The sequence below is a fragment of the Lolium perenne genome, chromosome 4 (assembly GCF_019359855.2).
Source record: "Lolium perenne isolate Kyuss_39 chromosome 4, Kyuss_2.0, whole genome shotgun sequence".
Classification (NCBI taxonomy): domain Eukaryota; kingdom Viridiplantae; phylum Streptophyta; class Magnoliopsida; order Poales; family Poaceae; genus Lolium; species Lolium perenne.
Window position 1 is genome coordinate 97316669 of NC_067247.2, and position 72089 is coordinate 97388757.

The 72089-nt window shown below is 42.6% G+C and overlaps 3 protein-coding genes across 8 annotated transcripts; 2 read left to right on the forward strand and 1 right to left on the reverse strand.

Annotated features, from left to right (window-relative positions):
• Nucleotides 1-15623: 15623 nt before the first annotated feature.
• Nucleotides 15624-17735, forward strand: LOC127293403 (uncharacterized). Its single transcript, XM_051323023.2, has 2 exons — nucleotides 15624-16816; nucleotides 17186-17735. The coding sequence occupies exons 1-2, from the start codon at nucleotides 15662-15664 to the stop codon at nucleotides 17453-17455; spliced, it is 1425 nt and encodes a 474-aa protein (XP_051178983.1). The 5' UTR covers nucleotides 15624-15661; the 3' UTR covers nucleotides 17456-17735.
• Nucleotides 17736-18240: 505 nt separating this feature from the next.
• Nucleotides 18241-19599, reverse strand: LOC139839042 (uncharacterized). The gene is made up of 4 exons (XM_071829085.1): nucleotides 19426-19599; nucleotides 19127-19310; nucleotides 18787-19030; nucleotides 18241-18340 (listed from the first exon to the last, which is right to left on the reverse strand). The coding sequence occupies exons 1-4, from the start codon at nucleotides 19597-19599 to the stop codon at nucleotides 18241-18243; spliced, it is 702 nt and encodes a 233-aa protein (XP_071685186.1).
• A 1400-nt stretch (nucleotides 19600-20999) lies between these two features.
• Nucleotides 21000-29669, forward strand: LOC127293402 (uncharacterized). 6 transcript variants are annotated; one of them, XM_071818707.1, is made up of 9 exons: nucleotides 21000-22247; nucleotides 22701-23273; nucleotides 23366-23684; nucleotides 26718-27024; nucleotides 27130-27250; nucleotides 27682-27804; nucleotides 28218-28268; nucleotides 28400-28473; nucleotides 29133-29669. In XM_071818707.1, exons 1-2 carry the CDS (start codon nucleotides 21090-21092, stop codon nucleotides 22968-22970), a joined length of 1428 nt encoding a protein of 475 aa, XP_071674808.1. In that variant the 5' UTR covers nucleotides 21000-21089; the 3' UTR covers nucleotides 22971-23273; nucleotides 23366-23684; nucleotides 26718-27024; nucleotides 27130-27250; nucleotides 27682-27804; nucleotides 28218-28268; nucleotides 28400-28473; nucleotides 29133-29669. The 6 variants fall into 6 exon arrangements, with proteins under 6 accessions (XP_071674808.1, XP_071674809.1, XP_051178979.1 ...); XM_071818708.1 differs by having other exon boundaries at nucleotides 27130-27240; XM_051323019.1 differs by having other exon boundaries at nucleotides 26890-27024.
• Nucleotides 29670-72089: the final 42420 nt, after the last annotated feature.

Consider the following 72089-nt stretch of genomic DNA (forward strand, 5'->3'; position numbering starts at 1 on the left):
GACGGTGTAGAGTCTTATAATGTTTACAATATGTCTTTTATGTGAGTTTTGCTGCACCGGTTCATCCTTGTGTTTGCTTCAAACAACCTTGCTAGCCTAAACCTTGTATCGAGAGGGAATACTTCTCATGCATCCAAAATCCTTGAGCCAACCACTATGCCATTTGTGTCCACCATACCTACCTACTACATGGTATTTTCCGCCATTCCAAAGTAAATTGCTTGAGTGCTACCTTTAAAATTCCATCATTCACCTTTGCAATATATAGCTCATGGGACAAATAGCTTAAAAACTATTGTGGTATTGAATATGTAATTATGCACTTTATCTCTTATTAAGTTGCTTGTTGTGCGATAACCATGTTCACTGGGGACGCCATCAACTATTCATTGTTGAATTTCATGTGAGTTGCTATGCATGTCCGTCTTGTCTGAAGTAAGAGAGATCTACCACCTTATGGTTAAGCATGCATAATGTTAGAGAAGAACATTGGGCCGCTAACTAAAGCCATGATCCATGGTGGAAGTTTCAGTTTTGGACATATATCCTCAATCTCAAATGAGAAAATTATTAATTGTTGTTAAATGCTTATGCATAAAAGAGGAGTCCATTATCTGTTGTCTATGTTGTCCCGGTATGGATGTCTAAGTTGAAGAATAATCAATAGCGAGAAATCCAATGCGAGCTTTCTCCTTAGACCTTTGTACAGGCGGCATAGAGGTACCCCTTTGTGACACTTGGTTAAAACATGTGCATTGTGATGATCCGGTAGTCCAAGCTAATTAGGACAAGGTGCGGGCACTATTAGTATACTATGCATGAGGCTTGCAACTTGTAAGATATAATTTACATGATACATATGCTTTATTACTACCGTTGACAAAATTGTTTCATGTTTTCAAAATAAAAGCTCTAGCACAAATATAGCAATCGATGCTTTCCTCTTTGAAGGACCATTCTTTTACTTTTATTGTTGAGTCAGTTCACCTATCTTTCTCCACCTCAAGAAGCAAACATTTGTGTGAACTGTGCATTGATTCTTATATACTTGCTTATTGCATTTGTTATATTGCTTTGCATTGACAACTATCCATGAGATATACATGTTACAAGTTGAAAGCAACCGCTGAAACTTAATCTTCCATTGTGTTGCTTCAATGTCTCTACTATGAATTTATTGCTTTATGAGTAACTCTTATGCAAGACTTATTGATGCTTGTCTCGAAAGTACTATTCATGAAAAGTCTTTGCTATATGATTCACTTGTTTACTCATTGCATTTACATTGTTTCGAATCGCTGCATTCATCTCATATGCTTTACAATGGTATGATTAAGATTATGTTGGTAGCATGTCACCTCGAAATTATCTTTTATCGTTTACCTACTCGAGGACGAGTAGGAACTAAGCTTGGGGATGCTGATACGTCTCCAACGTATCTATAATTTCCGATGTTCCATGCTTGTTTTATGACAATACCAACATGTTTTGTTCACACTTTATATCATTTTCATGCATTTTCCAGAACTAACCTATTAACAAGATGCCACGGTGCAGTTCTGTTTTCTGCTGTTTTTGGTTCCGAAAGGCTGTTCGGGCAATATTCTCGGTATTGGACGAAATAAACGCCAAACCTCCTATTTTGCCCGGAAGCGTCCCGAACACCGAAGAAGAGTCGGAGAGGGGCCGGGGGGCCACCACACCACATTGCGGCGCGGGGCAGGGCTCGGCCGCGCCGGCCTGGGGTGTGGCGCCCCAGTGCCCCACGTGCCGCCTCTTCGCCTATAAAAGCCCTTTCGACCTAAAAACGCAGTACCAATTGACGAAACTCCGTAAAGACTCTGTGGGCGCCGCCGCCATCGCGAAACTCCAATTCGGGGGACAGAACTCTGTTCCGGCACCCTGCCGGACGGGGAATTGCCCCGGAGCCATCTCCACCGCCGTCTTCACCGCCATCTTCACCGCCATCGCTGCCCCCATGATGAGGAGGGAGTAATTCACCCCCGAGGCCGAGGGCTTTCGTAGCTATGTGGTTCATCTCTCTCCCATGTACCTCAATACAATGATCTCATGAGCTGCTTTACATGATTGAGATTCATATGAGTTTTGTATCACTATTATCTATGTGCTACTCTAGCAAAGTTATTAAAGTAGTTCTATTCCTCCTGCACGTGTGTAAAGGTGACAGTGTGTGCACCGTGTTAGTACTTGGTTTATGCTATGATCATGATCTCTTGTAGATTGCGAAGTTAACTATTGCTATGATAATATTGATGTGATCTATTCCTCCTACATATGCATGAAGGTGACAGTGTGCATGCTATGTTAGTACTTGGTTTAGTCTGTTGATCTATCTTACACTATAAGGTTACTTAAATATGAGCATTATTGTGGAGCTTGTTAACTCCGGCATTGAGGGTTCGTGTAATCCTACGCAATGTGTTCATCATCCAACAAAAGTGTAGAGTATGCATTTATCTATTCTGTTATGTGATCAATGTTGAGAGTGTCCACTAGTGAAAGTGTAATCCCTAGGCCTTGTTCCTAAATACTGCTGCGTTACTACTGCTTGTTTCTTGTTTCTTTGCGTTACTACTGCTGCAATACTACCACCTGTATTTCACTATCTCTTCGCCGAACTAGTGCACCTATTAGGTGTGTTGGGGACACAAGAGACTTCTTGCTTTGTGGTTGCAGGGTTGCATGAGAGGGATATCTTTGACCTCTTCCTCCCTGAGTTCGATAAACCTTGGGTGATCCACTTAAGGGAAAACTTGCTGCTGTTCTACAAACCTCTGCTCTTGGAGGCCCAACACTGTCTACAGGAAAGGAGGGGGAACGTAGACATCAAGTGTCCACTAGTGAAAGTATAATCCCTAGGCCTTGTTCCCAAATACTGAAATCGCTGCTTGTTTACTGTTTTACTGCATCTTTACTTCCTGCAATATTACTACCATTAACTGCACGCCAGCAAGCACTTTTCTGGCGCCATTGCTACTGCTCATACTTATTCATACCACCTGTATTTCACTATCTCTTCGCCGAACTAGTGCACCTATTAGGTGTGTTGGGGACACAAGAGACTTCTTGCTTTGTGGTTGCAGGGTTGCATGAGAGGGATATCTTTGACCTCTTCCTCCCTGAGTTCGATAAACCTTGGGTGATCCACTTAAGGGAAACTTGCTGCTGTTCTACAAACCTCTGCTCTTGGAGGCCCAACACTGTCTAAAAGAATAGAAGCACCCGTAGACATCAACGCCTGAGGGGGAGTAACGCCTAGACACCATCATCAGTTGACCCAATGTGTTAGAGGCTTCCCAGGAGCTGCACCAGATGGTAGAAAAGGTAATGCACCATCGGCACCTCCAAGAAGGTGATGGTTTCCACAAACGTCATCGGCTTAGGCGAATCAAAAATAGGTTTTTAATCGGTTATGCATCACAATCTCTAGTTCGAGGCCTCACATATGAGGCTGACTAACCCCAAGCTATCACCTATTGTGGGTGCAGGAGCAAAAGTGTCAAGAATCTATAGGTGCCACGGAGTTGCGCACCAACACCACGTGAGGACGCCAGCGATTGGTGAGTGATGACCCACAAGTATAGGGGGTGTATCGTAGTACTTTCGATAAATAAGAGTGTCGAACCCAACGAGGAGCAGAAGGTGTTGACAAGCAGTTTCGATGAAGGATTCACTGTAAATGCTCATAGAAAAGTATTCAGGGGGTTTTGATATAGCAGGCAAATAAAGTACGAGTAAGTAAAATGCGAGAGAAATAATTGCAGTGAGTGACCCAATCCTTTTTAGCACAAAGGATAAGCCGGTTTGTTTACTTATAATGACCAAACGTTCTTGAGGACACACGGGAATTTAGTCTAGTGCTTTCGCTTCATATAGCTGATTAATCTTCATTGTTTTGATAAGTGTTGTGTGGGTGAACCTATGCTAATGTACCGCCCTTCCTAGGACTAATACATACTTGTGATTATACCCCTTGCAAGCATCCGCAACTACAAGAAAGTAATTAAGATAAATCTAACCACAACCTTAAACTCTGAGATCCTGCTATCCCTCCTGCATCGATATACTAACGGGGGTTTAGGTTTCTGTCACTCCGGCAACCCCGCAATTAGCAACCGAATACAAGATGCACTCCCCTAGGCCCATAAATGGTGAAGTGTCATGTAGTCGACGTTCACACGACACCACTAGAAGAATAACACCACAACTTAAATATCACAACATTGAATACTAACCAACATAATTCACTACTAACATTTAGACTTCACCCATGTCCTCAAGAACTAAACGAACTACTCACGAGACATCATATGGAACACGATCAGAGGTAATATGATGATGAATAACAATCTGAACATAAACCTTGGTTCAATAGTTTCACTCAATAGCATCAATAACAAGTAGGAATCAACACCGGGAGAGTTTCCCCTATCAAACAAACAAGATCAAACCCAAATTGTTACAGCGGTGACGAGGTGCAGCGGTGGAGATGGCGGTGATGATGATGAAGATGATGGTGATGATGATGGAGATGATGTCCAGCTTGATGATGATGACGATGGCGTCGATTTCCCCCTCCGGGAGGAAATTTCCCCGGCAGATTTCAGCCTGCCGGAGAGCTCTTTTCTCTCTGGTGTTCTCCGCCCCGCAGAGGCGGCTGTGACTCTCTGCGACTATCCTCTGGGGCTTAGGTTTTCGGGACGAAGACGTACGCGAAGAAAAGGAGGCGAGAGGGGGCTGTGGGCCCCCTCCTCACAGGGCGGCACGGCCAGGCCTTGGGCCGCGCCGGCCTATGAGGTGGGCCCACCTCGGGTCCCCTCGGCTCCCCCTTCTGGCTCCCTTCGACTTCTGGAAAAATAGGATTTTTCATATAATTTCCGTCAACTGTTGATCTTCTGAAATATTGCATTCTGACGGTGCTTTTTCCAGCAGAATCCTGGCTCCGGTGCGCGATCCCCAAATAATCATGAAACATGCAAAATAGATGAAATAACATAAGTATCATCTCCAAATATGAAATATATCAATGAATAACAACAAATTATGATATAAAATAGTGATGCAAAATGGACGTATCAACTCCCCCAAGCTTAGACTTCGCTTGTCCCCAAGCGAAACTGAACTCGGTAAACAAGACCACATGTTTATGGAGTGAAGAGTCGATAAATAAAATACGGACAAGAAGCATCATATTCATTCACACAAGACATTCTAATAAACAACTTCCTCATATAATTTAACTTGAAACAAGTGGAAGGTAATCACAAATAAAGGTGCATAAAGAATCATAATTGGTGATGGCAAACTTTGTTCTTGGTCAGAGAACAGTTAACAGATTATACTTATCTATTGAGCAGCGCTCTCATATTAGAGCTTATAATAAACTTGCATACTCAATCATAGTAATCTCCTCATAATCATCGATAACTTTCAAAGCTGTATTCATTCAGATAAAATTTGTACTAAACAAGGAAAAGTAAAAGACATAATGAAATAGATCACAATATAAATGGTTTGATCACAACAACTCAAATGCTTGCCTGAGATGGAGGGAAATAGGTTTACTGACTCAACATAAAGTAAAAGATAGGCCCTTCGCAGAGGGAAGCAGGGATTAAATCATGTGCTAGAGCTTTTCGAGTTTTGAAATCATATAGAGAGCATAAAAGTAAAGTTTTGAGAGGTGTTTGTTGTTGTCAACGAATGGTAGCGGGTACTCTAACCCCCTTGCCAAACAGACCTCCAAAGAGCGGCTCCCATGAAGGACGTCATCTCTACCAGCAAGGTAGATCATCCCTCTTCTCTTTTGTTTACACATGTACTTTAGTTTATTTAAGGATAACACTCCCCCCAACCTTTGCTTACACAAGCCATGGCTAACCGAATCCTCGGGTGCCTTCCAACAATCTCATACCATGGAGGAGTGTCTATTGCAAAATTAAGTTGCTTACTGATGAATCAGGGCAAAACATGTGAAGAGAATTATTAATGAAAGTTGATTAATTGGGGCTGGGAACCCCGTTGCCAGCTCTTTTTGCAAAATTATAGGATAAGTGGATGAAGCCACTAGTCCATTAGTGGAAGCTGCCTAACAAGATTGAAAGATAAAACACCACATACTTCCTCATGAGCTATAAAACATTGACACAAATAAGAGGTAATAGCTTTTGAATTGCTTAAAGGTAGCACATGAAGTATTTACTTGGAATGGCAGGGAAATACCACAAAGTAGGTAGTTATGGTGGACACTGATGGCATAGGTTTGGTTTAAGGGTTTGGATGTACGAGAAGTATTCCCTCTCGGTACAGGTCTTTGGCTAGCAAGGTTAATTAGCAAGCATAAGAGTCGAGGGAAACAAACAAATATACATGTGATAGAAACAATCATGCATCTTACTTGTAAGCACAAACAATTTTAACTTCAGAATACTAAGCTAAGAACTAACAAGAAAGATAATAACATATCTACATGTATTTCCTCTTCTCTACTTAAAACTCAAAGTGTTGTTGCTATTGACCAATGCTAAGTTTGCCAAAACCAAATGGATTTACTCAATGCTCCCAAAGTGATACCCCTACTAACAACAAGATCAATCATATAATAGAGATTGCAAACTAAAATAAGATGTGCAATATGTAAATGATAAGACTTCTCATTAATATTCCATAACGATAACTCACACCAAGGGATACATAGATAACTAACTAAAGAGAGATACTTCCATACCGCAACACATCTTATATGATAACTTCCCTACTCATGATATGACACTACTTGAAAGTAAAAAGATAAAAGATAGTGATGATGTGATACCGCGGCACTCCCCCAAGCTTGGAACTAACCAAGGGGATGCCAATACCGATGACGAATTACTCCTTCGGCGGTGGTGATGGTGAATTCCGGATAAGCTTCTCAACGAGCTCCTTTAGCTCATCAATCCTGTACGTGAGGTTGCGGATCATCTCTGAATTTTGCTCGACGCGGTTAAGAAGTACATCCGACGGCGAGTCCCAACTCTTAGAGTTGTTTCCCCACTCTTCAGCTTCAGGCTTCATCCTTCCTGCAGCGTTAGAATGATCTATATCCCAATTGCTGGGCAGCACTGCCTTGGGAACCCTTTCAGTTTGTGTATTATGAATTAGAATGTGGAAGGGGTGATAGGTGCCAGGTGGAGATGTCCTTGGAGCTAGGTAGTGACGTGGAACTCTTCCTCCGGTGCTAATCCGTGCACTCTTCTTGGCGTTGAACGGGTTTGACACCACTCCGATGCTTGCGACGGTGGTGCGCGGGCGTACTCGCGGAACTTCTTCAACTTCCTCTTCATCCTCCTTGACTTCTTCTTTCAACTCGGGGTCTTGAATATCTTCCTCCAAAGGCTCCTTTTTCTTGTTGTTGGAGACCATGATGCTTCTAGATCAACGACGGATCCTGGCAGAAATAGCTCGAAATAAAACTCGTCGAGAAAACGATATACGGACCTCCAGGGGTCCGGGGGATTATATAGCAAAAATTTTCACGACAAACGGAAAGTACCAGGTCGAACCAGAGTCGGAGAGGGGTGACGAGGCGGCCTCCTCACATGGCAACGTGGCCAGGCTGGGGCCCGCGCCGGCCTGTGGGGGCACGCCCTCGTGCGTCTCCTCCACTCCGTTTCGATCTCGTAATTTTTCATATTTTCCAAAAGTTGCAAAAACATTGTTCGAAAAGTTAAACGCGGACTTTTTCTTACCAGAACTGTTACCTATTCAAAGTCGGACTCTGCAGGACTGTCAACTTGGCCTTTGATGAAAGCTTCCGGAGTTACCACTTGAATAACATCAACATCTTCATTGTAAGAATCACCCGAGATATAATGCTTGAGTCTTTGTCCATTCACCACCTGTGTGGCATTACCTTGCAGAGAGCTAATTTTCATTGCTCCTGATCGATAAACCTCATCAATGACATATGGTCCTTCCCATTTTGAAAGTAATTTCCCTGCAAAAAATCTGAGACGAGACCGATACAATAGGACTTTATCTCCAACATTAAATTATCTTTTGATAATTCTTCTATCATGCCATTTCTTAACTTTCTCTTTAAAGAGTTTAGCATTTTCATATGCTTCACTTCTCCATTCATCTAGAGAACTCAATTGTAGCAATCTTTTCTTACCGGCAAGTTTAGGATCTTTATTTAGTTCTCTCACAGCCCAATAAGCTTTGTGCTCTAGTTCTAAAGGTAAATGACAAGCTTTCCCATAAACCATTTTATACGGTGACATACCCATGGGATTTTTATAAGCAGTTCTATAAGCCCATAGTGCTTCTTTCAATTTAATAGCCCAGTTCTTTCTAGATTTATTAACAGTCTTCTGCAAGATATATTTAATCTCTCTATTTGATAATTCTACTTGCCCACTAGTTTGAGGATGATAGGCAGAAGCAATTCTATGATTAATACCATATTTAGCAAGAGTTTTTCTAAAACCACCATGAATAAAATGAGAACCTCCATCAGTCATAATATATCCAGGAACTCCAAATGTAGGGAAAATAATATCTAAAAGCATTCTTAAAGAGGTCTCACCATCAGCACTTTTTGTAGGTATGGCTTCCACCCATTTAGTAACATAATCAACAACAACAAGTATATGAGTGTTACCTTCTGAAGAAGGGAAAGGACCCATGAAGTCAAATCCCCAACAATCGAATGGTTCAATAACAAGAGTATAGTTCATAGGCATTTCATTGCGTCTGGAGATATTACCAACCCTTTGACATTCATCACAAGATAAAATAAACTTTCTTGCATCTTTGAAGAGAGTTGGCCAATAAAAACCTGATTGTAGAACCTTTTGCGCGGTCCTATCTCCGGCGTGATGTCCTCCATAAACACTACCATGACATTTACTCAATATCTCCTGTTGTTCATATTCAGGAACACATCTTCGCAGAATACCATCCACTCCTTCTTTATATAGGTGTGGGTCATCCCAAAAATAATGCCTCAAGTCATAAAAAAAATTCCTCCTTTGCTGAGCTGAAAAGGTTGGAGGCAAGTACTTGGAAACAATAAAGTTAGCATAATCAGCATACCAAGGACTATCTCGCGAGCTCATCTTTATTACAGCCAATTGTTCATTTGGAAAACTATCATTAACAGGAACAGGATCATAAGCAATATTTTCCAATCTAGACAAATTATCAACAACAGGATTATCAGCACCTTTCCTATCTATAATATGTAAATCAAATTCTTGCAAAAGAAGTACCCATCTAATAAGCCTTGGCTTAGCATCTTTATTTGTCATAAGGTATCTAATTGCAGCATGATTAGTATGAATTGTAACTTTTGAATCAACAATATAGGATCTAAACTTATCACAAGCAAAGACTACAACTAATAATTCTTTTTCAGTTGTAGCATAATTTCTTTGAGCAGCATCAAGAGTTTTGCTAGCATAATGAATAACATTCAATTTCTTATCTACTCGCTGTCCAAGAACAGCGCCTACAGCAAAATCACTAGCATCACACATAATCTCAAAAGGCAAATTCCAATCAGGAGGTTCAACTACAGGAGCAGTTGTTAAGGCTTTCTTTAGAGTTTCAAAAGCTTCCTTACAATCATCATCAAAAACAAAAGGTACATCTTTTTGAAGAAGATTAGTAAGAGGCTTTGAAATCTTAGAGAAATCTTTAATAAATCTCCTATAAAACCCAGCATGACCAAGAACACTACGAATACCTTTAACATCCCTAGGATAGGGCATCTTCTCAATTGCTTCAACTTTAGCTCTATCAACTTCAATACCTCTCTCAGAAATTTTATGTCCCAATACAATTCCTTCATTAACCATAAAGTGGCATTTCTCCCAATTAAGAACAAGATTAGTTTCTTCACATCTCTGCAATACTTTATCAAGGTTTCGCAAGCAATTATCAAAAGAATTCCCATAGACAGAAAAATCATCCATGAATACCTCTACAATACTCTCACAAAAGCCATGAAAAATAGCAGACATGCATCTTTGAAAAGTTGCAGGAGCATTACATAGACCAAAAGGCATACGCCTATAAGCATAAGTTCCATCAGGACAAGTGAAAGTGGTTTTCTCTTGATCTTTAGCTTTAACAGCAATTTGTGAAAACCCAGAATAACCATCAAGAAAGCAAAAATGAGTATTTTTAGACAACCTTTCTAACATTTGATCAATAAATGGTAAAGGGTAATGATCTTTCTTAGTAACCTTATTAACTTTTCGATAATCAATGCACATTCTATACCCTACAACTACTCTTTGAGGGATGAGCTCATCATTATCATTAGGCACAACCGTCATTCCTCTTTCTTAGGAACACAATGCACAGGACTAACCCATCTACTATCAGCAATAGGATATATAATACCAGCTTCAAGAAGTTTTAATACCTCATTCCTTACCACATCCTTCATCTTCGGAATTAGATGATGTTGATGTTCAACAACAGGCTTTGCATCATCTTCCATATTGATAGCATGTTGGCAAATAGAGGGAGAAATCCCCTTCAAGTCATCAAGAGTATAGCCAATAGCTCCTCGGTGTTTCTTCAATATTTCCAGTAACCTTTCTTCCTCAATATCTGAAAGCTTAGAACTAATAATAACAAGATATATTTTCTTATCATCAATATGAGCATACTTAAGATTATCAGGCAATGGTTTTAAATCAAAAATAGGATCTTCCTTTGGTGGTGGTGTTGTACCTAGATCTTCAACCGACAAGTCATGTTTAAGAATAGGTTGACGAAGGAAAATTTCATCAAGCTCATTCCTTTCTTCCCTAAAGACTTCACTCTCACTATTCTCCAAATGTTGCTGCAAAGGATTATTAGGAGCAAGAGCAATAGACGCACATTGTTCAACTCTAAAATCATTATTAGGAAAATCAGCTTTATAAGGAGTTTTGGCAAGTTTAGAGAAATTAAACTCATAAGATTCACCAGCAAATTTAGTAACAATCTTTTCCTTCTTGCAATCTATAACAGCTCCACAAGTATTTAGGAATGGTCTACCAAAAATAATAGGACAATACTTACTAGCAGCAGAACCAAGTACCAGAAAGTCAGCAGGATATTTAATCTTACCACACAGAACTTCCACATCTCGAACAATACCAATAGGAGAGATAGTTTCTCTATTAGCTAGCCGAATAACCACATCAATATCTTCAAGTTCACAAGAACTAATTTCATGCATGATCTCCGTATAAAGCTCATAAGGAATGGCGCTAATACTTGCACCAATGTCACATAAACCATAATAACAATGATCACCAATTCTAACAGAGAGCATAGGAACAGCTTTCCTAGACTTATTAGGATGCGAAACAATATTAGAAGCATCTTCACAGAAAATAATATGACCATCTTCTACATTTTCAGTCACAAGATCTTTAACTATTGCAACAGCAGGTTCAACCTTAATTTGTTCTTCAGGTTCTATAGGTTTCTTTGCACTTTTATTAACCGCACTAGATATAACAGAGTACTCCTTCATTTTAGCAGGGAAAGGAGTTTTTTCAATATAAGCTTCAGGAAGAATATGATCAACAGTTTCAATTATAGCACATTTATTTATAGATGGATCAATTTTATCTTTATATGGTTCATGATACTTATCAAAATTCTTCCTAGGCAATTCAAAGTGAGACGCAAAAGCTTTATAAAGATTTACAACGACTTGAGAATCAAGACCATAAGTAGCACTCATATTACAAAATTTATCAGTATCCATAAAAACTTCAATGCATTTATAATCATAGTTTATACCTGACTCTCTATCTTTGTCTTTCTCCCATCCTTCAGTATTTTCCTGGATCCGATCAAGAAGGTCCCTTTTAAACTCTTCTTTGTTGCGTATAAATGATCCAGAACAAGAAGTATCCAGCAAAGTCTTATCTTGAAAAGACAATCTTGCATAGAAATTATCAATAATAATATTACCAGGAAGCTCATGAATGGGGCATTTGAGCATTAAAGACTTCAATCTTCCCCAAGCTTGGGCAATACTTTCTCCATCATGAGGCCAGAAATTATATATGCGGTTCCGATCTTTGTGAATCTCACTTGGAGGATAGAATTTGGAATAAAATAAAGGCACAATGTCCTCCCAATTAAGAGAATCCCTATTATTCAACAATTTATACCAGTGCGCTGCTTTACCAGACAGCGATATAGAGAATAGTTTCTTCCTAACTTCATCCATAGCAATACCTGCACATTTGAATAACCCGCATAATTCATGTAAAAACAGTAAATGATCACCAGGATGGACAGTTCCATCCCCTTCATAGCGGTTATCCACAACACGTTCAATAATTTTCATAGGTATTTTGTATGGAACCTCTTTCTCACCTGGCGCCTCATCCACTACCTTTGCAGTAGTAGTAGATTTCCCAAAGAGGAATTCAAGAGAAGACCTCTCCATAATGAATTATAGCAGAAGGCAGAAATAAAAACAACACGTACAGTAAAGGTTTTCCTTACCAATTCCACTTACCAATAGCGCTTCACTCCCCGGCAACGGCGCCAGAAAATAGTCTTGATGACCCACAAGTATAGGGGGTGTATCGTAATACTTTCGATAAATAAGAGTGTCGAACCCAACGAGGAGCAGAAGGTGTTGACAAGCAGTTTCGATGAAGGATTCACTGTAAATGCTCACAGACAAGTATTCAGGGGGTTTTGATATAGCAGGCAAATAAAGTACGAGTAAGTAAAATGCGAGACAAATAATTGCAGCGAGTGGCCCAATCCTTTTTAGCACAAAGGACAAACCGGTTTGTTTACTTATAATGACCAAACGTTCTTGAGGACACACGGGAATTTAGTCTAGTGCTTTCGCTTCATATAGCTGATTAATCTTCATTGTTTTGATAAGTGTTGTGTGGGTGAACCTATGCTAATGTACCGCCCTTCCTAGGACTAATACATACTTGTGATTATACCCCTTGCAAGCATCCGCAACTACAAGAAAGTAATTAAGATAAATCTAACCACAACCTTAAACTCTGAGATCCTGCTATCCCTCCTGCATCGATATACTAACGGGGGTTTAGGTTTCTGTCACTCCGGCAACCCCGCAATTAGCAACCGAATACAAGATGCACTCCCCTAGGCCCATAAATGGTGAAGTGTCATGTAGTCGACGTTCACACGACACCACTAGAAGAATAACACCACAACTTAAATATCACAACATTGAATACTAACCAACATAATTCACTACTAACATTTAGACTTCACCCATGTCCTCAAGAACTAAACGAACTACTCACAAGACATCATATGGAACACGATCAGAGGTAATATGATGATGAATAACAATCTGAACATAAACCTTGGTTCAATAGTTTCACTCAATAGCATCAATAACAAGTAGGAATCAACACCGGGAGAGTTTCCCCTATCAAACAAACAAGATCAAACCCAAATTGTTACAGCGGTGACGAGGTGCAGCGGTGGAGATGGCGGTGATGATGATGAAGATGATGGTGATGATGATGGAGATGATGTCCAGCTTGATGACGATGACGATGGCGTCGATTTCCCCCTCCGGGAGGGAATTTTCCCGGCAGATTTCAGCCTGCCGGAGAGCTCTTTTCTCTTTGGTGTTCTCCGCCCCGCAGAGGTGGCTGTGACTCTCTGCGACTATCCTCTGGGGCTTAGGTTTTCGGGACGAAGACGTACGCGAAGAAAAGGAGGCGAGAGGGGGCTGTGGGCCCCCTCCTCACAGGGCGGCGCGGCCAGGCCTTGGGCCACGCCGGCCTATGAGGTGGGCCCACCTCGGGTCCCCTCGGCTCCCCCTTCTGGCTCCCTTCGACTTCTGGAAAAATATGATTTTTCATATAATTTCCGTCAACTGTTGATCTTCCGAAATATTGCATTCTGACGGTGCTTTTTCCAGCAGAATCCTGGCTCCGGTGCGCGATCCCCAAATAATCATGAAACATGCAAAATAGATGAAATAACATAAGTATCATCTCCAAATATGAAATATATCAATGAATAACAGCAAATTATAATATAAAATAGTGATGCAAAATGGACGTATCAGTGAGCCAACTCTGAACAGTTCCCTAGAGAAAACCATGGCTAGTGTGTTGCCCACCACCCAATGTCTTCAGATATACTCGAGAGGAGCCGAACCAGCCTTGAAACCCACCATTGCTATCCCACACCCAAGTGACGTGAGCATGACTCTTCAGGTGCCATGTATTAACATATCGGATGCGGTGTAATAGGAAGCCCACCTGACTATCTGCTAAATACCAAGAAACCCAAGATCAATTGGCAATTACAAAGCTTCAAGGCCCATGTATGTGGCGTGCGGAGCAAGGACAAGCCTGTATCAGGGAACCCTAGAGTGTACCTTTAAGCTCTAATCGACCTGGACACGATACCCGAGACATAGCCTCCTTTATAAGGGCTATGAGGGATAAGGAGATTAGATTCAATCTAGAGAGAGAACACCATAGCCATCATGGTGTCCTTGTAACCATCACCATCATCAATCAAGAACAAATGAGAAGGAAGTGGGGTTTTATCCTCCAAGGCCCGAACCTAGGTAAATCGTGACTCCTCTTTGCTTGTCAGCCGACGAACTTGCCAACGCACCTTCATCGCTAAAACCCAAGTCCGTCATCAGGTCCAGAGCCGTAGAGCTTCACGTCGCAAGGAAGCCTAGGGTAGCTGAAGTTGTCGTTGGGAGCTGGCCGAGGACGCCCACCACCAAGCAACAATGAAGGTGCCTTAGCCGCACCATTGGGGCCGTCAGAAGCAAGGTAAGGTCCACACAGAATCGCCACCGCACCTTCAGGACCATCACGCCGCCAAGAGGATCCATCGTTGACGGGGGAGGGATGTCGTGCCAGCACCTTAAAATATGTGTCTGCTATTTGCTCAAAGAGTTTCTTGAAGAAATGAAAAAAAGTTATTATGCCCTTTAAAAAAATGCTCCACAGGAAATTTTTGGAGCACCATTTTCACAATGGCCACAATACTTGTCTTTTTTTCCATGAGAATTATAGGTACGTATACACATACATATTCATGTGTTGTTTTCACATGATTGTTCATTTTAAGAACATCGTTTGTTTCAGTCCTACGTTATTGACATTGAGAATTGTTTTCCTCCTTGTGGTGGCTGGATAAATTTCACATGAAGATTTATCATAATTTGTTGGTTGTGTGAATGAGACTATGAGAGTGTGTTCTAAAATCTCGTGATCTACACCAACCACTCATCCTAGGAAGTGTATGCATGTATGTTCATCCTAGAAAGTGTTTGATCATATAGTGTCACGTTGGAATCATATTCTATCTATTTTAGCACGTTGAATTAAATTTGCACATATATTAGGGTAGAGAAGAGTAGAGTAAATAAAGTGTTTTCACCCAATCTCCCTAGGGTACTCAGCGAAACAAAACCTCCCCTGCCAAACAAGGCCTGAAGTGTTCTTTTTTTTTTAATAAAACCTGAAGTGTTCTTTTTTCTTATTTCTAGAGCAGAAAATCTCCAGGTTTTGTTTGTTTATCGGGGGAGAAATTTCCAAGTTTTTTATTGCTGCAACCGCGCCGCCGCTTGAACTCGTGACCGCTCGGCAAGTCAGCCGCCATGGCTTCCCAGCTGATACCGCCGTCGCCGCCCACCCCCACCGCCATAACCTGTCTCAGCGACGACATCCTCCGCGAGATCTTCCTCCGCCTCCCGTCCCTCCCGAGCCTCGTCCGCGCGGCCTTCGTCTGCCGCGCCTTCCGCCGCGCCGTCCGCTCGTCCCCCGCCTTCCGCCGCAGTTTCCGCGCGCTCCACGCGCCGCCTCTCCTCGCGCTCTTCCTCGAGAGCAACTTTGAAGTGGCCCCGGCCGTTCCCTGCCCCTGGCGCCGGTGCGACCCGGACCTCGTCGCCACCGATTTCTTTGAGATCGGCCTCTCACGCCACGGCGACGCCGACGCTGCCGGGTGGGAGATCGAATCCCTCAGTCCTACCTACGATGGCTACTTCATCCTCGTCAAGGTGGGCGCTGAGGGGAGCGCCGCCTACAACCCGCTAAGGCAGGCACTGGATCTGTACCTCGGTTACACTGACCTTCATTTGTACACTCTCTCGTCCGAAGATGGCCAGGCGCCGTCCCGTGTGGTCTGTGTCATTCACGAGCGCGAACAATCGGACCGCGTCGCCGTCTTCTCATCTGACACCATGGAGTGGCAAATTTTTCCCAAGAATACGCTGCCGCCAGGTGACAATGCCATGACCGGCAGGGTGATGCGTGGGCTCATCTGGTGGCCAAACTGGATGTATAACCAAATTGTGGTGCTCGACACCACGACCTTTCAGTTCTCTTTAATCGATGTGCCGAGGCATTTGATGACAGGAAGGGGTAGTTCGACATATAAGCTTGGTGAGACCAAGGATGGGAAGCTCTGCGTGGTAGATATAGAGGATGATGCACTTGTTTCTCATTTATTGACAGCCGGCAATGATAGGTGGATGTTGTACAAGGAGTTCCCGTTGCACCCGATTGTTAAGAGTTTCACTGGATGCTCAATGGAGGAAAAGGACTGCCATGTCAGGGGGGAGGTTGTGGCGGTCATCGATGGATTCGTATACATGTCTATTTTCTACTGCAAGAACACACAATCTTGTGAGTTGTATCTATCCTTGTGCCTGGAAACATCGGAGATGAGCGAGCTCTTTAATGATGCATATCGGTATAATTTGGGGGTCCATCCCTACATCATGGCATGGCCTCCCTCTTTGGTACAAAGCAAGGTGAGCATGTGCGTCTGTGTGAAGTATTCTTCTGGTGACTTGAGAGCATTGCATTATTGCGTTGTTGTGAAAATCTTCTATCAGTTCTTAGCACGCTGTAACATGCCTGATTTGCATAATCATAGTTTGAGAATTCAATTGCAGATTTTGTATTTGCATGAGCATCCGACATTTTGTGTGGGATACATACTAGCACAAGGATATTATATAGTGGTGTATTGCACATATCCGAGGTTTGAATGTTTGTCCACTAAATGGCCCTATATTCATACTAAATTGGTGCTGTATCATTGGATTATATAGCCTTGCCCAATTTGTCTATACAAACACTTCAGTTCTTACATGCACTGAAATCCATCCTTGTCACAGGAGGAATCAGAAACTGAATTCACTGGAGAAAATATTGTAGATGATGATCCTATGGGCACAGCAGAAGCTTCCACTGTGCTTGTCACCGCAGTGCAGTCACTGAGCCAAGCTCTGATGGATGACGGTGGCAGTAATAAAGAAATATCGGCAAAGTTAGATGCCTTATTGCGTCCCAACAAGGATGGCAATGGCTCTCTTATGAGCAAGATCACTAATTTTGATGCACAGTTGATAACTGCAAGAGACCGTATCTTGAGGATAAGTCCATGACTCTGAGGTCTGCGAGCGTGCGTAGTACAGAAAGCAAAACCTGATGGTGTATTGGTGATAAGTGTACAAGTGGAAGCTGTCAAGAGCTTGTTGGAACGTGTGTTTATTCTGATGCGTGTGTTGTCTGTTGTGTGTTTGTTGTGATGATACAAGCTTTTGCGAAATGGTTTGTATTTCAATTTTTTGGATGGTGTAAAGAGGATACATGTATTACTAGCCTCATACTTATCTGAGGATTGGCCTAACCATCACTCTGTCAGTATGATGGATGAGCTTCTTATCTTCCAGAGGTTGATATGTATCTTTTGCTGCGCATATTCAATTTGAAGTTTGAATTCCACTCTGCTGCTTTGGGTCCAAGGTCCAAAGGATTCACAAACCGGCAGAACCGGGGTGGTGGTAAAAAAGAAAAAAAAACCTATACTAAGTAGCTGAAAGCGCTTGTCTGCCCATTTCAGAAGTTTGCTTTTTAATTTTGGCGATCTGCAGGCCCAAAGGGTTAGATCATCTGTGATCAGTTTCAGAAGTTTTTGCCTGCACGTTTGTTTGTTGTTAAATACCCTGTTGTTCCTGGATTTCCACAGTTCTAGGATACACGCAGCTGCACAGATCGGCCAAGTTGTTGATGGTGTCGCTCTTGCCGCAAATGCACAAACTGATTTAAAGTGTGCATGATTTCTTGTTCACCATATTATCTTTTGTATTTAATCTTCCCCTGTAAGCGAACCAGAGGAAGATTTTATGCTTATGTGGAATGGCAGGCTGCCAGACTAGTAGATCATAATTCATAAGGCGCCCAAACCTGACCCTGTCACTGAACAGTTTGTACCAGTCTCTAGTGGTAGCCTTTCTCTGTCTGGTGTCTCCCAGTAGATCCACTGGCTGCTGAAGGTTATTCAGTTCGTTCATCAGAATTTGCAACTGAGTTTCAGCAATCGGCGGAAGAGGGTCTAACAGAGCCACTTCCCAGGTTCCGTTAAGTCTTTGTGAGGCAACCACGCAATGTTGATCTATTGCGAAGGTGAAAAGCACTGACAAATTGAGGCAGAGTTGACCCAAACCTATCCAATTTGTCTTGCCAGAACACGGTTCTATCTCCTTCCTTTGGGTTGCACTATGTAGCTTGTTGTGCTTTTGGCACAAGGGCAAGTATCGATTTCCTGCGAGCCATGAGAAAGACATGAACCCTGCCTGTGGACAACAGCTTTGCTGTCAGGTTAGCCATGAGTGCTCGATTATGAATACGCGGGTTTCTGACCCCAGACCACCCTGATGTTTTGGAAGTGTGACGACATCCCAAGCCACTAAACATTGACCTCCAAGGATCTCACCCTTGTTTTTTCCATCGGAAGGCTCTGCGAAGCTTGTCGGCAGCATCAATACTTGCCGGATCCCACTCAATGCATGCCATGAAGAAGTTGGGAATAGCAATAGCCGACATGACCGCATTCACCATCTGCACCCTCTCCCCTGCAGATATGAGCCTAGGTACCCAGCCTGGAAGCGGACGTCCAATTCTGTCTATGACTGGCTGCAACAATTTTCGTGACATTTTGTTCGCAGACAGTGGCAGTCCTAGGTAAGTGCAACGCAGCTGAGTGATTGGGCAACCCAGAACTGAGGCCACCTCGTTTGCCTCTTGATCTGACGTGTGAAGAGGAACAAACGTACTTTTCTGGAAATTTATCTGAAGCCTAGTGATTGTGGCGTCAAGCAGTTGTTTCGCAAAGATGGCTTGATGCGCCGAACCATGAAGGAGTAGAAGCATGTCATTCAGGTATTGAAGTGCAGGCAGTGGTGCACCCTGCGGAATTGGGTGCTTTAGGAACCCTGACTCATATGCCCTTTTGACCATCTGTTGTAAAATGTCAGCAACCAAATGAACAAGTATGGTTATAAAGGATCGCCCTGGTATACATCTCGCTGAATTTTGAAACTTTTTTTTAACCATTTTGACCGTTTATAAGCACCTGTGCTTGGGAATTTTCCAGAATCTCCTTGACCCAACTGATCCACTTCTTAGGAAAACCTCTGGCAGCTAAGGTGTGACTAATGGCTTCCCAGTGTACGGTGTCAAAAGCTTTCTGGAAGTCCAGCTCCAGAACAATGACTGGCCTTTTCAGTTTGTTCGCACATTGCACCATCTCGACTGCAGTAGTAAAATCTCCACAATCGACCTGTCTTTGATAATAAACCATGGCTGCATTTGATGACTAAACCCTTTTCTTTGGCTGTAGTCTATTGGCCAACACCTTGCTAATTAATTTGGGTATTGAGTGTTGCAGTGACATCGGCCTGTAGTCCTTAATTACCTTTGGAGTCTCCTGTTTAGGGAGCAAGGTAACGTATGCGAGATTCACCCCTACGAGATCAATGGACTGACTGTATGGCCCGAAAAAGGCTCATGATACGGTGTTGCGATGTGCTACATGTGTCCATTTTTTTGTTGTGTAAGTATGGATAAAGTGCTACAATGATTTCTATGTACATTCTACAAAGAGATTGCTCCACTATTACATATGCATTCCTTTAATATTTTGGATAAGTTAGCAATGTTGGATGTATTGATTTTCTTTTGTTGCAGGCTTCGACACGATTCTTAGATTTTGATCTGAATAAATGATAATTTGTTAAATGCACTACCTTTTTCTTGCTGCTTGGACATGCTCAGGATGTTGCAAAAGATTTTGCTGTTTTACATATTTACAAAGAGAGTATTGTAGGAAGATATTGCATTCTAAAAAATATTGCATAAAATTGTTTTCAATCGGATGTGATATCCACCCTAGATAGTTCTTTAATGGCCACACGAGCATGAGCGTCATTTTTTTTTATGAAACGCAGTATAATCTTAGACGCTCACACATATGCGTCTCGCTATCGACGGAAATGTCGTCTCCCACGGAAAAGATATTCCGCTTTTATGAGACATCAAAATATTAAATATAGGGTTTAAATTTTGGTGACTTAGGGGTGCTACTGCTCTAATAACCATTGAAGTAAAAAAAAAGGTAGTACATGTTGATTCTCCATAAGTGTCAAATCCATAGAGGTGCACATGTAAAAGAAAAAAATAAATCCACAGAGGCACGACGTGGAAGGCAGCAGCGACCGGGGAACCACCTCCGGACAGGGAGCCACAACCAACACGTTGTCAACCACCCAACCATTGGGGCCGTCGGGTCGAAACTCGAAAGCAGGTCCGTTCGTTGCTTCCTGGGCTTGTGCTAGTCAGCCGCCCACAGGCCACAGCCCGGCCGCCGCTTCAAATTCGTCACCGCTCAGCAGCCATGGCTTCTCAGCTGATGGGAGCCGCACCACACACGCTGCCACATCAGATTGACGCACACCTCAGCGTTGAGGATGGCATGTCGAATGGGAAAGTGGCGGTGCACGGACGACACAGTGAGGTGTGGCGTCGACGTGGGGGACGTCATACAAAAGGTTAGATGGGTGAAATAGTTTGACCGAAGATCTGTGCTATAGTTCAATAAAAAAGTTATTTTTGTGTAAATCGCCCCATTGGGGCCTTCGAAAACAGGTCCGTTCGTTGTCGTTCCTTCCTGGGCTTGTGCTAGCCGGCCACAGCTCGGCCGCCGCTTGAAATTCGTTACCGGCTCACCGCTCAGCCGCCATGGCTTCCCAGCTGCCACCGCCGTCGCCGCCGCCCACTCCCACCACCATAACCTGTCTCCGCGACGACCTCCTCCTCGAGATCTTCCTCCGCCTCCCGCGCCTTGTCCGCGCGGCCCTCGTCTGCCGCGCCTTCCGCCGCGCCGTCCGCTCGTCCCGCGCCTTCCGCCGCGCTTTCCGCGCGCTCCACGCGCCGCCTCTCCTCGCGCTCTTCCTCGAGCCCACCTTCCAACTGGCCCCGGCCGTCCCCTGCCCCTGGCGCCACCGCGACCCGGACCTCGCCGCCGCCGACTTCTTCGACACCCGCCTCCCACGCCACGGCGACGCCAGCGCTGCCGGGTGGGAGATCAAGTCCCAGGCCCCCAGCTGCGACGGCTACCTCATCCTCCACAAGGTGAGCCGGAGCGCCGCGTACAGCCCTCTCACGCAGGCCCTGGATCTGTACCTCCATCACACCGACCTCCAGTTCTACACCCTCCCCTCCGAAGATGGCCGGGCGCCGTCCCGCGTGGTCTGCGTCATCCACGAGCGCGGGCGGTGGGAGCGCGCCGCAGTCCTCTCATCAGACACCATGGAGTGGCGATTCTTCCCGAAGAATCCGCTGCCGCTGCGCGGAGGGGCCGGGACGGGCAGGGTGTTGCGCGGACTCATCTGGTGGCCAAACTGGATGTGTGGCAAAATCGTGGTGCTTCACACCACCACCTTTCACTTCTCTCTAATCGACGTGCCAACTCCCTTGAGGACGAAATGGGATAATCTGACATACAAGCTCGGTGAGACCAAGGATGGGAGTCTCTGCTTCGTAGTTGTAAAGGATGGCGCGCTTGTTGCTCATCATTTCCTGGCAGCCGGCGATGATCATGTCGTCGGGAGGTGGATGCTGTACAAGGAGTTCCCGTTGCACCCGATTGTTAAGAGTCTCACTGGGTGCTCAATGGAGGAAGAGGGCTGCCATGTCAGGGTGAAGGTTGTGGCGGTCATCGATGGCTTTGTGTACCTCTCTGTTTTCTACTGCAAGGACACACAGCCTTGTGAGTTGTATCTATCCTTGTGCCTGGAAACGTCGGAGATGAGCGAGCTCTTTAATGATGCATATCGGTATAACCTGGATGTCCATCCCTATGTCATGGCATGGCCTCCCTCTTTGGTGCAAAGCAAGGTGAGCCCGTGCTTATGTGTGCAGACTTGTTTGTAGATTGTGTGCATTTAATTTACTTGGGAGCATTTAATTGTTGCTTTGTTGTGAAAAGCTTAAATGCTTTCTATTGGCTCTTATCACGTTGTAACATGCCTGATTTCACAAACCATAGTTGGGTATTATATAGTGCTGGATACAATATTTTAACCATAGTTGGGTATTATATAGTGCTGGATACAATATTTTAACCATAGTTGGGTATTATATAGTGCTGGATACAATATTTTAAATTTTACATTGAGTTTTTGTGCCGGATACATAGTAGCACAAGGATATTATATAGTGCTTCATTACACAAATTTGAGGTTCAATCATACTAAATTGGTGCTGTATCATTGTAATATATAGGCTTGCACAATTTGTGTATACAAACACTTCAATTGTTACATGCACTGAAATCCTTGTTTGTCACAGAAGGAATCAGAAACTGAATTCACTGGAGACATTGTTACAGACGATGGTCCTGTGAGAACGGAAAAAGCTTCCTTTCTGCTTGTCACCGCACTGCAGTCACTCAGTCAAGCTCTGAGGGATGACAGTGGCAGTAATAATGAAATAGCAGCGGAGTTAGATGCCTTCTTCCGTCCTAACGAGGATAGCGATGGCTCTCTTATGAGCAAGATCACTAGTTTTGATGCACAGTTGATAACTGCAAGAGACCGTATATTGAGGATAAGTACATGACTCTGAGGTCTGCGTGCCTAGTACAGAAAGAGAAACCTGATTATGAATTGGTGATAAGTGTACAGGTGGAAGCTGTCAAGAGCTTCTTGGAATGTGTGTTAATTTGTGTGTGTTGTGTGTTTGTTGTGATGATACAGGATTTTGTTGAAATGGTTTGTATATCAGTTTTTTGGATGCTGTAAAGAGCTAATGTCTCATATACTGATCCAAAGATTGGCGTAACCATCACTACTTCTGTATGATTAAACCACAGATGAGCTTCTTCTCTTCGGTTGATACATATCTTTTGCTGTGCATATTCAGGTATTTATTGACTAATCTGGCCCTTCTGGAAAACTAATCTCAGATCTGGCCCCTCGCCCTCCGGAAAACTAATCTCAGATATGGCCCTCAAGGTTGGTGCCTGAGAAATCGGAGCCGAACTTGTGCAGTTCAGCTCCATGGAGGCTGGCACCGGACTTCTGTGCTTGCTTGGCTGCCGTTCCTGGGTACGATGACTGGGCGCAAGCGGTACCAGGATACACAGGGCTGAACCTGTTCTCATCGGCGCCGTGCTATTTGGAGTCGATCTACCGCATCTCGGCCTGAGCTGTGTGGCGCCGAACACAGTAGGCTTAGTTACCAGTTCATCTCCAGTCCACCACATTCCAGCTTATATGGTTTATATGGGCAGCGGTCATCTACTTAAAGAGGAGTACAAGAAGGTACACCGAGGTATAACACTATCTCAGTACTTTTCTCCATGATCCTTGATTGAATTGCTGTCACTGTCTGCAAGCTGCAGTTTCGTTTGGCAATACTTAATTGATTTCTTGATAGCAGAAATGAAAAAAAATGATGGAGGTAGTATGCATCTGAAGTTAGCTCTAAAACTATCTTCTTGGTCACGTTTTATTTTGGCATTTTGGTAAGCATTGCAATGAGCTTCTGGTTTTGTAGGAGTCAACTAGTTTCAGTATATAATGCAGATTGTCAAAACCCAAAAGTTCATATTTGTGAGAGTCCAGAGCTTAGCCATATCAAGCGGATCCTTGTACCATTGCCAGCTGAATCATGGTTTTTGGTGCTTTGAAAATTCTAGTTATCATGCACGCATCCAGCTACAGATACATCTGAACTCTTTTATCATACATACACTATATAAAAGCTAATCAGTTTAGTGCAACCTAATTGATTTGAGCACTGTAGATCGATAATTTTCTCAACATAAGTTGTAGGCATTTCATGACATCTGTCCAAGTAGGCTCTTTCCATCAGAATTTCCTTTTTCACCTCAATTTTTTTTGGCAGGTAATCCTTCCGGTTACCTGTGCTTTGTTCGACGTATCCAGGAGTCTGAGGTTAAGGAGGCGTTAAGGAGGATGAAAGGCGGCAAGGCGATGGGTCCCGATGGTATCCCCATCGAGGCGTGGAGAGGCCTTGGGGACGTAGCGATAGTATGGCTAACTAAGCTTTTCAACCTCATTTTTCGGTCAAACAAGATGCCCGAAGAATGGAGGCGGAGTATTTTAGTACCAATCTTCAAGAACAAGGGGGATGTTCAAAGTTGTACTAATTACCGTGGAATCAAGCTGATGAGCCATACTATGAAGCTATGGGAGAGAGTCATTGAGCACCGCTTAAGAAGGTTGACAAGCGTGACCAAAAACCAATTTGGTTTCATGCCTGGGAGGTCTACCATGGAAGCCATCTTCTTGGTACGACAGCTGATGGAGAGATACAGGGAGCAAAAGAAGGACCTTCATATGGTGTTCATTGATTTGGAGAAGGCCTATGATAAGATACCTCGGAATGTCATGTGGTGGGCCTTGGAGAAACACAAAGTCCCAATAAAGTACATTACCCTCATCAAGGATATGTATGATAATATTGTGACAAGTGTTCGAACAAGCGATGGCGACACTGATGACTTTCCAAGTAGAATAGGGCTACACCAAGGGTCAGCTTTGAGCCCTTATCTTTTTGATTTGGTGATGGATGAGGTCACAAGGGATATACAAGGAGACATCCCATGGTGTATGCTCTTTGCGGATGATGTGGTGCTAGTCGATGATAGCCGAACGGGGGTTAATAGAAAGTTAGAGTTGTGGAGGCGAACTCTCGAATCGAAAGGTTTTAGGCTTAGTAGAACTAAAACTGAATACATGAGGTGCAGTTTCAGTTCTACTAGGCACGAGGAGGGAGAGGTTAGCCTTGATGGGCAGGTGGTACCGGAGAGAGACACTTTTCGATATTTGGGGTCCATGTTGCAGAAGGATGGCGATATCGATGAAGATGTGGGCCACCGAATCAAGGCTGGTTGGATGAAGTGGCGCCAAGCTTCGGGCGTACTCTGTGACAAGAGAGTGCCACAAAAGCTAAAAGGCAGGTTTTATAGGACAGCTATCCGACCTGCGATGTTGTATGGCTCTGAGTGTTGGCCAACGAAGAGACGACATATCCAACAGTTAAGTGTAGCAGAGATGCGCATGTTGAGATGGATATGTGGCCACACAAGAAAGGATCGGGTACGGAACGACGATATACGGGAGAGAGTTGGGGTAGCACCGATTGAAGAGAAGCTGGTCCAACATCGTCTCGTATGGTTTGGACATATCCAACGGAGGCCTCCTAAGCGCCGGTGCATAGCGGACGGATAAAGCGTGATGAGAATGTTAAGAGGGGTCGTGGTAGACCAAACTTGACATGGGAGGAGTCCGTTAAGAGAGACCTGAAGGTTTGGAATATCGACAAAGATTTAGCCATGGATAGGGGTGCGTGGAAGTTAGCTATCCACGTTCCGGAACCATGACTTGGTTTCGAGATCTTATGGGTTTCAACTCTAGCCTACCCCAACTTGTTTGGGACTGAAAGGCTTGGTTGTTGTTGTAATCCTTCCGGTTACCGGTTGCCTATGCCTTCTTTGTCTGTGGCTGCCGGTAATTGAGGAAAGAGAACTGTCATTAAACAACTTATTGATGTGGATACCAAATATTTCTCTCCTACCTTCTAGAGATATACTAGCTGGACCCCACCACACATCCACGACCGCTTATCTCTCTAGAAACCAGAATCCTCTTTGCTCCACGATGCTATCTGTTCTATAAAAAAATCTGATTTTCTCCTTCTTGTTGGCTTCTCCGCGCTGGCTCCAAGTCCACGCCGCCTCCTCCCATAGCCTCCGTCCATGTCAAAATCCTCGCCGCCACTGAGGGTACGATTCGGCATATTGGCCGCCGCCGAGAGAAGCAGCACCGGTGGCCGCGCAGCAGGCGTCGGGAGCGTCGCGTCGCGGTGGAGAGAGCCAGACATGCAGGGCTGCTGTCGATCCCGCGCAAGGGCGCCGTGGAGCGACGCGGCAGCCATTGCCGCTGTTGAAGGAGAGCCGCTAAAGCGTCGAGGCTGCATAGGGTTGTGGCGACTCGATCTGCGTCGAACGCATGTTTCTGCGTTGGAATGGTAAAGCAGAGGTGATGCTAGGCAAGTTCATTCTTGCCATGATTCTTACCTATTTTTCTTCTTCTTATCTGTGTTTTTTCTCTGTGTTGAAGAACCCTATTGGTAGAGATTATGTGCTGATAACCTGTAAGAATTCAGAGAATTGAGAGGACAAGTTCCTTTTCATCTATGGTTACAGAACATTCATGGCAGCAAGCTCTGAGTTGATGGGCTTGAGAAATGCCAGCTGGTCGTCGCCTCTTTTAGTTGTAATTGTCAGCTCTCTGCACTTTTTCCTTGCATTATACAATTTTTCCATGTGGTGTTAAGGTACTGCTTGTTTGGAGCTGTTGGGAAGCGAAAGGATGTTACTTGGCTCGAGTTCTACTTGATGGCATGTTGTGCTGCAGTCTGGGAACCACTCAGTCCTTTTCCAGTAAGGAAAAGTTTGTTTGCTGGTTTCAAACTTGGGAAATGATGTTATGGTCTTCTTCCACTCCAGGAGTTAGGCCCGAGTAAGCTGCCGTCGAGTTCAGTCAGCTATCATCAACGAGTGACGTACGTGAGCCAGGGCTTTGAGACAAGAGGATAAAAGGATTATCCTGAAGATCTCTGTTAACAATGGGCAAGAGAGAAGGTACACACTACATGATTGATTGCATGTTATAAGATATGTTAGATTCTCTTTGCAGCTTCAAATTGGTCTGGTCAGTACTATAAATATGTTAGTTTTTCCCTGCAGACTCGAATAACTTTTACCCATGGACAATTATTTGACCAAGATAGATGCCGATGTTTTCATCTCAGAGTGCTGCCCCACTTCGGATTGAGGAGAAGGAAGATGGCGTCATCGGTAATACAATGTACATGCACATTAAACTGGATATTTTTGTCTCATTGTTGCCATGAGCAAATTAGAGTGATTTGTATTTGCAAGCTTGATGTTTTCCTTAGGCAAAAATTTCATGTACAAGGAGATCAAGTATATTACTTAAAATTCTGAAATGGTGCGTATATACGGAAAAAAAATCTGTATACCTATGAGCGCCGTTTATCTATGCAGTAGGTTTGTCTGCGAACTGTTCTCCTTTTGGTTTGAGTAAACTTATGGCACCTTGCTGTTTTTCTCACTTCCTTTAGTGCATGACTTCTAAAGATAAAAACTCCAGTTGGCGTTGGTATTATCTTTTTTTAAAATAGTTCAATAGAAGTACCTGTTGTATTTGATCGTAGATTCAAAGTTGATCCAGAATCCAAATATGATCTATCAATCATTTGGTTGTTCCTTCTAAAGGTTCAAGGAAATTGCGGCATGATGGAATGGACGATTTTGGGTTTCTTTATTGTAAGAAAGAGTATCCGCGGGAGGCTAAAAATGGTGTTCTTTGACTACATGCAGTATATGTGTGTTCCTTTGGTAAGGTCAACTTTGGGTGCTAATGTGATTTTGTTTGATGCATTTTCTTACTAGCTCAATTCAAAATTGTTAACTCTCTATTGTAGTTTATATTCGTTTTTAGGAAAATGATGGTTTCATATTGAAATTCAAGATATCCCTGTTCCAAGTTATTATTGTATACATTTTTCCTATTTGGCAATACATATATCATATATCTCGATGCCAGTATAGTTGCATGGTATAACATCCACCGAAAGAGATCAGTATCAGGAACATTGAAGATGTTAGTAGTAGGTCTGCTTTAAAACGTTTCATAATATGTTACATTGTCATTGTGAGCTTCTGTAATCAAATTTATTTAATAAAATGATATAAGAATGGATACAGATAATTGAATTGTGGACCTGATGCAAGGATTTTTCACCATTCAGGTTTACAAAGTTGAACCCGGCAAATAGTACTAGACTGGTGATACATACGAGGTATACGGATGAGCTCCACATAAATCACTCTTTAAGATCGAATGTGGGTCTTAAAGGCCAGCTTTTCCTCTATTCTATTATTGTGTTGTTATTTCTTAAATTGCCAACCAAAATCTGTTTTGTCTTTGCAGAGTCCGTGTTAATTTTGGGAAAGGATGCAAGCTTTACTTTTTAGAAGTTGTAATGTTTCATTAGATGTGTTAATGTAAGCATCCATTCCAATACGTGTTGTGACTCCAAACTCATTTCCTAATTAGTATGGTTGCCTTTGCAATGAATCTTCAATATTTTCCTGCTAGATGTTTTTAGTAATATGAGTTTGCTACATACCAGTGACCGAATATCTTATGTTGCTATAGCTTCAGTACTTAGTTGCGAAAAATCACAGGTATAATTTATATAGTAGTACACTCAGGTACTGTGCAATATGTTTGATGTTACAAAAACAATATGTTGTTGATATATACTCTGAATTAGAAAAAAATAATAATGTACCTTCAGGTCCTTCCTCCAGTGCAAGACACAAACTGAAATCTAGCTAGAACCATATTATAAGTACTCCCATAAATTTTGTATGAAATGTGACTTTTGATCTGAACTTTTGTTCCCAGTTATTCTGATACAAAGCTTAGATCTTTTATGTAAGACAGCCTGGTGAAAAATCCAGTCAGTTACCTCCAGTCATGTGTAGGTGTATGAAGTAGCACTTTTTGTCGACGGAAATAATTAAGCATGTGTGCACTTTGGAGGATAGTAGTAAAATTGGCATTCTTTAATCCTCTCAAAGAAAAAAAACATTGGCATTCTTAACTGTATTGGTTGTACACTTTGGAGGAAGTGGTAATACATTTTTTTTTATTTCAGGGTGCTCGAGATTTTTGCAAATAGGAAACATTCAAAGTGCAATTTAGGAAGTGTAAGCGCGTCACGGTTATTGGATCTTCCGGAAGCCACGACATTTGCCTTCCACGCAAAAAGGATCCAGATCGCGTGCCTCGCGTAGAGGATGATGCTGCCCTTGAGGCACCCCATGATGACAAGCCACAGCCCTTGTGATGAGCTCAGGTCATGGACTAAAGAAGAGGAAGAGATGCACGAGCGCGCGCCACCAAGGAGTCGCTCGAGCCTGTCTGCGCCAACCACCTACTCTGACCATCGCCAGTCCACCTAATATGACCATCTTCTTTGGGCTTTAGTTGCTGAATATGCATAGGGTTCTGTATCTGATGAGTTATTATGGCATGCTATCTTTATTTGCGTTCATAGCTTGGTGACTGGATAGAACAAACCATTTTTCTCAGTTGGACTATTTGAATGCATCCACACTGCCATTTCCTTGGGATTTTCAAAGCAAACAACAAACACCACGGGCGCGGCGTGCCGCCGCGCCATTGCTTTCTAGTTACAACCTTACTTCTGAACATTCTAGCAGGTAATTAGATCATTTATTCAATCTGATCTTAATTTTGGGCAATGAAAATTGTCATAAGTTTCTTTCTTTTTCTTAAGATACATTATATTTATATTATCCTATCTTGCTTGCTGCATAATCAAAAGTTCATCTTGTGGTGTTTGATTTGGATCTTCTTTTTCTAAATTATGAACTGTTGTCCTTGATGGTTGTGAATTTAAAACTTTCTTGTTGATTGTGCTTCAGCCCATAGATGAAGTAAATATGTGAGATTCAATATGTGGAGACAGAATCTCTCATTAGGAGGGATTCACCGAATGGTTAGGCTGTGCAGGGATCCCCTGCAACCGAACAGAGTGTGATTGTGCATCAAGAATAAAATGGTTACCCATCAACTATTCGAATTATGCATGCTCCGCTAAAAACTGCATGGTGCTGAAGTTTGCTAGCTCGGCTCCATAGAACTTGGCGCCGATCGCGCCACATGAGCATACGGGGGAACATCAGTTGTGTTGGCAGGAAGTTCGGCGCCAACCTCCATGGAGCCGAACTGCACATATTTAGCGCCAATATATACGGCGCCGACCCAGGGGCCAGATATGTGATTAGTTTCTAGGAGGGGTCGTACTTGGATGAAGTCCATCGGAGGGGCCAGTTTCGTTGAAAAATACCATATTCAGTTTGAGCTCCACTCTGCTGCTTTGGGTCCAAGCTTCTCAGGCAGCCTTGAGCTTGTTAGATCCATCTGTAAGAGAAATGCCAGGGAATAGATTTGAAAGAAAATATTTTCGTTCTAGGGTGATTCATTTATGTGTCTCACCTGTTTAGGTGAATCATTAGTCTATTTTTTTTTTGTCTAGAACAAACTATGAGTCTTGTACTAGAACCTGAACATGTTGCTAATTCAGAGAGAGGTGGTGCGGTACATGCACACGTAGCACACACGACAACAGGCTAGTCAACCATCTTCTAGCCCTCATTGATAAAATAAGGGAGATAGCCTTCCTATGGCAATGGTGGGAGGCTAGAAATAAAAATAATACTGTGCTTAGGTGTGAAGTATTCTTCTGGCGACTTGTTTGTAGATTGTGTGCATTTAATTTAGTTGAGAGCATTGGATTATTGCTTTGTTGTGAAAAGCTTGAAAGCTTCTGCGGGCTCTTATCGCGTCATAACATGCCTGATTTGCATAAATCATAGTTCAAGAATTCAACCGCAGATTTTATATTTGTACGAGGATCCAATATTTTAAATTTTACCTGAGTTTTTGTGCCGGATACGTAGTGGGACAAAGGATATTATATAGTGCTGCATTGCACATATCTGAGGTTAGATTTTTTTTGTCCACTAAAAAGCCCTACATGCATACGCCCTCCGTCCGTAAATAAGTGGACGTGCGGGTTTTTCAAGAGAGATTCAAGTGGAGAGGCAATTGCATTGGGAAGATGCAAATCAACATCTCTCTCCTCTTTAATTCTTGCACCTCCAATGAGCTAATTGCATATAGAAAATAAAGATAACATATGCTCAATATTATTGGGTTTGATTTCCATGCGATGAGAGAGAAGCAATTTTTTGCTGTACTTTAAAGTGCATTGGAAACATAGAAGTACACTCTTTTATGGACAAAGTTTGAGGATAAGGGCATCTCTAGCGGTGCGACGCAAACGGCATTGGAAACATAGAAGTACACCGTTTTCGTCTGCCATGACCGAAAATGCGTCTGGGCCCTCCTCCAGCGGGGCGACGCAAAGTGACCGGGTTGTCCGCGGCGACGCAAACCTGGCCCAAATATGCGCCATGTTTGCGTCTCCGCGGTCGCGCCGAGCGTCCTCCTTTTCCTACCCGGTCCCGCAAGTTAGGGACAGTGAAATCGACCGCTTCGATTTGCTTCTTTTCCCTTTCTTTGCTGCCCTAGTGCGACGCCACCACCCCAACCCCAGCCGCTGCCGTCCCGCCGCAGCGCCGCAGTACTCGCCGTTCGGCTCGGTTGTCGCCGCGGGAGAGCAGGATCGTGTAATAACCCAGAACATAGGAACAACGAAGGGTAGATTTAGAAATGGGATGTGCATTTCATCGCAAAACGGGGGAAATTTTCGCGCCTTATTGCAACTAAACCTAAGAGGGATCGAGGTTCTCTCTCATTTTGCACTTAGGGTTAGGCAACTTGAGTTAGGGAAATTTCGACATGATCTCTTTTGTATCTTGTTGACTTGGGGAATTGATTTCATTTGACAAGTGTTAATACATTTAACAATAAGCATTGAACAATATAAAATGGAATTCATAATTTAAACACAACTTATGAATTCAAACAACTTTGAATTTCAAAGTGAATCATAAATACAATGTTTATTCCAGAATATAAATATTACATAAATCAAAAGCTCATAAACAAAAACTTGGGCTTTATTGATATCACAACACAGATTACATTGTCTTTACAATATTCTTGATACAAGAATTAATGAATAATAAACAGAAATGAAAAAGAAGATTACAATATTGTTCCTAAACTAAAACCTAGACTAAATGACTTGAAGTATCTCTTCATGGTCATAATCATCTTCAAAACCTGCAAAACAAAGAACCAACACTAGCCAGAATATTAGTGTTAGCCAAAGAATTCAGTTTGGACAGAACCAAGTGTCATGCACACTTGTGCTTGTCCAAAACCATGGACAGCACAAGATAAGGGCAGCAGCAGACCAAACCTGAGCACCACCAGGGGCTCAAGTTTCAGCATATGAGAGCACACAGCTCAAGTGTCTTTGGCAGCAACGACAAGGCCATGCATCAGATTAGTCACCAAAGCAAGCCAGGCTTGTGTGTCAATGCAAGGATAGAAGCAGGGTTCATATAAAAGGGGCACAAACCCTAGAAACAGTGACCAGTCGACCAGATAAGGATTCACCAGGTAAGGGTGAAGCAAGAACAAGCTCAGTTCATCCAGTTCTTGAGCAAGAACAGAACCAACACACACACCCACTCAACCACCAGAAATCATGGTGACCTGAGAAGATCATCCAAGACCTGGAGGTGAAGGGCTGTGACACAAACCCAAGTCTGCATCAACAAAACATTTCTTTCTAGGAGCTGGAACAAGGTATACCTAGTTCCTGGAAAAGATCCAAGGGATCTGATCCATCATATGCATGAAATAAGCATGGGATGAGCAGATGCTCATATGGGTAGATCATCACTTGGTTTTCACCAAGGATTACTGCCAGTCAAAAGCCACTAAAATAGAAAGCATCTAGGTACAGATCTTATACACAGAAACTAGCACATATGCACAGATGCACACACTAGCCAGATTTGATGCATAGATAGCACCAGTAGATCGCAGAGATTAGCAGCTAAGACTACACAGTAAATCCTAAGCATACAACCATCAGAAACCCTAGATTTCTTCACAGGCAAGCATATTGGCATTCATATTTATTATGATCCCCAAATATGCAAGCATAGATGAGTAGCCAACAAGATCCAACCAACCATGTGAGCAACCAGTCAGTAGCAAGGCTACTGAGGTCACATCACACTTAGCACCAATTAAGAGAAAGCCAAATAGATCACATCACTATCCAGAAATGGATTCAGATTCTATTTGCTTGCCAGATAATCAAGAACAGTCAAATCATTTGCAAGCAAGTAACTTAATCATCACTGCATAAGCAGTTCATCATAATCTAATTAATACAAGCATGAATTTATCACAGATCCATGCTAAGCACTGACAGTAGCACACTGTTGAGCAACACAGTTAATCTATAGCCACTAGAGCAAGTCTAGGTAGCTAAGATGAGAAACAGCACAAGTAAGCAACATCAGAGTGATGCTTGAGCATCAGCATCACAAAGATAATTGAATCATTTAGCCACAGTATTAGCCAGTAAGCTATCACTGACAATCAATTGATCAAATGGGTCAATTATAGCAAGCCAAGCTACACAGGGAAGTTAGCCAACAAGCAAGGAATGATCCAATGGATCATTGGCTTGCAGAGGTAGCACTGAAGCATATCACAGGCACCACTGGCACACACACAAGTGTCACAGATGCAACACAAGTACACCTAGACAAGCAAGCATGATATACCAGTAAGCATAAGCAAGTCATAACCAAGCATAGCATGGCATAGTTAGCTTTTGAGCAAGTACAACAGAGCATGGCAAGTGAGAGCATGCTAGGAGCAGCAGAGAAGCAAGCACAGCATGAACAGCAAGCAAAGCAGCATGTGCCAGTACCAGTAAATGGTAATTGGGCCATGAACTTGCAATTAACAGAAGCACAGGCAAATTGCATCGGAATAGCATGGCTCTGTGTGATCACAGGATCACCAGAGAGCAGCAGAGCATGAGGAGGAAGAAGAACAGTAACGAGGGGAGGCGCACAGAAGAGAAGGTGGTGAGGCAACACTTACTTGCGCCTGGAAGCAGAGGCTAGGGCATGGCGAGGCAGTGCTCGCGCGGCCCTAACAGCTGCAAGTCCAGGGAAGGCGCCGACGTTACGCCGGCGAACCCAGACACGAACCAGCACCACCGTAGCAAGCACCTGAGGCGACGGCACGAGTACTGCAAGCAGCACCCGCGCCAGGTCAACCCCAGGCGCGTACCCATCGTCGGCGAGGACGAGATCTCGCCGGAGTTCGTCGAGGCGATTCTCCACGAGATCCAGATCGGAGGCGATTCGCCAGGAGAGGACGAGAAGGGAAAAACTGCGCGGACAGATCGATAGATCTGCACACGGTGGTTCAGGATCGGTAGGTGGCTACGGTGGAGGAGCACGGCGATGGCCGGAGCGAGGCGGCGGCCATGGCGGCGACGCCATCGCCACGGGTGTCGCCAGAGATTAGGGTTAGGCGAGTGAGTGAGAGGGCCGAGTGAGAGAGAGTTAGGTGGGCCGCTTCGGCGCCACCGAACCCAAAAAGGGATCAGCCTTATTGGGCCGTCCCTGGGTTTAGGTTATTGGGCTGGGCCCAATATGGGTCCAGGGGGTATTTTGGTCTTTTTACATTTAATAAAAGACCAAAACTTTATCAAATTTTAATAAATCAAAAACAACTCTAAAAATCCAATAAAAATTGGATTAATAAATGAAAAATAAATCTTAACAAGAATAAAATATAAAATGGAATTTATGAAACAAATTCAAAATTATGAATTTTAAGAATTTAAATAATAACTTGGAATTTAAAATTATTATTTCCTTGTATTTAAAATTCAAGGAAAAATCTCAAATAAATTCAAATACTTATTTTCAAACATTTCAAAATGAAATTCTAATATTCCAAGTCATTTCTTTTGAAAAAGGGTATTTTTCTCAGAAAAATACTATATTCCTTTTATTTCCAAAAACTATAGAGGTAACTCTATAATTTTCAATTATTTTTGGAATGATTAAAGGAATCACCAAGTAAATAGTTTTACTTTGAATTATTGTACTTTGTGTGAATTAAAATGGTTTATACTTTTAAAATCAATTGTAAATTACTGTCAAAGACATAAATCTTAAATACAACCCTAAATTGTAATAACTCAACGGGGTAAAGGGATTCAACATAAAATAATACATCCATGATTGCATTATTTGGATTTTATAACATTGTCCTTCTGGGACAATGATGCTTCTTCTGAGAACCCGAGGTCCAGGTTCCATCAACTGCATTGAACTGCATTATCTCGCAGTCCACAGGCAAGTTCACCCTTGCTCATGTCAACTTGAGTATTTTCTACTACTTTAATGCAAATCTATATACTTATCATTCCTGCATCGCAAAATGAAATGTTACTTTACAACTATGAATATGACTATGTGGCTGGCAATGGAACCATGGTATGTGTTGATATGGTGGAGGTTCCATTGCAATGGGTTATATCACCCTAGGATTAAATTACCAATGCCGTCCAGTGATTCTAGCGCCGTACAAATCGCGTTGACCATGAGATCTATAATGGCTCGGGAAGCCGATCGTATCTTTTCCCTTCGCACGCCAACGGATTGGTAGAGCCGGCGGGGTGTTGGAGAGCAATCGCCGTAGGTTGGGATAGCCTTTTAAATCCCCATCCATTAGTGATGATGGCTCTACGATCTATGAAGGATTGTCCAAAGTACACCATGAGTAAAGCCGTATTATCGGGGGAAGTCTACTGGAGGTGTGCGGGTGGACAAAAGGGTGGGTTTGCAGTCGCGGAGAAGGCGGTGTGGGCTTGGATCTTTATACCTGGCCTCACACCAAAGGAAGTGTGAACGGGGGCAAGTCCCTGCGGATGGCAAAAAGGGTGAGATCTCTTGTGGGAAAAGTAACGCACCTCTGCAGAGTGTATCAAATTGTCATTTGTCACTTCTTGTTCGGGAAGGGAGCTATGACGCGGCAGGAAAGGAACTCCATGAAGTTCTAGTCAACCTGTGAAGACTGACGGGCATAGTTTTCATAATAAAAGCAACCTTTTGAAGAAATGATTTCAAAAACATGCATTGACATGCGATTTCCTGATCAATGGTCGTAGCTAGTGCATCAAACACCTTTTTACTCTTTTAGAACTTGCTGAGTACCTCTGTACTCACTTTCTTTCGACACCCTTGCTAGACTGTGATCCGGAAGTGGAGGCCATCAACGATGGAGCACCAGAAGGAAGTTACGAGCTGGTCTACGAAGAACCTGATCTTACCGGCGGAGTGGAAGGCGTAGACTATGGGATAGTCTACGGACCAGATGACATGGAGGTGGAGGAGTAGTGACATACCCTAGCATCATAGAGCCGAGCAACGTAGAACTTACCTAAATAAGTTGTTGAGCTCTCTTTATATTTGTTATGAGTTGTAATCGTACTTAAGTAGTATCTTAGGGTGTTCTCATAGGACCTGTGAGAATACCAACTTGTTAAGACAATGTTTGTAATAAAGTAAGGAGTGTTATGACCTGCAATGTTTCTGTTGTACCACTCTGAGGGATATGGCAAATTGTGAAGAAGTCCCTTCGCAAAGATCATATCAACGACTTGTATACTACAACATGCAGTGGTATGCTGGGTCACCAAAGCTGGTATCAGAGCAAATGTTGCGACCTTAGGTTGGGAAAACCTAGTATAGGGAAGAAACCTGTAGGAGTCTAGTAGAAATAGTAAAGGATTCTCTAGAAATATGGTGATTATTCACTTGAGAATAGCAAAACCATATATTTTAGTGCGATAATTCTTTATTATAGCTATTATGATGCATTATCACTACTAATATTCTGCTTTTGTATACAGCCATAATGGCGAACACTTTTCCTAAGAGGACTTTGAGGAAGGTTGAGGGTTGGCTCGGTGATTATGATGGACCAATAACAGCTCTCCTGTGTGGGATGCTGAAGGAACTTCATTGTGATCCACGGATACCTGTTATCAAGTATACCTACTATGATGGGGAAATCCTAGCCAAGTGCAGAGTATCGGTCCAACTACCGGAAAAACTGCTGATGAGTCGTATAATGCCATACGGAGAAGCCAAAACTATCACCACAGCCTACCATATGGGCCTATTCAAGGCAATCCTTGAGATAAGGCAGCACAAGTCAGTAGAACTGCTATGTTCAGAGTTTTCTCATATACCTCATGCCGAGGAAGATGAGTATCCCACTCTGAATCATTTGGTGTTAGCACACAGAAGTCCTGAAGCTGCAGCACAGCACATGGATAGCTGTAAGTCTTTATTGACCACGATGTACCTGATGTCTACTTCCCCCTCCTTTTCCTGTAGACAGTGTTGGGCCTCCAAGAGCAGAGGTTTGTAGAACAGCAGCAAGTTTTCCCTTAAGTGGATCACCCAAGGTTTATCGAACTCAGGGAGGAAGAGGTCAAAGATATCCCTCTCATGCAACCCTGCAACCACAAAGCAAGAAGTCTCTTGTGTCCCCAACACACCTAATAGGTGCACTAGTTCGGCGAAGAGATAGTGAAATACAGGTGGTATGAATATATATGAGCAGTAGCAACGGTGCCAGAAAATAGCTTGCTGGCGTCTAGTTGATGGTGGTAGTATTGCAGCAGTAGTAATGCTTGTGATAAAACGATGAAACAAGCAGTAGTAACTCAACAGTATTTAGGAACAAGGCCTAGGGATTATACTTTCACTAGTGGACACTCTCAACATTGATCACATAACAGAATAGATAAATGCATACTCTACACTCTTGTTGGATGATGAACGCATTGCGTAGGATTACACGAACCCTCAATGCCGGAGTTAACAAGCTCCACAATTTGTTCATATTTAAGTAACCTTATAGTGTAAGATAGATCAACATAACCAGATAGATCACATCAATACCATCATAATGATAATTAACTCCACAATCTACAAGAGATCATGATCATAGCCTACGACAAGAACCACACGGTGCACACACTAGTCACCTTTACACACGTGCAGGAGGAATAGAACTACTTTAATAACATCACTAGAGTAGCACATAGATGAATTGTGATACAAAACTCATATGAATCTCAATCATGTAAAGCAGCTCATGAGATCATTGTATTGAAGTACATGGAGAGAGATTAACCACATAGCTACCGGTACAGCCCCGAGCCTCGATGGAGAACTACTCCCTCCTCATGGGAGTAGCAGCGGTGATGAAGATGGCGGTGGAGATGGCAGCGGTGTCGATGGAGAAGCCTTCCGGGGGCACTTCCCCGCTCCGGCAGCGTGCCGGAACAGAGACTCCTGTCCCCCAGATCTTGGCGTCGCGATGGCGGCGGCTCTGGAAGGTTTCTGTGGTTTTCGCCGAACTCCTCAGGGTTTCTGATCCAGGGGCTTTATATAGGCGAAGAGGCGGCGCAGGAGGGCTTCTGGGGGGCCCACACCATAGGGCGACGCGGCCCCCCCCTCTGGCCGCGCCAGGGTGTGGTGTGGGGCCCCCAGGGCTCCCCTCTGGCGGCTCTCGGGTGTTCTGGATGGTTCCGGGAAAAATAGGAACCTGGGCTTTGATTTCGTCCGATTCCGAGAATATTTCGTTACTAGGATTTCTGAAACCAAAAACAGCGAGAAAACAGAGCGGCACTTCGGCATCTTGTTAATAGGTTAGTTCCAGAAAATGCACGAATATGACATAAAGTGTGCATAAAACATGTAGATATCATCAATAATGTGGCATGGAACATAAGAAATTATCGATACGTCGGAGACGTATCAGCATCCCCAAGCTTAGTTCTGCTCGTCCCGGCGAGTAAAACGATAACACAGATAATTTCTGGAGTGACATGCCATCATAAACTTGATCATACTATTTGTAAAGCATATGTAGTGAATGCAGCGATCAAAACAATGGTAATGACATGAGTAAACAACTGAATCATAAAGCAAATACTTTTCATGAATAGCACTTCAAGACAAGCATCAATAAGTCTTGCATAAGAGTTAACTCATAAAGCAATAATTCAAAGTAAAGGTATTGAAGCAACACAAAAGAAGATTAAGTTTCAGCGGTTGCTTTCAACTTGTAACATGTATATCTCATGGATATTGTCAACATAGAGTAACATAATAAGTGCAATAAGCAAGTATGTAGGAATCAATGCACAGTTCACACAAGTGTTTGCTTCTTGAGGTGGAGAGAAATAGGTGAACTGACTCAACATTGAAAAGTAGAAGAATGGTCCTCCATAGAGGAAAACATCGATTGCTATATTTGTGCTAGAGCTTTGGTTTTGAAAACATATAGAGAGCATAAAAAGTAAAGTTTTGAGAGGTGTTTGTTGTTGTCAACGAATGGTAATGGGTACACTAACTACCTCGCCAACCGGACTTCCAAGAGCGGCTCCCATGAATTATTTTATTTTTGGGTGGCACTCCTTCCAACCTTTCTTTCACAAACCATGGCTAACCGAATCCTCGGGTGCCTGCCAACAATCTCATACCATGAAGGAGTGCCTTTTTATTTTAGTTTTATTATGATGACACTCCTCCCAACCTTTGCTTACACAAGCCATGGCTAACCGAATCCTTCGGGTGCCGTCCAACAATCACATACCATGGAGGAGTGTCTATTTTTGTTAATTAATTTGGGACTGGGAATCCCATCGCCAGCTCTTTTTGCAAAATTATTGGATAAGCGGATGTGCCACTAGTCCATATGAGAGTCCGTCAAAAGTAAATGACAAGGTTGAAAGCTAAACACCACATACTTCCTCATGAGCTATAAAACATTGACACAAATCAGAGGTGATAAATTTTGAATTGTTTAAAGGTAGCACTCAAGCAATTTACTTTGGAATGGCAGGAAATACCACATAGTAGGTAGGTATGGTGGACACAAATGGCATAATGTTGTTTGGCTCAGGATTTGGATGCATGAGAAGTATTCCCTCTCGATACAAGGTTTAGGCTAGCAAGGTTGTTTGAAGCAAACACAAGCACGAACTAGTACAGCAAAACTCACATAAAAGACATATTACAAGCATTATAAAACTATACATCGTCTTCCTTGTTGTTCAAACATCTTACTAGAAAATATCTAGACTCTAGAGAAACCACTCATGCAAACCAAATTTTAACAAGCTATATGTATTTCTTCACTAATAAGTGTAAGGTATATGATGCAAGAGCTTAAACATGAGCACAACAATTGCCAAGTATCACATTACCCAAGACATTATAGCAATTACTCCATGTAGCATTTTCCAATTCCAACCATATAACAATTTAACGAAGAGGAAACTTCGCCATGAATATCATGAGCTAAGAACACATGTGTTCATATGCAACAGCGAAGCGTGTCTCTCTCCCACACAAGCATGATGTAATCCAATTTATTCAAACAAAAACAAAAATAAAAGCACACAGACGCTCCAAGTAAAGCACATAAGATGTGACCGAATAAAAATATAGTTTCAAGAGAAGGAACCTGATAATTTGTCGATGAAGAAGGGGATGCCTTGGGCATCCCCAAGCTTAGACGCTTGAGTCTTCTTGATATATGCAGGGGTGAACCACCGGGGCATCCCCAAGCTTAGAGCTTTCACTCTTCTTGATCATAGTATATCATCCTCCTCTCTTGACCCTTGAAAACTTCCTTCACACCAAACTTCTCATAAACTTCATTAGAGGGGTTAGTACATAATCAAAAACTCACATGTTCAGAGGTGACACAATCATTCTTAACACTTCTGAACATTGCTCAAAGCTACTGGAGTTTAATGGAACAAAGAAATCCATCCCACATAGCAAAAGAGGCAATGCGAAATAAAAGGCAGAATCTGTCAAAACAGAACAGTCCGTAAAGACGAATTTCTAATAAATACTTCCGTTGCTCAGATCAGAAAACTCAAAACTAATGAAAGTTGCGTACATATCTGAGGAACACGCACGTAAATTGGCATATTTTTCTGATTTTTCTACAGAGAGAAAATCCCAGATTCGTGACAGATAGAAATCTGTTTCTGTGCAGAAATCCAAATCTAGTATCAACCTTCGATTAGAGGCTTCACTTGACACAACAAAACACAAAACTAAGATAAGGAGAGGTTGCTACAGTAGTAAACAACTTCCAAGACACAAATATAAAACAAAGTACTGTAGCAAAATAACACATGGGTTATCTCCCAAGAAGTTCTTTCTTTATAGCCATTAAGATGGGCTCAGCAGTTTTAATAATCCATTCGCGGGAAATAGTATTTGAAGCAAAAGAGAGCTTCAAGAGGCAAATTCAAAACAAATTTAAGTCTAACATGCTTCCTATGAAGAGGAATCTTGTACACAAATGAATTCATGAAGAACAAAGTGACAAGCATAAGAGGATAAAACACGAGTAACTTCAAGATTCTCAACATAAAGAGGGGAAACTTAATATCATTAAGATGCATATAGCCATATTTCCCTCTCTCATAATAACTTTCAGTAGCATCATTGATGAAATCCACAATATACCCATCACTTAAAACATTCTTATCATGGTTCATATGCATAGAAGTATCATTAAATTTGGCATAAGAAGAGTTATTCTCATTAATAGTAATTGGAGCAAGATTATTATCAAGAATTTGAACATGGTAAATAAGTTGCCTATTAAGGGAATTGTTTTTGGTAATCCAATCATGGCTATGACAAGTTTCATAAGGATAATTAGAACCTACATCATAGCATTCTTTATAATAATCATTAGAGATCGGAGGCATAGTGTCATCATAAGAAATAGAATCAATTTCCCACCGATTTGTAATATCAAAAGTGGTGTGCTCATTCAAATCATGATTGCTAATGTATGTAAAGGGCATAGGAAGATCATCATATTCAGATTCATTATCACAATAATCATTAGGAGCAACATACTTACGGTTACCTATTGTTATCTCATATACGCGGGGATATGATGTTACCTCTTTCTTTTTATTCCCCTTCTTCTTCTTCTTCTTCTTCTTCATTCCCTTCTTCTTCTTCTCTTCCTTCTTCTCGTTCCCTCCTTTAGGTGGAAGAGGCTTGAAGGGTGGCTTGTCCGCATAACCTGATTTACTTTCAGAAACAATAGAAGAAACTTGGGGGAATCCCTCCTTTTCATTAATTAGTTGAAAACACACAGCAGTCCTATCATATTTTGGCAAGGTGTCATCTTCTAAAATATTTTGTATGTAAGTATTTGTATGGCTATTATCAATGCAATAAGAAAAACACCCATGCAGGACATCATCAATATCAAGATCACTCATATGTAACAAAGAGATTTTTCTCGACAATTCTTCACACCCCAAAAATAAAGTAAGTTCATCATGCTGATTAGGAGTAATTTCATCATCACAATACAAATTTGCAGCACTCATTGGGTTCAATATATCACTGGAGGAGCATTGAAAATTAAAATGACCCACTTCATGGCAAACTTCACAAATAAAAGGATAGAGGGCACAAACTTTTTTACCAAGATCATCTAGAGCCCTAAACCACTTTCTAGTTTTTTCATTAGCATGATGGATACAATATTCATCTTTGATTTGATTAATTCCACAAGGTCTATGTATTCCACAAAAATTAACATGCTTATAGGAAATAGCATTCTTAGGAGTTTGAGCATGCTTATTGCAATAATTAACAACAATTTCATTCTTCATGCAAGCCTCTTTAAAAGGTTCATGATACTTATCAAAATTATTTTTAGGTAATTCAAAATGAGAAGCAAAGGCTTTATAAAGATTCGCAGCAACTTGAGAGTCAAGACCATAAGTAGCACTCATATTTGAAATTTATCGGTATCCATAAAAGCTTCAATGCATTCATAATCATAATTTATACACTGACTCTTTACCTTCATTGTTCTCCCATCCTTCAGCGTTGTCCTCAATCCGATCGAGGAGGTCCCACCTAGCTTCAACCTCCTTGCTTGTGAAAGATCCTTCCGAACACGCGTCCGATAGTCCTTGTGTTGTCCTGAAAGTCTCGCATAAAAATTGTTAACAATAACATTACGGGGAGCTCATGAATGGGACATTTGAGCATTAGTGATTTCAATCTCCCCCACGCTTGAGAAATACTCTCTCCATCACGAGGATAAAAGTTATAAATATAATTCCTATCAATATGCACTTCATGCGGAGGATAAAATTTAGAATAAAAGAGAGATGCAATTTCCTCCCAACCAAGAGAATGCCTATTCTCCAACAATTTATACCAATGCTACTGCTTTACCAGGCAATGAAAGCAGAGAATAGCTTCTTCCTCACTTCATCCATAGAGATACCTGCACACTTGAATAACCCACATAATTCGTGCAAAAACAGTAAATGATCTCTAGGATGGACAGTTCCATCCCCTTTATAGTGGTTGTCCATAACACGTTCAATAATTTTCATGGGTATTTTATACGGAATACTTTCAGCAGGTGGATTTAAAATTTCAGAAGCATTATTAGAGTTATCGCATATGGGAGATAAAGCATTATCAGAACAAATTTTCTCCCCAAAAGATGGGAAGCTAAAAAGACCACAAAAACTAGCTTCCCCAAGCTTAGACTTCTTCATAGCATTAGCAGTAATTGCATTCATACTAATAACATCGCTACTAGCATGCAAATAAGGTTCCATAGGTTTTTTAATTTTCGCATCAAACAATTCTAAATCAGGAAAAAGATTAAAAAGCTCACTAATTTTTTTGTTGTTTTCCATTATGCCTAACTAGTGTAAACAAGAAACAAAAAGTTGCAATTGCAGGATCTAAAGGAAATAGCTTCGAGCACAAACACAATGGCGCCAGAAAAGTACTTTACCTGGAACCGGAGTATGAGTGCCTTTTACCTTTCCTCCCCGGCAACGGCGCCAGAAAAGTGCTTGGCGCGTAGTTGACGAGGGAGGAAAAGTGCTTAGTTGCCGGGCTTGCCAATGTGTGAGTGCCGTTTACCTTCCCTCCCGACAACGAGCGCCGAGAAAAGTGCTTGATGTCTACTTCCCCCTCCTTTTCCTGTAGACAGTGTTGGGCCTCCAAGAGCAGAGGTTTGTAGAACAGCAGCAAGTTTTCCCTTAAGTGGATCACCCAAGGTTTATCGAACTCAGGGAGGAAGAGGTCAAAGATATCCCTCTCATGCAACCCTGCAACCACAAAGCAAGAAGTCTCTTGTGTCCCCAACACACCTAATAGGTGCACTAGTTCGGCGAAGAGATAGTGAAATACAGGTGGTATGAATATATATGAGCAGTAGCAACGGTGCCAGAAAATAGCTTGCTGGCGTCTAGTTGATGGTGGTAGTATTGCAGCAGTAGTAACGCAGTAAAACAGTAAACAAGCAGTAGTAACTCAACAGTATTTAGGAACAAGGCCTAGGGATTATACTTTCACTAGTGGACACTCTCAACATTGATCACATAACAGAATAGATAAATGCATACTCTACACTTTTGTTGGATGATGAACGCATTGCGTAGGATTACACGAACCCTCAATGCCGGAGTTAACAAGCTCCACAATTTGTTCATATTTAAGTAACCTTATAGTGTAAGATAGATCAACATAACCAGATAGATCACATCAATACCATCATAATGATAATTAACTCCACAATCTACAAGAGATCATGATCATAGCCTACGACAAGAACCACACGGTGCACACACTAGTCACCTTTACACACGTGCAGGAGGAATAGAACTACTTTAATAACATCACTAGAGTAGCACATAGATGAATTGTGATACAAAACTCATATGAATCTCAATCATGTAAAGCAGCTCATGAGATCATTGTATTGAAGTACATGGAGAGAGATTAACCACATAGCTACCGGTACAGCCCCGAGCCTCGATGGAGAACTACTCCCTCCTCATGGGAGTAGCAGCGGTGATGAAGATGGCGGTGGAGATGGCAGCGGTGTCGATGGAGAAGCCTTCCGGGGGCACTTCCCCGCTCCGGCAGCGTGCCGGAACAGAGACTCCTGTCCCCCAGATCTTGGCGTCGCGATGGCGGCGGCTCTGGAAGGTTTCTGTGGTTTTCGCCGAACTCCTCAGGGTTTCTGATCCAGGGGCTTTATATAGGCGAAGAGGCGGCGCAGAGGGCTTACGGGGGCCCACACCATAGGGCGGCGCGGCCCCCTCTGGCCGCGCCGGGGTGTGGTGTGGGGGCCCCGGGGGCTCCCCTACGGCGGCTCTCGGGTGTTCCGGATGGTTCGGGAAAAATAGGAACACAGGCGTTGATTTCGTCCGATTCCGAGAATATTTCGTTACTAGGATTTCTGAAACCAAAAACAGCAGAAAACAGGAACTGGCACTTCGGCATCTTGTTAATAGGTTAGTTCCAGAAAATGCACGAATATGACATAAAGTGTGCATAAAACATGTAGATATCATCAATAATGTGGCATGGAACATAAGAAATTATCGATACGTCGGAGACGTATCAGTACCTTTTACACATGAAGATGAGAGGTGAGATTGACCACATGCTAGCTGAGTTCACGGACCCTGATAAAGTCCAAACTCGGATGCGAGATTTGAGGGCACAACCACAACATACTACACCTTTCTTTAGCCTAGACAGCTCTGTAGATTTGAGTGACCAGTGGTCCAAGAGAAATCCACTTACACCCAACTTTGTCCCACACTATCCACACATGTCAGCATCGTATGATACTGGATATGGGGGAGACCATTCATGGAACATAAACTGCTCGGAGTCACCGATCGAGAACTCGACGGGTTGGCGTTTCGGGGAACCTTTCGGAGATGAGGAGGAGCCAATTCCATGTGATACAGGAGATGAGAGTGATGCGGTTAACCAGAATGTTAACCAAAGCTTTGGGCAGAAAGAGAAAGACACCAACTCCATTTCTTTAGATTTGGAGATGGGATTACCCAAAACATCCCAGTACGTCGTAGGTGAGAATTCTGGAACAAAGAAAAAGAAGAAGAAGAAGATGAGGGGTCAAGTGAATAGGAATCCTCCATGGATGACTGGAGAAGAGGAGCTGTATTCCACTGGGGATATGTATGAGTCTTTATCTAGTTACTTTGGCATGACAGATCTCTGTCTCGGCACTTCGTCCGATTCAGACTACATACATACGGGAAGAACCTTCATTCCGGACGGTCTTCGGAGGACAGACCGCTGTACCGGATGGACCCCAGGGATGTACGCGGAGGCGAGCTATGATGATGAGGAGTAGAGCTCCAAGGAAGAATAAAGTAATCTAGGTGGTATTGTATTAGAACGTATTTTAAATTTCCGTTGGCTTGGGCTTTGAGCCAAATAAGTGGTTTATATGTACCACATGTAATATAAGTTTGTGAGTGTGTTATGTATTATACAAAGTATATGCATAATAAATGTTTGTTTTGTATTTGCTTCTTGATTTCATTGTGTGACTAGTTCTGGGCATTGAGTTGAGCTCAGAAAGCATTTGCATGGTGTAATTATGAGTAATCGCTCTTTGTTACAGGACTAGGGGGAAATGGCGTTAGTAGAAACCGAAGAGGCTCGCAGAGAGCGGGAGGCAAGAGAGAAAGAGGAGGCAGATGCAGCAGCTAGAGCAGAGAACGCACCACCACCACCACACCCAATGATGCACCCAGATTTCCAACAGTACATGAGGTCAATGGAGGAAGATAGGAGGCATTACCAGGAAAGCCAGAGCAAGAACATGCAGGATTTCTTTACCCACGTCATCAATGATCGGGGTAATGAAGGCAAGGGAGTAACTCTATCGGACTTCCAAAATGCAAGACCACTACCATTTACATCAGCTCCAGAACCAATGGACGCTGAAGATTGGCTTATGGATACGGAACGGAAGTTGAAGACCGTTGGTTGCAACGATGAGGAGAAGATCAGATATACCACTAATCTGTTGTCAGGACCAGCAGCGTCATGGTGGGAGAACCTTGTAGCAGTACACCCTCCAGATAAGGTATTCACCTGGGAGGAGTTCAAGAAGAAGTTTCGGGATGCTCATGTTCCGGACAGCGTGGTGGAGCTGAAGAAGAGGGAGTTTGAAGAACTAAGACAGAATACTGCACCAATCATGCAGTATGTTCGGGATTTCAATAGGTTATCCAGGTATGCACCTGAGGATGTAGATACAGAGGAGAAGCGGAAGAAGCGGTTCATGAAAGGCATGAATCCATACATGAAGATGCAACTAAGGTTGGCACGGACTGCCGAATTCCAGAATCGATTGACTCGGCAATCACTTTCGAGGATGATTACCGGCAAGTCCAAGAGGACAGGAGGAAGAGGGCTCGTATAGAGCCAAGGAAGTACCCAATCAGTAAACCAACACCTGATCGGAGTTTCAAACCCCGATACCGACCTACTACTGGTAATCAATACAACCGGGAGGTCGAGTCGTAACCCAATCAACCAAATCATCTGCAACAATTGTGGCCTAAAGGGTCATTTGCAGAAGGATTGTCAGAAACCCAGAATCATCTGCTATGGTTGTGGGAAGGAAGGACACATCAAGCCGGAGTGTCCAAACAAGTCATCCTGGAGCGGACAGAGCTCTGGAGGACGAGGTGGAAACAACAACAACAACAACAACAACAACAACCGCAACAACAACAACAACAACAACAACCGCAACTACAACAACAACAATAATAAGAGGGGAAAGCCTTATGGAAAGCTGAATTGCACATCTTTGGAACAAGCGGAAGAGTCGGATCAAACAGTCTTAGGTACGCTAAGCATTCTTACTCATCCTGGCAAAGTATTATTTGATACTGGAGCAACCACATCATTTCTTGCATTGGAGTTTGTGGAAAAATTTGGGCTTAGATGTTCTAAGTTAGAAACCCCTATAACTGTTCTATCCGCGGGGGGAACGATCTTAGTAACCCATGTGAAAGAAGCACAAGTCCTAACCATATGTGACTGTGTGTATTTCGCGGACCTATTCATCATACCCATGAAGGACATATCAGTCATCCTAGGGATGGATTGGTTGACAGAAAATGGAGCGGTGATTAACTGTGGAGACAAAACAGTATCACTTCGCAACTCCATCGGAGGTCGAATAGTGTTCCAAGGAGATAAGTACAGTGAATTGGAGATCGGATTGGAACTAAATAGCCTGAAGGAAGTGAGAATTGAAGATATTCCTGTAGTGAATGAGTTTAAGGATGTATTTCCTAAGGAACTACCGGGAATGCCACCCGATAGAGAGATAGAATTCACAATCGATCTGATTCCAGGCACAGCACCAATAGCACAACCACCATATAAGATGGGACCAAAGGAATTAGTGGAACTGAAAGCTCAGATTGATGAGTTAGAACAGAAGGGATTCATTCAAGAAAGTGTGTCACCATGGGGTACACCAGTTATTTTTGTGGATAAAAGAGATGGAGGAAAGAGGATGTGTGGAGATTACAGAAATTTGAACAATGTCACTATCAAGAACAAGTACCCTTTACCTAGAATTCAAGACCTTTTTGATCAAGTTCAAGGAGCAGGAGTCTTCTCGAAGATAGATTTAAGGTCAGGATACCATCAAATCAAGATCAAGAAGGAGGATGTACCAAAAACAGCGTTTGTATCAAGGTATGGACACCATGAATACTTGGTTGTACCATTTGGACTAACAAATGCACCAGCAATTTTCATGAATTTGATGAACAAGATATTCATGAAGTACTTGGACAAGTTTGTGATAGTGTTCATAGATGATATTCTAATCTATTCCAAAGATAAAGAAGAACATGCCAAGCATTTGAAGATAGTTCTGCAAATTTTGAGGGAACATCAGCTATATGCGAAGTTTAGCAAATGCAAATTTTGGTTAGATAGTGTTGAATTTCTTGGACATGTTATAACCAAAGAAGGCATAGCGGTGAATCCAAGCAAGGTTCAGTCCGTATTGGAATGGAAATCACCTAAAAATGCTAAGGAGATACGAGGATTTCTTGGTATGGCAGGCTATTATCGGAGATTCATAGAGGGATTTTCGAAGATTGCAGGACCAATGACCAAGTTACTCAAGAAAAATACTCCATTTGTGTGGACTGATGAGTGTGAAGCCAGCTTCCAAACACTCAAAGATAAGTTAACCACAGCACCGGTGTTAGCAGTTCCTGAACCTGGAAAGGATTACACGGTGTATTGTGATGCTTCCAAGAATGGACTTGGATGTGTTCTTATGCAAGATCGGAAGGTAATAGCTTATGGATCAAGACAGTTGAAACCACATGAACACAACTACCCAGTACATGATCTCGAGTTAGCGGCAGTTGTGTATGCTTTGAAAAGTTGGAGACAATTTCTATATGGATCCAAGTGTGAGTTATACACCGATCACAAAAGTTTGAAATATTTCTTCACTCAGAAAGAATTAAACATGAGACAGAAGAGATGGTTAGAGTTGATTAAGGATTACGATCTTAAGATCAACTATACACCAGGCAAGGCTAATGTAGTAGTAGATGCCCTAAGTAGGAAGAGTACGGAGAATCAACCTACGGAATGGGAGATTCCAAAGGAACTTCGGAAAGAGTTAGAGGATGCTTAGATTTTGTTTATTCAAGGTGATGTCAAAGGAAGTGTAGCAACCATGAGGATTATGGATGAGATGTACTCAGACTTGAAATATGAGATTATCCGAAAGCAAGCGGATGATTTGTTCATCCAAGAGGAAATCAAGAGAATTGGCGAAGGAAGACCATCAGAATTCCATCTAGGGGATTTTGATTCATTATACTTCCAGAAAAGGATCTGTGTACCAGATGATCCAGAAGTAAAGTCAATCATATTAAAGGAAGCACATGAAACCCCTTACTCAATACATCCGGGAAATACTAAGATGTATATGGATTTGAAGGAGATGTTCTGGTGGAACAACATGAAAAGAGAAATAGCACAATATGTCTCGGAATGTCATACATGTCAACGAGTAAAGGCAGAGCATCAGAGTCCTGCGGGATTACTCAAACCACTAGAGATACCGGAATGGAAATGGGATGAAATCGGAATGGATTTTGTTACTGGTTTACTAATGACTAGTAAGAAGAAGGATATGATATGGGTAATAGTGGACAGACTTACTAAGAGTGCTCATTTCATAGCCGTAAACACAAAAGATACTGCAGAAAAGCTTGTGGATATATATGTGAAGGAGATTGTTAGCAAGCATGGAGTACCAAAGAAAATAGTCTCAGATAGAGGTTCAATTTTCACATCAGCATTCTGGAAACAACTACAAGAATCTTTGGGATCCAAGTTGGATTTCAGTACAGCATACCATCCACAAACCGGAGGACAAACCGAAAGAACCAATCAGATACTTGAGGACATGCTTAGAGCTTGTGCTCTGAACTTTGGAGGCTCATGGGAAGACCATTTACCTTTAGCGGAGTTCTCATATAACAATAGTTATCAGAGTAGCATCCAGATGGCACCGTACGAAGCATTGTACGGAAGGAAGTGTAGATTACCAATTTGTTGGTTTGAAACCGGAGAAAACAAGGAGTTTACACCAGACTACATCAAGGAGAGACAAGACGTCATCGAGGTGATCCGGGATAGACTCAAAATAGCTCAGAGTCGTCAGAAGAGTTACGCTGACTTAAAGAGAAGAGATTGGGAACCGAAAGTGGGAGACATGGTTTATCTGAAGGTTAGCCCAATGAAAGGACTTAAGAGGTTCGGAGTGAAGGAAAGTTAAGCCCTCGATATATTGGACCATTTAAGATAATCAGTCAGAATCGAGGAACAGCTTTTGAGTTGGAGTTACCGGCACAACTAAGTCAAGTTCATAATGTATTTCATGTATCACAACTCAGGAAGTGTTTGAAGGCACCGGATGATCCCATCACATATGAAGAAATAGAATTGCAATCTGACCTAACTTATGTGGAAAGACCGGAAAAGATCTTAGAAGTACAGTGGAAGAAGTTAAGAAACAGGGCAATCAAATACTGTAAAGTGCAATGGCAACATCATCCTGAGCGAGAAGCAACTTGGGAGACGGAAGAAGAATTAAGGAAGTCTTACCCCGAGATGTTCAGGTACCAATCTTAACTTCGGGACGAAGTTTTACGTTAAGGGGAGAGGCTGTAATAACCCAGAATATAGGAACAACGAAGGGTAGATTTAGAAATGGGATGTGCATTTCATCGCAAAACGGGGGAAATTTTCGCGCCTTATTGCAACTAAACCTAAGAGGGATCGAGGTTCTCTCTCATTTTGCACTTAGGGTTAGGCAACTTGAGTTAGGGAAATTTCGACATGATCTCTTTTGTATCTTGTTGACTTGGGGAATTGATTTCATTTGACAAGTGTTAATACATTTAACAATAAGCATTGAACAATATAAAATGGAATTCATAATTTAAACACAACTTATGAATTCAAACAACTTTGAATTTCAAAGTGAATCATAAATACAATGTTTATTCCAGAATATAAATATTACATAAATCAAAAGCTCATAAACAAAAACTTGGGCTTTATTGATATCACAACACAGATTACATTGTCTTTACAATATTCTTGATACAAGAATTAATGAATAATAAACAGAAATGAAAAAGAAGATTACAATATTGTTCCTAAACTAAAACCTAGACTAAATGACTTGAAGTATCTCTTCATGGTCATAATCATCTTCAAACCCTGCAAAACAAAGAACCAACACTAGCCAGAATATTAGTGTTAGCCAAAGAATTCAGTTTGGACAGAACCAAGTGTCATGCACACTTGTGCTTGTCCAAAACCATGGACAAGACAAGATAAGGGCAAGAAGCAGACCAAACCTGAGCACCACCAGGGGCTCAAGTTTCAGCATATGAGAGCACACAGCTCAAGTGTGCTGGGCAGCAACAGCAAGGCCATGCATCAGATTAGTCACCAAAGCAAGCCAGGCTTGTGTGTCAATGCAAGGATAGAAGCAGGGTTCATATAAAAGGGGCACAAACCCTAGAAACAGTGACCAGTCGACCAGATAAGGATTCACCAGGTAAGGGTGAAGCAAGAACAAGCTCAGTTCATCCAGTTCTTGAGCAAGAACAGAACCAACACACACACCCACTCAACCACCAGAAATCATGGTGACACGAGAAGATCATCCAAGACCTGGAGGTGAAGGGCTGTGACACAAACCCAAGTCTGCATCAACAAAACATTTCTTTCTAGGAGCTGGAACAAGGTATACCTAGTTCCTGGAAAAGATCCAAGGGATCTGATCCATCATATGCATGAAATAAGCATGGGATGAGCAGATGCTCATATGGGTAGATCATCACTTGGTTTTCACCAAGGATTACTGCCAGTCAAAAGCCACTAAAATAGAAAGCATCTAGGTACAGATCTTATACACAGAAACTAGCACATATGCACAGATGCACACACTAGCCAGATTTGATGCATAGATAGCACCAGTAGATCGCAGAGATTAGCAGCTAAGACTACACAGTAAATCCTAAGCATACAACCATCAGAAACCCTAGATTTCTTCACAGGCAAGCATATTGGCATTCATATTTATTATGATCCCCAAATATGCAAGCATAGATGAGTAGCCAACAAGATCCAACCAACCATGTGAGCAACCAGTCAGTAGCAAGGCTACTGAGGTCACATCACACTTAGCACCAATTAAGAGAAAGCCAAATAGATCACATCACTATCCAGAAATGGATTCAGATTCTATTTGCTTGCCAGATAATCAAGAATACCAAATCATTTGCAAGCAAGTAACTTAATCATCACTTGCATAAGCAGTTAATCATAATCTAATTAATACAAGCATGAATTTATCACAGATCCATGTTAAGCAGCGGTAGCACCTTTGTTGAGCAACACAGTTAATCTATAGCCACTAGAGCAAGTCTAGGTAGCTAAGATGAGAAACAGCACAAGTAAGCAACAACGCAGTGATGCTTGAGCATCAGCATCACAAAGATAATTGAATCATTTAGCCACAGTATTAGCCAATAAGCTATCACTGACAATCAATTGATCAAATGGGTCAATTATAGCAAGCCAAGCTACACAGGGAAGTTAGCCAACAAGCAAGGAACGATCCAATGGATCATTGGCTTGCAGAGGTAGCACTGAAGCATATCACAGGCACCACTGGCACACACACAAGTGTCACAGATGCAACACAAGTACACCTAGACAAGCAAGCATGATATACCAGTAAGCATAAGCAAGTCATAACCAAGCATAGCATGGCATAGTTAGCTTTTGAGCAAGTACAACAGAGCATGGCAAGTGTAGAGCATGCTAGGAGCAGCAGAGAAGCAAGCACAGCATGAACAGCAAGCAAAGCAGCATGTGCCAGTACCAGTAAATGGTAATTGGGCCATGAACTTGCAATTAACAGAAGCACAGGCAAATTGCATCGGAATAGCATGGCTCTGTGTGATCACAGGATCACCAGAGAGCAGCAGAGCATGAGGAGGAAGAAGAACAGTAACGAGGGGAGGCGCACAGAAGAGAAGGTGGTGAGGCAACACTTACTTGCGCCTGGAAGCAGAGGCTAGGGCATGGCGAGGCAGTGCTCGCGCGGCCCTAACAGCTGCAAGTCCAGGGAAGGCGCCGACGTTACGCCGGCGAACCCAGACACGAACCAGCACCACCGTAGCAAGCACCTGAGGTGACGGCACGAGTACTGCAAGCAGCACCCGCGCCAGGTCAACCCTAGGCGCGTACCCATCGTCGGCGAGGACGAGATCTCGCCGGAGTTCGTCGAGGCGATTCTCCACGAGATCCAGATCGGAGGCGATTCGCCAGGAGAGGACGAGAAGGGAAAAACTGCGCGGACAGATCGATAGATCTGCACGCGGCGGTTCAGGATTGGTAGGTGGCTACGGCGGAGGAGCACGGCGATGGCCGGAGCGAGGCGGCGGCCATGGCGGCGACGCCATCGCCACGGGTGTCGCCAGAGATTAGGGTTAGGCGAGTGAGTGAGAGGGCCGAGTGAGAGAGAGTGAGGTGGGCCGCTTTGGCGCCACCGAACCCAAAAAGGGATCAGCCTTATTGGGCCGTCCCTGGGTTTAGGTTATTGGGCTGGGCCCAATATGGGTCCAGGGGGGGTATTTTGGTCTTTTTACATTTAATAAAAGACCAAAACTTTATCAAATTTTAATAAATCAAAAACAACTCTAAAAATCCAATAAAAATTGGATTAATAAATGAAAAATAAATCTTAACAAGAATAAAATATAAAATGGAATTTATGAAACAAATTCAAAATTATGAATTTTAAGAATTTAAATAATAACTTGGAATTTAAAATTATTATTTCCTTGTATTTAAAATTCAAGGAAAAATCTCAAATAAATTCAAATACTTATTTTCAAACATTTCAAAATGAAATTCTAATATTCCAAGTCATTTCTTTTGAAAAAGGGTATTTTTCTCAGAAAAATACTATATTCCTTTTATTTCCAAAAACTATAGAGGTAACTCTATAATTTTCAATTATTTTTGGAATGATTAAAGGAATCACCAAGTAAATAGTTTTACTTTGAATTATTGTACTTTGTGTGAATTAAAATGGTTTATACTTTTAAAATCAATTGTAAATTACTGTCAAAGACATAAATCTTAAATACAACCCTAAATTGTAATAACTCAACGGGGTAAAGGGATTCAACATAAAATAATACATCCATGATTGCATTATTTGGATTTTATAACATTGTCCTTACCGGACAATGATGCTTCTTACAGAACCCGAGGTCCAGGTTCCATCAACTGCATTGAACTGCACTATCTCGCAGTCCACAGGCAAGTTCACCCTTGCTCATGTCAACTTGAGTATTTTCTACTACTTTAATGCAAATCTATATACTTATCATTCCTGCATCGCAAAATGAAATGTTACTTTACAACTATGAATATGACTATGTGGCTGGCAATGGAACCATGGTATGTGTTGATATGGTGGAGTTTCCATTGCAATGGGTTATATCACCCTAGGATTAAATTACCAATGCCGTCCAGTGATTCTAGTGCCGTACAAATCGCGTTGACCATGAGATCTATAATGGCTCTGGGGAAGCCAGTCGTATCTTTTCCCTTCTGCACGCCAACGGATTGGTAGAGCCGGCGGGGTGTTGGAGGCACTGCCGTAGGTTGGGATAGCCTTTTAAATCCCCATCCATTAGTGATGATGGCTCTACGATCTATGAAGGATTGTCCAAAGTACACCATGAGTAAAGCCGTATTATCGGGGGAAGTCTACTGGAGGTGTGCGGGTGGACAAAAGGGTGGGTTTGCAGTCGCGGAGAAGGCGGTGTGGGCTTGGATCTTTATACCTGGCCTCACACCAAAGGAAGTGTGAACGGGGGCAAGTCCCTGCGGATAGCAAAAAGGGTGAGATCTCTTGTGGGAAAAGTAACGCACCTCTGCAGAGTGTATCAAATTGTGGCTGTCACTCCTTGTTCCGGGAAGGGAACTGCGAACGCGGCAGGAAAGGAACTCCATGAAGTTCTAGTCAACCTGTGAAGACTGACGGGCATAGTTTTCATAATAAAAGCAACCTTTTGAAGAAATGATTTCAAAAACATGCATTGACCTGCGATTTCCTGATCAATGGTCGTAGCTAGTGCATCAAACACCTTTTTACTCTTTTAGAACTTGCTGAGTACCTCTGTACTCACTTTCTTTCGACACCCTTGCTAGACTGTGATCCGGAAGTGGAGGCCATCAACGATGGAGCACCAGAAGGAAGTTCGAGCTGGTCTACGAAGAACCTGATCTTACCGGCGGAGTGGAAGGCGTAGACTATGGGATAGTCTACGGACCAGATGACACGGAGGTGGAGGAGTAGTGACATACCCTAGCATCATAGAGCCGAGCAACGTAGAACTTACCTAAATAAGTTGTTGAGCTCTCTTTATATTTGTTATGAGTTGTAATCGTACTTAAGTAGTATCTTAGGGTGTTCTCATAGGACCTATGAGAATACCAACTTGTTAAGACAATGTTTGTAATAAAGTAAGGAGTGTTATGACCTGCAATGTTTCTGTTGTACCACTCTGAGGGATATGGCAAATTGTGAAGAAGTCCCTTCGCAAAGATCATATCAACGACTTGTATACTACAACATGCAGTGGTATACTGGGTCACCGCAGATCGTACCCGGGATTGGCTCCGACGCGTACCTGCCGGCTGTTTTGGGGCCAAACGTTGCCGGTTGCGCCGCCCACGACCTGTTCGGTCAATTGCGCCGGTAGGTTTCTTCTCCTGTTTTCGGCGCAATTGTGCGTGGCCATTGAAACACAGTTCGTACCCACGCAGATGGACATGTGGCAGATGCTGCAGAAGTTCCACGCCGAGGTCGTTGGCTCCTCTTCCGACGAGGAGTCCGATCAGTCGACGCAGACATTGGCAACTGCTGCGGCCTCCATGATCCATGAGTTCACTTCAAATGAGGGGCCGGTGCACCGGGGCTCTGTCAAGGGACGCTAAAAAAACCTGCGAGTGCAGGGGCAGCTCCGGCTCCACAAGGACTACTTCCACCTCACCGATCCGGTGTTCAAGGAAAAAATGCTCCGGCGCCGGTAAAGGATGTCAAGGGAGCTGTTCTTGGTCATTCTCCGGGGCGTCAGAAACTACGACCCGTACTTCCAATGCAGGCCCGATGCAACAGGTGCGCTAGGCTTCACCTCCTACCAAAAATGCTCCGCCGCTATTCGCATGCTATCATATGGAATGACTGCTGATATATTCGATGAGTATCTTGGAATAGGTGAGAGCACCTGCCTTGAGTCCATGTACCGGTACCGGTTTTGCTGAGCCGTGATTGTCGTGTTCGAACAACATTACTGTAGGGAGCCAACTGTTGAGGATACAAGGCGGCTGTTGACTATCGAGTCTAGAGGGTTCCCATGAATGATTGGCAGCATAGACATCACTGACAAGAACGTGTGCAAACGGCCGCAGACGGATCTGATTGAGCATCAGTGGGCATTGGCTAGCCATGAAGACCATGCCTAGAGGAATACCATCTTTTATTTTCATGTAGACTTTTTAAATTTTGGATGTAATAAGAACTATGACTTCGTTAAATCTCTTTATTTTGTTGTTTTCAAACTTCATATTGCATGCCGACGCGGAAATGCATCGGGCCGCTGGAGGCACCCCCAGACGCAGACGGACGCGCGGACAAAAACGGTCTTTCTCGCGTCGCGCGGACGCAAGCGGACACTCGCGGACACCGATTTGCGCCGCTGGAGATGCCCTAGACGTCCACTTATTTGAGGACGGAGGGAGTACCAAATTGGTGCTGTATCATTGGAATATATAGCCTTGCAGAATTTGTCTGTACAAACACTTCAATTCTTACATGCACTGAAATCCATCTTTTTCACAGGAGGAATCAGAAACTGAACTGACTAGAGAAAGCATTGGAGAGGATGGTCCTATGGGCACAGATGAAGTTTCCTCTGTGCCTGTCGCCGCAGTGCAGTCACTCAGCCAAGCTCTTATGGATGACGGTGGCAATAATAAAGAGGATGGTCCTATGGGCACAGAAGAAGCTTCCGCTATGCTTGTCGCCGCAGTGCAGTCACTGAGCTAAGTTCTGATGGATGAAGGTGGCAGTAATAAAGAAATAGCGGCAGAGTTAGATGCCTTCTTGCGTCCCAACGAGAATGGCGATGGCTTTCTTATGAGCAAGATCGTTAGTTTTGATGCACAGTTGGTAACTGCAAGAGACCGTATCTTGAGGATAAGTCCATGACTCTTAGGTCTGGGAGCGTGCCTAGTAAAGAAAGCGAAACCTGATGATTAATTGGTCATAAGTGTACAAGTGAAGCTGTCAAGAGCTTGTTGGAATGTGTTTGTGTGTTCGTTGTGATGACACAAGCTTTTGTTGAAATGGTTTGTATTTCAGTTTTCGGGATGGTGTAAACAGCGTGTGTATACTAGCCTCATATACTGGTCCGAAGATTGGCCTAACCATCACTCATGATTAAGCGATGGAGTAGTATCTTTTGCTGCGCATATTCAGTTTGAGCTCCACTCTGGTGCTACCAAGGTTCTCAGGCAGCCTTAAGCTTGTTTGATCCACCTGCATGGAATAGATTTGAAAGTGGAAATATTTCACTCCTACCTGGATTCATTTATGTGTCTCATCTGTTCAGGTGAATTAATAGTCTAATCTTTTTTTTTTGCCAGAACAAATTATGAGTCCGTCTTACAAATTGAATGTACATGACGTTGATATTTAATAGTATCCTTTTTTGTCTCATCTGTATAGGTGAATTATGGGCACTCAATGCTGATGATATGAAGTGTCAGGATGTACCTGAAGCTGAAGCAAAGGCGTGCCTTCTTGGCCTTCAGAATATATTCAGGATGCTAAAAATGTTTTGATTATTCTGGAGCCCGACAAGTCCTTGGTCGTTGAAGCAATCAAGCGGAGAAACCATGGTCAGTCTTGTCTCTGGAATCTGTATGACGACATTAAAATTACCCAGGATAGCTGTTTGCGTTTTGAAGTTGTGAAAGTCCGAAACTGTAAATGAAAGCCCTCTTTTCCTGCAGGAGAAAAAAAACATAGAAACAAACCATCATCAATTAATGAAATTATTGCAGCTTGCTCACGACAACACATAAATTGTTGAATATATAAGCAAATATCCATATGAAATAATCCGTACAAATAATTGATAAATAATGACTATGAAAACAAGAAATAAACTAATCGTGCAGACTAGTAAGATAGGCGACAAACTGATCGCATCTACACAGAAGAAGAAATTCTAACAGGAACTGAAAGAGAAACGACAGGATCACATACTTCGTAGCAACGTTGTGATGCCAGTAGTCGCGTCGGAGCGCTCCCCAAAAACCTGATTGCCCTCACCCGTACAGGTTTAAAAGAGGCAGGGTTCCGGAGGCCTACTGTCCCGGCAGTCGGTGCACGCCGACGGACGGGATGAGGAAGACGAAGGCGGTGGCGCAATGAACTGGAAACAGGTAGTCGCGTATGCGTCTAGTACAAGCTAGGGTTGGCGTCCGCGCTTATATAGTGCGGTTCGGGAAGGTCGCGCACGAGTTCACGATCCAGAAAAACCGGAACGAAAACGGGCTGTGTTACGTCCATTAATGACTCGTAATTTACACAATTAATTTCTCAAACAACAAAAAGATAAAGCTCGGCTCGGCGAGATTCCCGCAACCCGCGTCGTGTCGTGACGATGCGGCGGCGGAGGAGGAGTGCGCGAGGGCTCTCTCTTCTCACTCACTTACTAAGACTAGAATAGCCCACCTTATATACCACTCCAACTCTCTTCCAACTAGCAATGTGTGACTAAACTTTAGCTCCCACTAGTGCTAGTGTGCTACCACTGATTTTTGGAATGGGCCATGTGAGTTTTAGAATTTGATAATGGGTCATGTGCCAAAGGTCAAATGCCCAAAATTCCAACAATCCCTCACAAACTCTCATTGGCACATCTCATCAATAAGTTTCCAGAACATTGTTTTATATACCGGTATGTCGTGGAGACTGTTAAGTTGAACTTCCACTTAAAGCTTCATATTACACTAGATTGCAACTTGGATAGTGGACTATGTCTTGAACTACAAGTTTTCTGGCACTAGCTTCATACAAAGCCTAGATCGATACTAGGCTGCCGCGAGGCTTCCTCGCGGTTTGGAGTTTATACGTCATACTCCAGGGTCTTTCATGAGTTTACTAGAGAGCACCCAACTCTCATAGATTGCGACGTTTAACAATCAGACTCATATAGGTGTGTTCTTCAAAAGATGTTCCGCAGGACAACATCTCTGCTAAAATAAGGCACTTAAAACACATTAAGATAATTATCAACCTGCCATGCAGATTAGGAGAGTATTGCATCTTACGGAGTGGTAAAATTGCTATAGGGATATATATACTCTCCTCCCAGCTGACCCGTAGCAGACGCCGCCGCCTACTGCACCGTCTCGTCTTGCTTTTGCCGCGCCAGCTAGCACGCGAGGCTCGCCATGATGCCAGCGATCCCATGCCGTCCTTACCTTGCCCCTTCGCGCACCGGAGACACCGCGCCATGATCAACCTCCACGGGCACCCGCAGCACCCCTCCGATACTATAAATAGAGCACCCCCGCTCCTCCATTCTTCACACCATCACACTCTCCTCCCATCTCTGCTTCTCCTCGAACAAATCCTTAGTCACATCCTCGCCGAAGCCACCTCAATTTGACGCTGGAGCCCACCAGTACCCGCAGCACCGCGCCGTCGATTAGAGCTACCCCGAGCAATGCCATATGTACCAGGAGACTCGCCGTCCACGCCAACGCCGCCACGCACCCCTCTGACGATCGCCGGAGCACCGGTAGGCTCTCCCACCCCCGACCCTCGCCGCCAGTGAGTTCGCTTCTCGCCGGAGAAGACGACGCTCGTGCGCCGTTGGATCTCCTTCTAATCCTACGCCTCACGTCGCTCGCACCGCTTCGCGCGTTTAAAGGCCACTGACAGTGGGTCCCATTGTCAGGCAGCCCACTCACGCGAGACGTGCAGATGGGCTGGCCCAATTCTTTTCTCTATGTGGCCAAACTGTGTTTCCCGCATAAGCCCAATCATTCAAATTCGAAATTGGTTATTTAATCCAAATTGCTTGCAGATGCTTTGTTCAAACTTTAATAGTTTCAAATCTATTGAACCAAATTCAATGAATTTTATATATTTGGAAATCTTAGGAAAAGATATAAATAACTACACTGGTTCCAACCCTAGATGAGTTGTAGAATTAAAGTAGCAAAAATAACAAGGCAGGGCCTTTTCAAATTTCAAACTTTATTTAAAATTCAACCATAAGTGATTTTGAGTTGATTCCAACTCTCATAAATCACATTTGACATACTCTACTTGTTGATGCAAAAAGATAGCATAGTTGTTTGTACGATCATGAACTAGAGCAAAATAATGGCTATGGAGCCATTTCTAGTCCATTTAAATCATCTCAATTAAGTTGTTTAAATAGTATGGGAGTTACTCTCTCATTTAAATCTTTGTCTTGAGTAATCAAATGTGAGGTAATGATCTTAGTTTATACCACCTCATATTTAATTACTTAATGATATTAAATTTTTCCATAGTGGTATTTAAATTACATGAGATGAAGTATCTCATTTAAATCTTTTCCCCAAAGAATATTTATGAAGTGTTGACCTTGGTCAACATATGATCATATCTCATTCTTTGAGGAAATTAAATCTTAAGAAGATTCAATGAGAGGAAATTATATTCTCTTACAAGTTTCTTAAAACACAAGTCAACCCCCTCTTATGATTAATGTGTGATGCTAGAATAATTTGGGTGAACCATTTGTGTGCTTAGTCTAGCCCTTAAGAATTGTTTGGTGATTGTATACCTCGTATCCATTTATAGACGCTAGTACCGAGGAATACCAGGAGGAGGAGGTCTACGAGTTGGAAGAACACTTTGATCAATACACCACTCAAGGCAAGCTAACACTCTTGCAAAGTTCCCAAGTGCAAAGCTCTCATGGAACAAGGCACCATTACACTTCTATTTTTGTTTAATGATCCAATCCCAATGTTTATTCTTGCAAGATTTTACTTTATTTATCAAAGCTTACTTCATAGTTAACTTGGGTCTAAGTATAGAGTGTTACAAGAACATCAAAAGTAGCCTAGAGAAATACAAGCTAGATTTAGCACCCCTCATGACTAGTTGCCAGTGCTAAACTAAACATGACTACTCTAGATGGGAATATGTGAAAACCAATGACTTTAAAAACCTTGTAATGATGAGTCATTCTATTGAAAGTTTTTGAAGGTGAATATGACATGAATGACTTGGTGGCTTTGACAAAAACTGATGATTGGGTTTGGATGCGATACCTTTCCAATTTTTAAGTACCCCCACAATACCTGATTATGGGTAAGGCTTAACTAGAAACTTATGCACTTTAGTATGGGTTCCCTCTAAACAAGCGCCATAGAGGTTATGCCGAGGCTGCCTCCGTTGAAAGTGAAATGACGTGAAATGAGGGGAATGTATGACCCAAGCCCTGTGCAGTTTCCGGGATAACAGTTGGCTATCACCGGGAGGCCAAACTCATGGGGATAGGTGCCTATACTAGTGTTTGTAAGTGAAAGGTTATGGTTGATGATCCGCATACTGAGTTATGATTATTCAGGGTTACCCCTGGCGGATGTAATCAAAAGTTGCGGCACAAGTGTGCAACCTCTGTAGAGTGTAAAACTATTCGAATAGCCGTGTCCACGGTTACGGACGATTGGAAAGGCCATACTGTTCCGTTGTCAGATATTTCTAAAAATGAATGGTGATTGAATGGTGAACTTGACTTGAAAACAACATGGTTGTGGGAATGGCACTAATGTTCCCACTTGAATTAAGTTAGGCAAATGAGGAGTCTTACCTTTATAAAGTTTATGAAATAAAATTGGCTTTATGCAAATAAACCTATAGCTTAGCACCCCTTAATAAAATTGATAGTGCTTACCTTAGTATTAGTTTGCGAGTACTTTAAAGTACTCATGGATGTGTCCCTGGCTATTCCAATGGCCAGACTATGAAGAGGAGCTGCAGTATCAGGACGATGGACAGCAGGACGTCTACGATAATTAGGATCTTCTCCTAACGTCAAGCGTTGCCTGTGGATTAGATGGACTACTACTACTTCGCTTCCTCTATGTGTTGTGTTGTTGATCATTAGATCAACTATTATTGTAAGTGTGGATCATGTGATCTATTGTTGTAAGTAGACTATGGTTTGTAATGAATGATGACTCTATGATATCAACTGTTATGTCTCGCAAAAACCATCTTCCTGGGATTGCGATGTATGGTATAATAGGCATATGGACTTAAAAATCCGGGTGTTGACAACGTACTTGTCTCCTCCTTATGGTACGTACGGTTCTGGTAGATAACCGCATGATGCCGCTCTCCTCTCCATTGAGTGAACTCTTTCCGCGGCTTTGGCCCTAAGATCGTCGCAGAACTGTCGAATTTCGAGAAATTGCTGACAATTTCTGAGCAGATGACTGGATTTTACAAGACTATCCTTTGGGTCGACGTAAGAGTGTAGGTAACACGGTGCTTCAAGTTGCTCCGTGGCTGATAGGTAAGGTGTGCGAAGACGATTCTTGCTCGACTGCGTGCTATGGCATCCTCATTCATACTGTCGGGGGCGAGTCACGATTTGCTCTTCTTCTTCACGGCGTGAGTCCCTTCGTCTTTTCCTTTGCTCCTCTGCGGCGCCGAAGCTGCTTCGGCTGCCTTCTCCCGCACTCCTGGATAGGACTGCCAAGGCTGCTGCTGGCGTGATATCTTCTGGAGCCGAAGTTCTTGGGCTTAATGCGTTTGAACTAGGGAGGCGAAGAAACCCTCTAGAATCGATGATGAAGTGAACACCAACGAAAGTAGTATCCATGTTGCCGCGCGATTCTGCGGAGATCAGATGCGACACCTCGGTGTGTGGTACGAACTCGAAGGATCCACAGCGAACTGAATCTCTCGGATCTGACGGCGTTGGTGACTCCAGCACGAACGCTGCAGACGTGACCGGTACTGCCGATGACCTGCCTTGTGCCGACAGGCTTCCCACAGACGGCGCCAATTGTCGAGGGTACTCCTCGGCAATGCCCTCCGATTGGGGCTTAGGGTAGATGGAATCCTGTAGGCTGACACGAGACATCAGTTATCAAACAAGCGGGGAGAGCGATTTACCCAGGTTCGGGGCCCCCGATGAGGTAAAACCCTTACGTCCTGCCTGTCTGATCTTGATTATGAAAATATCGGGTTACAATGGGGTGCCGAAGGTTTCGGCTGTGTTCTCGTCGAGAGACTAAGTTCTACGTGGACCTAGCTCTAGACTTGTGGTGGCTAAAGTTGCTAAGATTGATTGTATCCCTTGGCAGCCCCTCTCTTGGCCCTTATATAGGGGCCATGTCTCGAGAGATCTGTCCGGGAACGACTAGGTTACAAAAGATCCTAGTTCTAGACTTTCCTTGTTTGATCCGTTTGTTCGTCTTGTTCTTCAAGGAATTCTCTTCAGCACTGACGTAGTGGCCCACCTTGCCTTCGGGTGTTTTCATGGGCCTTCAGTTGGGCTATACAGGATAGGGCAATAACAGTTACCCGAAGGGTAATGCCCACGTAAGTATCCAAACTTTGTTGGATTAATGATGAGATAAAATATTATGTCGCCATTATATTTTTGTGGATTATGCTTTAGAGACAACCACTTTTACACTTAATAGAGCGTCATCATAAACCCGTTGAAATGACACCATATGAGTTATGGCATGGGTATAAACCCTAATAGTCCTTTCTTAAAATTTTGCTATGCATAGCATAAGTAAATAAATGTCTTTGTTGGTTATCCCAGAGAATGATTGGGAATTCTTTCCACTATGAAGTCAAAGACAAAAGTGTTTGTCGATGTTTCTTATTTCCAAGAAATTGTTTCTAGCGAACTATTTGAGTGGGAGGACAATAGAACTTGATAAAGGTTAATGAACCTGAGCATGATGATCAGAGTAGCACATCATCAAAAATGGTTCCGGAAGCGGCCACGATGATCATAGCTCCCATGTCTACAAAGAGTTATAGTCATGGAGATCAAAGTACCTATTGAACTTTGTAGGTATAGGTTTACTTTTTGATCAAATAAATGATTTGTGAACAAAGGATTGATTTTGAACAATGATAAACCAACTACATACAAAGAAGATATGATGGACCCTGACTCCGTTAAAATGGCTATGCGCCATGAAATCCAAGATAGGTGAATATTTTTTGAAAGTAAATGGATCTATTAAATTGATGGACTTGGATGCAATATCCTTGAAGAAGCTCGACTTGTCGAAAAGTTGTTTACGACAAAGTTCAAAGAGTTGACTACGATAAGATTAGATCTTCCGTAGAAATTCTTATAGTCTATGTGGATTATTCTAGTAATCGCTACATATTTCTTTTATGAGATATGCTAGTAGGATGGCAAAATACATTACTTAACAGAAGTGTGTATTAAAGATGTATGCTAGATACAACCAAGAGTTTTGCTGGTCCGTGGAATACTAGATAGGTATACAAACTTCAATTGGATGAAGTGAGTATTGCGGAGTTGGAATCTTCACCGGATGAAATAGTCAAAGAGTTTTTGATTTCATCAGAAACGATGAAGATGCTTGCATTTGCAAGAAATTAAGTGGGAGCGCTGAAACATAGTTATAATATTATATGTAGATGACATATCATTGATTATAAATGATGTAATTATATACTTGATTAAAAGGTTTCATTGAGTATTAACTTCAATGAAAAGATATGAACCGAAACATATTTAGTGTCAAGATCTATGAAGATATATTGAAACACATAATAAGTTTAAGTTTAAGTACATAGAATGAATATTGAAATAGTTCAATATAAAAATGTTAAGAAGGTGTTCTTTTCCATGTGAAGGTTTAACAAGACTTGAGTGTATTTGACACTCAGTGAGTAAAAAACACATGAGTGATTTTAGATCACGTATAATATGTACAAAATCAGATGTCCTATGCTCTAAAGTGTTAAGAGCATATACCAGAATGATTCATGTAATTATCATTGGAAAACAGTAATAATATCCCTGAGTTCTTTAGAAGAATCAAGGATATATATATATAGTTTTGTATGGGTAATGACAAACAAATCGCTGTAAGGTGTTGCACCAATATTAATTTGGTCACATATAAAAATAAAATTTCAATCTCAATTAGACTAAGTGTTGTTTAAAATGTAGCACAATGAGCTAGAAGAAGTCTATGCTAGATTTAGATGAGTTATAAATATTGTGACGGATTCTACAAACGAAGGCAGAGTATGTATTTTTTTTGACAATGACTGAGGATGTTTGAGTCGATAATTTCTTTGAGAACTTGGTGTAGTTCCAATAGTGTCAGAACTTTGAACCTATATTGTGTGTGAAAATATTAGTGACATATTTCAGACCGCGGAATTAAGGTTCCACCAGAAGACTGAACATATATGATTAATACCGACTCATTTTGAAAATGAGTGATGCGTTGAAACACAAATGAATTGCAAAATACATACGTTTCTGAGCGTGTCAGATCCGTTGACTAAAACCTCTCCCGTGAGCAAAACATGATAAGCACCAGAAGGCCAAGGTGTTATATCTTTACAAATGTAAACTAAATTATTGACTCTAGTGCAAGTGGGAGACTGTTGGAGATATGCCTAAGAGGCAATAATAAAGTGGTTATTATAATATATCTTTGTGTTTATGATAAATGTTTACATACCATGCTATAATTGTATTAACCGAAACATTGATACATGTGTGTTGTGTAAACAACAAGGAGGTCCTAATAAGTCTCTTGTATAAACTAGCTTGTTGATTAATAGATGATCATGGTTTCATGATCATGAACATTGGATGTTATTAATAACAAGCTAGGTTATGTCATTGGATGAATGATATAATGGACAACACCCAATTAAGCGTAGCATAAGATCATGTCATTAAGTCAAATTTGCTATTAGCTTCCGATACATAGTTACCTAGTCCTTCGACCATGAGATCATGTAAATCAGTTATACCGGAAGGGTACTTTGATTACATCAAACGGCACTACGTAAATGGGTGGTTATAAAGATGGGATTAAGTATTCGGAAAGTATGAGTTGAGGCACATGGATCAGCCCTCCGATATAGATAGGCCTTCGATTAAGTATTCGAAAAATATGAGTTGAGGCGGAAACCTTATTTTCTTTATTATTAGGTATAGATAGGCCTCCGATCAGCCCTCCGATAGTATAAGGGAAAATTTGCCACATGACACCGTATTTTTTTAGCGTACGCTGAAACACACCGCTCAATTGTGTGTTTGCCAGGTACCATCACAATTATGTGGCACATTTACCAGAACACACCACCTGGCTAAAAGGGAAAGCTTTGCATTTTGTCTTCAAAACCCGTCATCACAAGAAAAAGTGCAAAACTTTTCGTTTTTAGGTTGGTGGTGTGTTCTGGCAAATGTGTCACAAAATTGTAATGATACTTGGCAAAGACATAATGGCGGTGTGTTTCGGCAAAAATGCCAGAAAATAACGGTGTGGTGTAACAAATTTTCCCATAACCCGAAGCTTGTTTTAAACGGGCTAACATTCCTGCGCTAGGAGCCCAAAATCAGCCCAGCAACGAAAGGCGCCCATGAGCGGAAACACCGCCTCCGAAGCTCCGATCCGATCCGTTATATTGGTAGTAGACTATACTCTTCGGTCCGCTCGCTTCTCCCCAGAGATAACCCTATTAACCATCTCAGAGCAATTCCAATAGTACAGTCAACTGCTGGCTATAACAAGATGCCATGTCACTTGTAGTCATCATATAGCTAACATCTACAATAGTTGGCTATACTAATGAAGTACTTTACTAACATATGGCCCACATTTCACTCTCAGAAAGTGCCTAGGAGCACGTGCAAGAGCTGGCTATTGCATAGTAGCCCACCTCCCTTCTCTCTCCTCTTCTCTCTCTTCCAACTCATCTAAAATATATTATTTAATGTCTTATAGTCAGCTGACTGGACTATATTGTACTTGCTCTCAGAAAAAAAGAGTTAACCCTAACCTCAAAATTGCCTGGCCTGCACCGCCGACCTCGGGAGATCCATGGCCTGCGCCGCCGACCTCGGGAGATCCAAGGCCTCGGCCGTCTCCTTCCAGACTCCCACCCAACCGGACACCGATGCCACCACCACCGGCCGCCGCTCCTACCTTCCGGCCTGGGTCTTCCTCGACAAAAAGGGGCACATCGAGATGCCCCAGAACGCAAGCAAAGCTAAAAGCTGTACCAGCGGAGGGAAAGAGGTCATTGTTGCCTTCTTCGCCGCGGAACCACCAGGGCTCTCCCACTTCAGCATCCACTGCCCCGGCCTGAGGACGGAGGACTTCGCCAGGCAGCCTTTCATCGTCCACTCGGAGGATAACCTCGTCTTACTCAGCTTATCTCTCAAAGGCGCCCCCCAAACTGATTACTGTATCTACAGAGCCGGTTGCAATCCATCACTCAAGTTTGTCAAGGGCTTAGGTTCTTATATCAAGGCGACGAAGTTGTCCATTCACACCATGGGTTTCGTGACCCTTGGCGACGGTGAGCACTTTGTCCTGGCCGCTCTCAAATACAGACTGACTGATGGCCAGTACGAAGTCCATGTCTTCCGGTCCAAGCTGGAAACGTGGACTTGCAATGTGCTGCTTGAGGCTGAGCTCCATGCCCACAGGATGGTACTTGAGCCTCAGAAGGTGATTACACTCGGAAGTGGCAAGATAGGCTGGGTCGATCTCTGGAAAGGTATTCTGGTGTGCAATGTGGTCAATGAGAACCCCGTGCTCAGTTTCATCCCGCTGCCTAGCTTGCTCCCTGCCAATCGGGTTGAATTCAGCCAATGCGATGCTCGTTCCTTTCGTGATGTCGTCTGCCTGGATGGCATGATCAGGTGCATTGAGAGGGAAGTTTGTAGAAGACGCATCGTTCGTGAAATGCCAGATGTGTCAAACACGGAGGTACTCCATGATTCGGAGTTGTGGTGGGATGAGACAAAAGAGGACTATGAGGACCTTGGGTGGAGGATCATCACATGGGATAGGCCTATTTCATCCAACTGTTGGCACAAGGGTTACTTGGTTCATGTTGATGAAATCCTTGTCAACAACAGCCCAAGTCATTCTGTTACGTTGGCTGAGATTGGGCACAAAAGTCCTCAAAATTTGACATTGAAAGAACTTGTAACATGCTTTCCTACTCTGAGCATGGTTAACAGTGATGTTGTCTACCTCGTGTGCAAGGGTGTATTGGAGGACCAAAAGTCTTGGGTGGTCACCATTAACTTGGAGAAGAAAACAGTTGAAGAACTGGTGCCATTTTCTTCAGGAGGATCCTATTTTTCTGGAATGAACTACATTCCCTGTGCCTTGTCCAAATATCTGAATACTGATTCATGTAACTATACAGATAATTGTTTGTTTATCATGTGACAACTCTAATGAATGTCTTCTCTTTCCCTTAATAAGTATTTTTCGTGTATCAGTGAATTTGTTTTGGCAAATTTTATTCTGCACAATTCTTGCACATAGATGCACACATGGTCATTTGGAAGCAGACGATGTGCAGTAAGACCTGTCAAATTGGGGATGGTGCGTGCAGCTTTTTGTGGATAGAAGTGTATATTGATTAGCCAAGTTTCTTCACCTGTTAGGTTTTGACTCTGATAAACATCATGACAGTCGTTCTGTCGATGTGGATACCGCTTCTTGTACATAGATAATTGGTACTGATTAGCCAAGTTCCTTCACCTATTAGGTTTTGACTCTGATAAACATCATAGCAGTCGTTCTGTCGATCTGGATACCGCTTCTTGTACATTGATAATTCGTACTAATTAGCCAAGCTTCTTCACTTGTTTGGCACTGACAACTACTCCCTCCATTCCATTTTATAAGACATTTTGGCATGCCAATTAAGCCTCCGAAAATGTCTTGTAAAAGAAAATAGAGGAAATAATAAACATGGAATACATTATTTTTTCTTCACAATCCAATCATACTCTTGCTGTTTCCATTTACAGTATTCTTATGTATTTTGGTTTGATTCTGCCTGCCTTGATAAAGCATTTGACCTTGACCCATCTCTGATCGTTAACACTAAATATTTTTTTAGATGAGAGGCTCAAAGAGCCTGGCTTTAAATTAATGAAGCCACATACGGCAGATACAGGGTGCATACACAGCTTACAAGCCTCAGGAAAACAAGCAAACAAAAGAAAAGAAAAAGAAACTCTGCCTGGAATGATGATGCCTTCCACCACGGGCGACACCAGAGGCGAGGCGAGGATCAATGCAGGAGGCACAATCAGCCGTGCATTAGATGGTATAGATGTTGACTCTGCATTAATACTAAATAAATGTGCTCTCTGGTATACTAATTCGGACCTTATTTTGACTGATTGGTTTGTTATACTATAGATGTTGATACCTATGGTGACTACCGAGTGTTTATGAATTTAATGTTCTACTTTCCTTGCATTAGATGGAACTCTGATTGGTGGGCAGAATACTTCTTGGGGCTCTTATACTTCTCAGGTATATGCTGTCTACTGTCTGTCATGTTTCAGATAAGTCTATTCCCTCTACTTCATACTCCTAACTTGCCTTGTAGACACCCCAAGAAAATGTCAACAACTGGACTACAGTCTTCTCGCTCAATCACTATGTACCGAACTATGGTAGCTATTGCTCCCAGGTCCCTAATTTATAATCACTATGTACCGAACTATGGTAGCTATTGCTCCCAGGTCCCCAATTTATACGCCAATGGCACGTATCCATGGTACGGCAACTACCATCACCAGCCGCAGCCGCAGCCACTGCAGCCCCAGCTGCAGCCACCAAATCAGAATATCTACAAACACTAGTAGAATCATGCGTGATCCTGTTTAGACCATCGTTTGCACAAACAAATTCCTTAGGTAGGACTTTTGGAAGTAAATACGTGATATTCATATGCAAAATTGAAATTATACGATTGACATAATTTAGCTTAATCCAGTCGTTGTGCTAATGGGGTGGTTGCTTGATCTAATTTTATGATTGATATGTTTTGCAGTGGTAATGCGGTGAATTCTACGTACCGAGTGCTTCGTTTGTCAGGAGCTCTGCCGAACAAAATCTTGTATGTGGACCACTGCTGTGGCGCGAAACCTGTATTGCTGTTTATTCTGTGTTGTTTGGTACCCTTTCAGATAATTTAGCTGTGTGCTTTGCGTGAGAAGACTGATGGTGCCCTGTTGTTAGATAATGCGTTTCAATCACTATGACTCATTAAATGATGTTTTGTAGTAGTAGCGTCTTGTGAATCATTATTGATCGACGGTTCAAATGCATTCTGATTGCCTGAAAAAGGGGTCACGCAGGCCTTAAACCTCTCCCTTTCGAGATAGAAGAGGGTAAACAAATTACTACAGGAAGTTAAGCCTGGTTGCTCAGTGAGAAAAGTGAGAGAATGAAGTGCTTTATTGATTAGGATTGTTGGCTATTTATAGTAGCCGAATAGTTGGAGTACAACATCGCTCTCAGATATCCCAAGAACCTTCAAGTACACCGGTGATCCGCCCGCAAATAGTGGCATGTGGAGTTAATGGAGGAAATGAGAAGCTGCTTGGAACGTCCTCTAGGATTTACCATGGGGAAGCATCTTCCAGTACTACTTCACCTCAGGAGCTACCAAAGGGTCTGAAAGAAGCAACATTGACATGGAACCTGGGTGGAAATCAAGTGTTCGTTCGTGGATCATGGGATGGTTGGGCGAACATGTAAGTTAATTTCTTGTTACCTCAAGTTGATTAACATCTACAATCATATGCTAAATTGAGGGATACGTTCACCATCCGCCACAAGTTCCTGTAGGCTTAGGGATGAAATGGCTAGAACAGCAAAATAACTTGCATTCATATGTTCTGTGAAATGCTAATAGGACAAATTGTGAAGCAATAAAAATTGTGCTACTATCTTCATTTATGTTGTTTAATATATACTGCAGTCACTATGCATCACCATATGAAGGTGAACATCGTTGTTCATTAAGTATCGAGCCTGTTGTATACCTCACAACTTTGTAGTAGATGGAACGGAGCGATATAACCCATCACTACCATTCCAGGCTGACCAAGTCGGCAACATATTCAACTTGCTTATTGTTGAGGTAATTGCCAAGATCATATAGTTTCTAATTTACTTTTAATCTTTCAGCCATTATGCACATACTTTAGTATTGTAGTGTTGCAAGAAAATATTTGGTAACAGAACAGTGAGGTAGATTTATCTTATATTGCTGTAGTAAACTTTGAATTTGAGTTTATACCAGAGATGGTCGATCCAGTCTGAAATTACTGTAACCCGAAGTGAATAATCCCTTACAAACCTGTTAATCTCAG

Coding starts and splice junctions, on each gene's coding strand:
- LOC139839042 (XM_071829085.1), bottom strand. CDS start 19,599: ATGGTGCAATGTGCGAACAAACTGAAAAGGCCAGTCATTGTTCTGGAG. Junction 19,311..19,425: donor TGGAAAATTCCCAAGCACAG/GTGCTTATAAAC, acceptor ATTTTACAACAG/ATGGTCAAAAGGGCATATGA. Junction 18,341..18,786: donor TTCCGATGGAAAAAACAAGG/GTGAGATCCTTG, acceptor AATAACCTTCAG/CAGCCAGTGGATCTACTGGG.
- LOC127293403 (XM_051323023.2), top strand. CDS start 15,662: ATGGCTTCCCAGCTGATACCGCCGTCGCCGCCCACCCCCACCGCCATA. Junction 16,817..17,185: donor CCTCTTTGGTACAAAGCAAG/GTGAGCATGTGC, acceptor TCCTTGTCACAG/GAGGAATCAGAAACTGAATT.
- LOC127293402 (XM_071818707.1), top strand. CDS start 21,090: ATGGCTTCCCAGCTGCCACCGCCGTCGCCGCCGCCCACTCCCACCACC. Junction 22,248..22,700: donor CCTCTTTGGTGCAAAGCAAG/GTGAGCCCGTGC, acceptor TGTTTGTCACAG/AAGGAATCAGAAACTGAATT.